The sequence below is a fragment of the Homalodisca vitripennis genome, chromosome 3, assembly GCF_021130785.1.
Source record: "Homalodisca vitripennis isolate AUS2020 chromosome 3, UT_GWSS_2.1, whole genome shotgun sequence".
NCBI lineage: Eukaryota > Metazoa > Arthropoda > Insecta > Hemiptera > Cicadellidae > Homalodisca > Homalodisca vitripennis.
In genome coordinates, this window is record NC_060209.1 from 107,359,555 (window position 1) to 107,431,643 (window position 72,089).

Consider the following 72,089-nt stretch of genomic DNA (forward strand, 5'->3'; position numbering starts at 1 on the left):
CGGATGGGAAAAATTAAAATTAAAAAAATTACATTCCAGGAAGGACGGGTGGGACATGAGGTATTACGCGTGCACTTGAGAAGATGCCAACCCACCGATGTTGATCTTGGTTTTTGTCTCGCTTCATCGGGTTAGTAAAGTATAGGGCGTTAAGGACCTCCAGGGCGTCCAGGGCTGCAGTGCGATTCACAGAAGAACGAGTCACATCTGGGGATAACAGATACTCGTCTCTGGCATCGGAAAAGGTACAAGTTTAGAGAGGAACCACCACGAAAACCAAGTGGTAAGTGACTGCGATCGGACCAGGTCACCTCGGACGGGATATTCGTAACATACACCACACACTTTCATAGACAGAAAGACGCTGCGAACTCCAATACGAGACTACAAAAACAACACAATACGAGACTTTTGAGAGACCGCGGCCGGACCATATCTCCTCGAATGATACGTGATACACTAACCAATTGTGTGTCTAAGGGACTGCGGATAGATAGACAGACAGACGGGTTAAGATAAGATAAGATTTTTATTGATCATTAGACATTACATGCAATAGATCACGTCAGAATACTTATACTAACAGTAAAATATTATCAAAACAATTTAAATTAAACACTCATTGATAGAAGACGCAATAGTTTACATGGAAAAGTGTATTATAATAATAAAATAATGTTAGTGAGTCAAAGTGTACTATTTAGGAGAACAATACACTAAAAAACTATCCCACTGATGTCAGATGAATAAAATTCTGATAAGTCATAAAATGGCCTTTCTACCAGCCACTTATAAATAACCGTTTTAAATTTATTTAATGTAACACTCTGAGCATTAAAAGGTAGTTTATTGAATAGATCTATTCCAACGGCCTCATATGAAGTTTGAATTTTGGAAAGTCTTGTGAAAGGTTTGCTGATCAGGTTAGCACCTCGGGTATTGTGAATATGGATGTGCTTATTCAGTGTCAGGTTTTTAAAATTATTTTTTTTATATTTACAGTAAATAATGTAAATATTGATGACTGTTAAAATGGTTTCTTTTTTAAAAATTGGCTTACAATGATCTTTGAAATTAGCATCCGCTACAACGCTCATGCTAGGCACTAGCAAGATTTGAGAGATCAACGGAGTAGATACTGGACTACTGTTGACAGATGAGGGCTCATGCGATGACAAGACAGGGGTCAAAAATCGCATTGTAACAGGGTGTTTACCGGTGTGCGAGTTTTTACGGCTTAGTATCTCTGTATAATCAGAAGAAGTGCGAACAGACGCCGAGCAGTCCTTCCCAAGACACCTCCAACTAACCTCACCACTGACCAGCGCCCTGTCAAAGCGATATTTGTAGAAGCGATATTTGTCAATAATAGTGCATGCTTTACCATTTTTAGTTTTCTCTATTTGAACAGATATCATGATATTAATATTATGTTAATTCAATTCGGTATATAGACCCACCCTGGTAGCAAGTGCCTGAAAGATAGAGAATACCAGCAATGCTGGTTCGATATCAAGAACATGCAGGCGCTGCGGCGTAGCCAGAAAAATCCAGTAGCAGCGAAGATATATAACATCTCAGCCGTTATCAGTGAGCGGAACAGGGATTCCCCGCGGGACGGTAGTAACCCAGGCGGCGGCTGCACTGCAATGCGCGAGCCAGATGCGTACTGGTTTGATCAGAAATAATTAGTGAAGTTAGAAGTGAAATCATCGTGATTAATGAATTCCACGAAGATGGATCAACCAGTATAAATATGAACAGAATTACGTTCAACAATGAAGAACAGTGTTCTACTAAATTGGCATGTATTATAACCAATACAAGAACTAAATATAAGTACCTGATATACTTACTTAATTATCCGATAGTATTTCATTATGTACCGCGCAACTAACAATTTAAATTAATTTATTTCGGGAGCATTAAAGTGTCACTCGGAGGTACCTGAGTACCAATCGAATGATACCATATCTCCCTCGAATGATACACGATACACTAACCGATTGTGTGTCTAAGGGACAGCGGATAGACATACAAACAGACGGGACCTCGCGATGTCACCACCAATAAGAGGCGGTCGTTGAATCAGACGATAGGTACAAAGATCACTAATCAGCTCAATCGTATTGATTTTACTCTGAACCATTTCAAAGGTAGCAAGGAGTTTCTGATGAATATTACAAACTAAACCTAATGAATAGTTGTAAATATAAACTACTGTCTTCCCGTAGACGTTTAGTTCTGTTTGAGGAAAATTTATGAACTGCTGACATAGAAATCCATCTAAACCATATCAATAACTCGCCTTAACTATGTTTGTAAACATTTTATTATTCATTGAACAATAGTAATGTACTGTCGTAGTTTTCAATATTCAATGTGAATATTAAACAGTTCCTTTGTAACAAATAATGAATGAAATATGCAATGTATTTAATGGCGGAATATTAGCTATTTGAAAGTGTAATAACTAAACTACAATTGAACAGAATAGGAATAGAGAATTTTTAACCTTCTAATACTAGGTAAACTAATGCTATTTAGGTTACAATGACAATATTTATTAATTTAAAATAAATATACTCGTAATAAATAATAATATAATCTATCACCATTAATCGGTAACTTTATAAACGAATATGTATGTGGATGAGTAGTATTTGCCTGGCTATAAGTCGCATCAACAAATCAAAATGAGTTCAGTTCTGATATTGATAACACTATTATCAATCTCTTATCTAAATTGTCGATTTGCTTTTTAATACTGCAGATAAACCATCACTTCAGAGAAAGTAATGAAGCTTACGATAAGTGAGCACTCATGTTAAGTTGAATACCGGATAAAAGCACGAACTAACTAGTTTTGCAGATTTCAATTAGTTATTTCCGCCAGTAATATTAACTTTGAATGGACATCTTACTGAAATGAGATAAATTACCAGACTAGCCAATGCACTGTGTTATTATTTCCAACAGTGAACTTGATTTGACTAGAATATACTACTTATGTACGTAATATAAATTGGTGAACTTAATACATGTTCATATTAATCAGGAACCTATAGTATTTGTAGTAAAATACCTTAACATTATGTAGAAATATATTAATTAAGGCTAGGAGAAGATACTAAGCAAAATAAGCAAGCTATTCATGGTTTTAATTTAAATATTGAGATTAACTAGTTCATTATATACATTTTCCGTAAAATATTGAGATTAAAATAAATTGAAAGAGAATAACACTTAGGCTGTCTAACTTTAAATATTAATTATTTATTCCGCACAAGCTATTCTTGGATATTATTAAATCCCACTCGTTCCTTTTTATATACTCCTTTCACAAATCCTACCATACAACGCTCATGAATTATCACCTAATGTTAAAAGAAATATTAACTTACTTTTATATTGATTTAAATTCTGAACAAGGTAGAAGTACGACACACTCCATGCCATGTAACAGGCTTCACTGATGTGTGCAAAATCAATTTTATAGCTAAATGTATTACGAAATAAAATGTTAAAGTTTATATGATTATACTTATTTTGTTAATAAATTTATGTGTTATGAGTTTTTTTGTTTTAATCTACTTATAAATATGAGAAATGTTTACTAACCCCAGATAAACCCCATGGAGTGATATGCACCATCATTCAACTACGTTTTGTTTGTATAGAAATGACATTTCATGAAAAGTAAGGCTATATAAGTTACTTTTAAATATATTTTGTGGACAGACAGACGTAAATAAAGTTTTCTGGCTCCTGGAGTGATAAGCTTTGTTAACTAGCCAAACTAACCGTAACGTACAATTTGGGGACAAATTTCTATTAATATTGTATTTGAGAAATACACCATTGATATAAGCACTTAAAACTGAAACTCTCCTATTTGTTTGAATTATTAACAATTTAACAATGATTATTTATGCATTATCAATATTAGGATTTGTAATACAATGTAACTATGTATTAGCAGAAACGCGGATAGAACATCACAAGAGGTATTTGAGAGACTATCTATTCTTGTGAGAAGGAGTACTCACGTGATATGAGATAACCAGATAGAAACGTGCAATCTGAGATTTGCACACAAGATGTGAACCTAGTACTTGTATATTTCTGTGTATTTTTATCTGGCGTATTCTCGCAATTAGACCATTTTCATTCAAATATGTAGTGCGGATGCCATACATAAAATTGGCTTATCCAATATTTGAAAACCGTGTAATTCTCAACATTATTTAGTAGTTGTTTGAACTCGATTGTTATTAGTTCCTTAGTACTGTCTAATATATTTCAGTCATGGACATACTGTAGATTTTTCTGTTCTGTCTTTGTGTTAATAACATTATAAGAAGCTACTGTTTGAGAAATTTCCTTGTTCTATACAGTGGAAAAACAATCATTCTAATTCATCCTAAATACACACGGTGTTTATTTAGCCGAGAGGTTAGCACAACTTCTGAAAATAGCGGTGAACAAATTAAACTACTTTTTAATTATGAACGCATGGTTTATCTCGCATTATTTTTCTTTATTTAAAATCACAATTAAAAACCGGGTTTATAGGAGTAACTTGACCTTGATAATTAATTATACTACCCTATCAAAGAGACATTTACATAACAATAAATAATATAACTTTCCACAAAAAAATCGTGTCATTTGTAGTTATACAAATAAATATATCAATTACCCTTATTCATAAAAAAACTTTTGCAAGAGTAATGTTATGTTATAAAGTTTTAAAAATCTCTCGGGGTAACGTTTAATTGTAAAAGTAGGTTGGAACGTAAACGGTTGTTGTACATTTCAGAGGGTAATATGTAATAAATACGGTAATGTAATATGACCTCCTACTGGCGCCTATCAGATGGAGGTCGATGTCACTAAAGAATGTTCAAAATTACCAAGCATTGATGTCATGAAGCATTGAAACTGACATCTCGTGGTCCATGGAAGTAACTCTTATTTTATGGATTTGAAGTACAAACCTAATTTTCCTATGATGAAACAGGTGAACCTGGTTTATCCGGAGAAAATTAATCCAGTGCCCCTGTTGAGGAAATGAGAATACCTTATCAACCAGATTACACCACATTTATGGTCTAGGTGTCTCTGATGTCCACCTGATGATGAAAATAATTCTATTTGAGCTTCTTCGTCACCGATTTTTTTATCTGCTCACACGAGCAGGACTCCGTGATTTCAGAAGTCAAGTCTCTGACGGCGTCAGATACTAGCCAAAGCAATAACAGAAAAGTGAACTAGAACCAAACCAACATTTACATTGAATCATCGATTCCCACTATAATAATCTCAGTGTACCTAGTCCAGTTATGCAGGGTATAAATTAAGGCCTGATACGCCTGGATCTATTCCAAACGGATTAAGATATTGATGTATAATTTTTACCATACTTATTAAAATGCCTTTTTGGAGGATACAAATATTTTCCCCCTCCTTAACCTTTTTCAAAGGGCGGTAGAGGGGATCACTTTAAATTTTCTAACTGCAACCCCTATATTGTGACATGGTATTTAAAAAGTAACTTCAAAAGAAACACAATTAATTAAACAAAACATCTCTACGAAGATCCTAGCAACAGTTATGAGTAAACAACCCCTAATGTCTAGTGTGTAAATTAATTCCTGATTCGCCTGGATATATTCCAAACGGGTTGGATATCAATATAGAAACTTCAAAATACTTATTAAATAATTTTTTAGGGTAAAATAAATTTCATCCCCCCCTTTTTAAATCAGGGTAAAAGGGGGTAACTTATAATTTTAAAATTGCAACCCCTTTCTTTTTACAACCCCTTTTCATAAGGGGGAAATGTTTTTAACCTCCAAAAAGTCCAAAAAAGTATTTTAATAGATATTGTTAAGATTGAACATCCATATCTCAATCCGTTTGAAATGTATCCAGATGTATCAGGACTTAATTTACACTCTGTATGTAGCATGTTAATATTACATATAGGAAAGTAGTTTAAAGTTAACTGACACTAAACAACTGTTGCCACTTTCAGTTGAAGTTCACCAAAGAGGTGGCAACATTTTTGTACACTTAAGTTTTTATTAAATATCAAATGTACAGTGCTTGAACAGTTGTGCAATGCTGATTGCAAAAACAAAATTACTATCTAAATGTTTCAACTGATTGGGCAAGTGATAAAGATAACCATTAAACGCATTTGAAATACTATTTAAACTTTGTTAAAAACAAATCATAATAAACAAAGCTGTGCATATTTGAGCATATGGGTATCTGAAACTTGTTAGATCCTTCAAGAGTTTCAGAAGTGGAATTTTTATTGTGCATTAAGGAAAACGGGAGGATGACACATTCATGCCTCAGTGAGCAATTACGAAAAAAGTATACTTCTAACACGCAAAACCTATAAATGATTATTTGCAATGTTAGATAGACTTAGTTTCAAAGATTTTCCACTATTCCACTTATCCTGGAAGTAGAACACAAGCGAACCTTTACTTTTCGACCAAAGTAGCAAAGCATCGTTCAATACCTCACTCAGTACTACTTCCTGAAATCACAGAAACGAAAGCGTTTTTATAAATATAAAAGATCTTTAAGAGAGAAAATCAGGTTTCAAACCCTAGAACTACAATTTTTAAACTTCTCGATGTCTTATAGTTATGAATTTAGACATTCGAGTCTCTTATACTCCCAAAACAAAATTACAGAGTTTACATGAAGATCAACTAGACAAAAGGATTGACATGGGATTTAAACCCCTAGAATAATATATTTTTGTTTTCCAACTTCCCGTTGTCAACACATGCGAACCTAATGACTGAAATGTGCAAATCGAAGACATGTTCATGAACATCAAGCCAGTATAAGAGTTATATAATGATTTAAAACTCTAGAAAAAAAAAAACATTTTATTTAGTTTTTAAATTTCTAATGGCCTAAAACCATAAATAGAATTATACTTGGCTTAAAATCTCAATAGACAAAGTAAATGTTTTTCATGCCGATCATCTGTCAAATGGGGTTGTAGACCGTGGGAGAAGAAAATTTTGTTTTCCAATTCTGGCTGTCCTAAAACAGTAAACTTTGATACTCATGTCTAATATGCACTCAAAAGACTATTGCAGACATGCAGTATATTAGACCGGAAGTAGATTATAATGGTCGGAAGTAACCGCTTTCGAGCGAAATAAACTTATCAGACCTAAGTATGTTTATAATTACTTGATGATGTTGTACCAACGATGTAAACGCTATTGTGACACCGAAAATATGTTAGTCCAGAAAAAGATTACAACGGGCTGAAGTAAACAAGTTTTGATTAAAGTAGGCTTCTTTCTCTGACCGAATACGAATATATTTTTTGATCGTGGTAATAAACCAAACTATACTAAGAATAAAAGAACACTGTAATTATAAACAGACAAAGTAAATATGTTTCATGTAGATCAACTTTTAAGTGGGGCTAGTCCGGTTGTAGACTCTGGGAGAACCAAAATTTTGTTTTTAATATTTGGCTGTTCCAAAATGTGAAATTTTTCACACATGTGTATTATGACCCAAAATACTACTACCAGTACATGAAATATGTTAGAATAGGAAGAGATTACAATGGTATAAAATTGGTACATGGGTAACATAAAACCGAAGAATTTACTCATTTATAAACATACTTGAGTAAAGTCATATTTATAATGTGTGGTGTGTTGTAAATTGACTGGTAATTCTTTAGTTAAATTCTATCAGGTTTTATGACACTCCGTTAACTTAGTTTGTTTAGACTCACAGAGTTCGATGATTGGGCATGTCGTTGAATATCTGAGAAATTTCAAGAGCTATTGACTTATTTCTTCATTCCTCAATATCAAAGGGATCAGCCAAACATTGTATTCAACGGTGCTACTTTAAAATATAACAGTGGCTAAGCGGTATTAGCCTAAACCCAGTGAAATGAGTGTAGAAACAAATTGCAATGGACTGCCTCATCTCACGATGCATCAGCCCTTAATGCCATTTTAAATATACATTCTGCAAGTCCGGTGGCCACATAAGTACTTGAAGCTGCAGGTGCCAAAATTCTTTTGACCAGCACCTAATGAAGAAGAAAACGATAGTGAAAATGAGGAAGAAGAACTTCCCCTACCATCATCATCCCTCTACGTTGAAGATAGGTAAGAGACTGCAACCAAACGGAATACCTAATAGATTCAGACCTAGATTCTTCCCAACCAAAATGCATACTACTATGAATGAAAGCAGCGATTTTTCAGGACTTAGGTACTTCCAAGCTATGTTATTATGTATTTTAAACTAAATGTTTTCATTACACATATTTTTACTTCTAACCATTGATTTTATATTTTTAATCATAATAAAACTTGTCTGGAATTAAAAATAACTTTTGTCTTACAATACACTTTTATTTTAATACATAGTGAAGAAAATATAAAACTTATTAATCTCACCGCCAATCCAAATGTAGACCATATTGTAATGAAGACTAAAGATTATGTCAAGTGTTATTATCAAATACAAGGAACGGAAAGTGTGTATAAAATGGTTTTTTATAAAGTGCTGGTTACTAACGTAATATCTCAGTCCAGTACAAATCTATTCAACTATGTAAATTAAAATAAAATTTATTTAAAAAACCAGTTGTTGAAGTAAATTAAATTCATTAAAAACATTTTTGAATTTTATGGCGGAATGAAGACTTGCTCTGGTGGAAGGAAATTTTTAAAAACAAAAAAAATGTATGCTTGTTCAAGGATATTGTTGTGGTAATTCTTTTCATGACTATTTCCATTATTACAAATACCGTTATCTAACCGGTTGAAATGTATACCTCGTTGACATAAACTGAGCTATTTTTCATACCTAGTACCTTTTGAATGAAAAAACAACAGCCATAACTGTCTCAAACAAAAGGTTTTCCAAATATTAATTTGTAGCAAAACTAAATATTAACTGTAGGTACAGTATATTACTAGGGAGTGTATATTCTAATTTTATTGTGTAAGAAACGTATGAAACTTTACATGAGTTATCATCTGTTATCTTTTTTTAACTTGATATTTCTTAGACCTGATTTAAGTTTTGTTCGCCAGTTATTCAAAAATTGATATGGGGATTCACCACTGAAAACATTTTTTTTTTAATACACAATAAAAATAGCTTAACCATTTTTTTTCTAGTGTGTAGTAGGCTAACAAAAAATACAAAAATATAAAACAGCCAAATAGTTGTCACATACAGCCTACAGTGAATAAAAACGGGGGTTTTTCGCGTTTTTCAGACCATATTTCAAATTGATATATCTAAGAAACTATCCAACATATTGCACTACTCATGGTCTAATTTTGAAGATATGGATCTAATCTAAATATTTAGGTACATTTATCATGGTAGCATTAGTCGTTTTAATAAAATAATTTAGTAAACTTTAGACTTTAAAAAAAAAAACATGCATATATATATAAAATAATGTTTCTATTCATCATATATACCTAAAAATCTAATTCTACCTAAATATTTAGAAAAAGAGCTACTTAATATGTGGTAAAATATGAACTTTCTATCTCAATTAGTTCCCAAGATATATCGATTTTTGTCTGAAAATTTATCGAAATTCAAACTTTCGGAAAACTGCGATAGAAAGTAAACGTAGGTTCAACAATAATATATCACGTATATTTTTTTAGTTTATGGTTCTGAAATAAATTTACACAATATATTAGGTCAAAAGGTTGTATTATACATCAATATTAGGTCATATTATTATGTCAGTGTTCAATAATATATATATATATATATATATATATATATATATATATATATATATATATATATATATATATATATATAGAAGTGTGTTGCCTATTGGCTTAAATAGTCTCTTAAGCAGTTCAAAAGAAAACTACAATTATCTTGTACAATATTTCGTTGTATTAACAACTTTTTCAAGTACACAATAATAACACAGAATAAAATAAACAAACAAAGGAAGCCTTTGTTTGTTTATTTTATTCTGTGTTATTATTGTGTACTTGAAAAAGTTGTTAATACAACGAAATATTGTACAAGATAATTGTAGTTTTCTTTTGAACTGCTTAAGAGACTATATATATATATATATATATATATATATATATATATATATATATATATATATATATATACATTGTAAAATAAAACAGAGTTCGCTCGGTGACGTTCAAAAGTCACCGGCACCATATGTCTTCCCCTCCGCTTCTATTTTCCTGGTTTCTTCCTCAAGCTGTGCATGTCTCAACTTCCTTCTGTACTCTGTGAATTTCATCTTTTTGCGTTTCTGTGCCAGTGCTAGTCTTTTATTGTCGAAGCGCTTGGCAATCTTGGCAGCGTTTTTTCCTATTACTATTTCTATTACTACTTCTTCTTCTTCTTCAGCATAGAGTAATGAAAATAAAACAGTACAATGATTGATATGCGTATTAAACTAGATTTAAATATCTGGTTTACATATTTATAATGAAATATATAAAAGAAATTATGATGTTTTATTACAAAATAAGGTATCTAGTAAAAATGTGAAATTTTGGACATTGACGCGCTTTCAAAAAACGTTATTTTTCATACTTAGGGTTAAAATATAGGTCTTAGGATACTATGTTTTTGTTCAGTAGGTTCCAAAAGACAAAATATGACAAAAAAACTTGTTTTGAAAATTTCATAATTTTTCAATATTTTCAGTGGTGAATCCCCTTAAGTTTTGTTCGCCAGTTATTCAAAAATTGATATGGCTTGTTAAGATGTGACTTTGTTTAGATGTTATGACCGTGTATCGAAGTGTTGGATAACAGCTACTTTGAGAGCAGGAAACTAGTGCGTAGTAAATTATGGGAATGCATTTCTTCTAGTTTTTTACCAGACACTTATCTTCTGTATTGGTTAGAGCCAAGAGATATGATGTTATTTTCAAGGTAAAGTGGAGATATCACAATTGAAAACTGACACACGATTGATTTTTCACTATCTTATAATTTGTAAAGTTCAAATGATAAGAGTATATTAAGGTATAGTGCAAGCCCATCAACTTACAGTTCAACACACCACTGCAGACATGAGATTTGAAGCGGTTCTTATGGTAGCTATTGGTAAGTTAAAAATTCATTTTAGAAGATTGCTTTATAACTTAATTTATGGCGTGAGCTCTTTAAAGCTTAACTTGTTTTAGCAGTATATTTATATTAACTCATTTTGTTATTTGCATCTCCTACAAATAAGGAAAGCGATGCACTTTTTCAGATAAAAGCTAATTAAATAGTGAATTTAATAGTTAATTGCGAATCATTAACTTTTAACTAATTTATGGATTGTCTTGAAGTGTTCATCACATATGTTATATAATGCAATAAATATATGATATAAAATATCTGTTAAGATTACAATTGTTTATTTTTTTAATATATTTAATTTTTTTATTACATTTTTTAATTTTTATAATAAACAAAATACTAATTCATATTTTAGATAAAATAGTAACAAAAGCCCAATAAATTCAGACCTTTTAAATGGTTCAGAAAGTTGAGCCTAATAAAAAATGAAGGTTACCGAAATTGGCTTAATTAAACCTGTCCTGGTGAGTAGTTATTAATATTTTGTCTTCTTTTCCTCTTAAGTAGCCTCCTTTTTACTATGCTTTGATTTGTTCCTCTGCGGATTCATATTTTGAAATTTTCATTTTGTCAGTAGTGTGTAGGCCTTTAATCATATTCAAGTCTTATGCAAAATTAAAACAATACGCATGTCTTTAAAAAACGTTGTAACTTACAATATTCTTTTTTATCATAGACTAAACAGATCTCCTCATATGATAAGATAATAACTATATTTTTACACAAAAACTGCACGTTTTTCCTTACGCAAATTAAATCTTTTTCAGATCATACTCAATATTCTACGTAATTTTCATTATAAAAAAATGTAATACAATGTTAAATTCAGAAATTATGTCATACATTTATAGGTCCGATTTAAAACAAAGTTACGTATTCTTTAGTATTTCAGGATATTATAATTTGTTATGCTAATGCCACATATATACAGCTTAAGTACGTAATAAAACTACTCGTATATTATATTAGGTTATAATATAAGTTAGGTAAAATACAATCATGTTGTTTAATATGTGTTACTATAAAACACAACTTGAGAGAGTATACGAGAGTAATTACAATTAATTTTTACCTATTTGTCTTGCAAAATAGTTCTATATATATATAAGTTTAGAATAAGAACAATTATATATAACAATGTAGCAAATACAGTTTTAGTAATTAACAAATACACAGTTTCTATTAATAGGCTGAGTGTCAGTGACGTTTATCACGCGAGTGATTAAAAAGTGTTAATTTCTGGTTGTCTGTATATACGCACTATATCTCGAGAGTAAACTAATTCCCAGGCTTGCAATTATATGTGAAACTTAATTTAATAATCAAAATGAAGTTCAATGACGGTTGATGTCACTCCATGAAATTGGCTGAGCGTTGGCTGACATTATTATATTACTTTTATGAATAGTCAAAATAGCAAAGGGAAAAAATTATTGTACAAACAAATTTGTAAATAAACTGGGTGCAGTCATTTTAAATTTGAACATGTAGTAAAATAGTACATTTAATGAAGTTACATTGTTCGACTATTCAGTTAAACCGTCATTACGTGGTGTCAGGTCTAGAGTAGACTCCCTTGTATCGAATTTAATATACATATTTATATATAAAAGAGTTTTATGATGGTGTATGACTCTCCATGCGATCTCTATCTGAATGGTAGCAAGCCAAAACCATATTGACGTTGGATTTTATCTCTTGACTGCATTGCGCTATCAAAAACCAATTTTGTATATTTTTATTTGACTGGCTGATCGTTATTAAAGCCATATCATTCAGTAGTCTACCACACTTATCTAGGGTTGTGAAAATAGTACATCCCTTTTTTGTCTGTCTTATTGCCTTTTCACAGGACATGTCGAGAATAAAATGACTTATACACTTAAAACACTAATGTTTTTTCAGTGATGATTGTTACAAGAAATGTGGTCTGGTACACTCTTACCTTATCCTGTATATATATGATGAGCATATACTATGTTATGTTATACATTTTACTTAATTTTTGATACATATCTACAATTTTTGTTCTAGTATCAGTCACAGCCCAGGCTATGTCCCTGGAGCACAGTTGGCTGTCTACCGTTAACTCTGCACCCTCGGACAGCGGCCTTGGCATCTTTGATGGTACCAACACCACCATCGAGAAACACCCCTACCTGGTAAGCCTGTGATTTCTGTACTTAGCTTGATAATTGATAAAAACCTGATTTATTTCTTGAATTAAGACCCGCCATGTCATTTCATTATACAAAGTTAGACACAGGAAACCAATATATTCATTAACAAAATTAAACTTATCTACAACATATATAGAATAAAAATATAAAATAATTAACACAATTCTTGAATAAGGAAAGAAAAAGTTAAAAAAAAATATTAGTTGTCTTGTTCATAAGTTGTAGTTGTCTTTCCTTACCTAAGCTACATAGTGGTGTCATTTGTTTTACTTACGTGTGACGTTATTACTTAGCATTCTATTTTGTAACACACGATAATTGAAAGTACGTTATACAGTAGGATAGCCAACATGCAAATCTTGACTATTGTATACATTAAAATTAGATTTACAAAAAAGTATTTTTATGCTAATTATGATTATCCTTAGGAATGGATTGAATAAATAAAATTTCTATTTAGAAGCGGAAGAAAACACACAATATAAACATTTGATATTAAGTTTTTTTACTTACGGTGGGTTTAAAACCACATATATATGTTGTAAATTATTACATTTCTATGAGGAATTAAAATAATATTTGAAAATTTTTGTTGTGTTACGTAAGTGAAAGAAACGTGCTGTTTACTTATAAACTCATAGAAATCTCAACAATAACATTTTTAGTTATTAGTGATAATTAAACAGATAATGATTTACAGGTTGCTATTTGGTTGGAAGGGAATTTTCGATGCGCGGGAACAATCATCAACAACAACTGGGTAATGTCGCTAGCCGCTTGTTTCTTTGGGTAAGTTCATTACACGATTGACTATTTTTACGCAATAGATATATATTTGCCATGTTTAAACTTAAAAGATATAATAAATAATTTATAAACCTACTATTTATTGGATGTTAGCTGAAGTATGTGAATGGAAAAATTATGTACCAGCACTCAGTCTCGTGAAGTGTTAATGTGTGTCAAAGTGTAAAATATTTAAGATTTTGAACGGCAATAACGTATTCTGCTTGGCACAAAATATTTTTTATATATTACCTTGATTATTATCATTGTAGGCCTATATATATCGGTATGAACCGCATTTCAATTTATGGATAATTTGTCATAATGAAATATGTTCAGAATAAAAAGTTAAAAACGGATGCTCGTATTTTTATCAATACAGATGAACAATATTTGATAAAGCACTTTTTAAGTCATGTAAAGATACGTATTACGTGACTAGGTTTTAGTTATTATGCATAAGAGCATAATTTACTTTAAGAGAGGGCCATTTAAGGTAAAATATTCAATAGTTTATTTTAATTTTATCACGATTCCTAGGTCGCATACACACCAGTCTCATAGAATCATCTAATATACATATGTACGGTACATTATGTTTCTTCTCTGGTAATACCTTTCCTGGTAGTAAGTGTGATACGGTTAATAGATATTCGATAAAAGTAAAAATACTATATCAAAAATAAATGTATCTAAGCTCATGTTGTGAAGTATTGTGAAGGAAACAGGATTCTGGACAAACAGGTATCGCTTTAAATATATATATATATATATATATATATATATATATATATATATATATATAGGTATAAAGAATCTTAAACAACACTTAAATACTTTTTATGCTAGCTTTTTATATTCACTCTTTTTTGTACAAGATTGATTTGAAAGCAGTTTCTATTACATTTCAGATACAAACCTTCAGATATAACGGTGGTGGCGGTTAGTACTGACGGAAAGACAGGCTCGACTTTTGGAGTCAAGACTTTGTTCTTTCACCCGAAGTTTTCTGTATCTGAAGACTACAACTACGTCTGTATTCAGCTCAACAGCACTCTCAAGTGGTCTAAGAAGATCAAACCTGTCAAGCTGCCCAAGAAGGCTCCCAAGGTCAACACCAACATGGTGGTCGCTGGTTGGGGCAAAGATGTAAGTCCATTTATCAGCGTTATATATCATTTACTGTAATCAAATACATTGTTGAACCTTTATGTGTGAGAAATATCATTAACACAAATCATTTTAATTAAAATACATCTTAGATATTAAAAATTAATGTAGAGGTATTTGTTTAAGTTTTTGGGTAGACTAAGACACACATTACTCTTGGCACTGTGTATGTACGTACAGCTCAATATATTATTTATTTTGTAAAACAATATATACAACTTATAAACGTAAAATTTAAGTTATATTATTAATTAATTATAAATAATTTTTTTGTTAAATAGCTGGAATAAAATACATTAATAACTTTAATCTTATGTAAGTATTTATTTACTTATAAAACATTTTGTTCAATAATTAAATCTGATCTGGGGATTTAATATAGTACCAAAAAACCTTGTTCAATATAATGTTTGAAACTACGCATAAGAGTCCTTTGTATATCAAGTACCTTGAAAAACGCAGTTTTCTCTCTAACGTCAAAATTCAACTGGTTTTTATCATTACCAAATACAATGCTTAGTAAATTATACAATTTTATAATATCCTATAAATATATACAATTGTTTTAACGTAATATTTCACTTTTACTCAATTGTCACTTTCTTCCGAATAGGTGTGGGATGCGTCTGATGCCTCTGACTTGGTTCTGCGTCAGGGAATGATGAAGTGGGTTTCCGTGTCAGTCTGCAAAGCCATCTACCAAATTGAATGGACATCTAGAATGGCCTGTGTATATAACAAGGGAAAGACAACCCTCTGTGTGGTAAGTGAGCAGTTTTCGTCAATCTACGAGTATAAACTTTTGTATTAGTTTTATAATACGTCTTCGTGTTAACTATTAATTGGATATATTCTAGTTATTTTCTAATTTAAGTAGCTATTATATATGCTGTAAGGCAAAGGAAAATGGCACTAGTATTATACAATTTAAATAAAAATACATTTGTATCTAAGATCAATAAATGAAATATACGCAAATAATAAAGGCATTGTTTAAAATGACAATGTTTAAGTTATAATTTTATAATTATGACTTAAGAATAATATTGATTGACAGCAACTAAATGAACTTATTTGTTCACATCTCAAGAGCTTTTAATTACAAAAAGGGTATGATTTAGAAAGTTTGTTCATTTTTTCTATAAGCTTTCCTTTTTTTAGCGTTTTTTTATCTTAACAAGTGTAAAATTTCTTTTTGTGTGTGTATGGTTTATACAGCAGCTATAAACTTACACTTTATGGATTTAACTGTGTCTAAATATTAAATATAAATTTCTTTTGATACTTAATAATTGTATACATTATTTTAACATTTAAAAATGGAAATGATAAATGTTTTAAAATAAAAATGTCTGTTGATATAAAAATTAGTTTGGTTGGGAGTGAATATTTTGCATTATTACTGAAATGGTCTACATAAAAATTTCTCCCAAATTGTAATAAAAAGATGTTATTTTTTTCATATTTAAAGGTTTGTGTTTTTTTCTAATTATAAAAAAGTTAACTCACATTATATAATTATATATAATTAACTTTTATGACTCGGAAAAGTGTAAGTTATGGAGAGAGAATGCGATATTTACTGTTATGTTATAGTTCACATATTTTATTGCAATGATGAGAATAGATATTATTTTTCCATAATCGATTTATACTACTTCTGATATTATTTAATATTGTTGTAGTTATATTAAAGAACGCTTCAGCTCAACATAAAAAAAATCTCTAGTTCAGATTTCAATGCAAATTAGTACATCGTTACTCTTCTACTCACAAGTTTATTAAATGTACTGAATGATTATTACAAAGTAAAAATTTTTCTCTGAAGATGTCTCATGCTTATCTTTTATTTACTTTGGAAAATCTTAATTTAAAGAACAGTAGACACTAAACAGTGCACATTACATGAAAAGATGAAGGCCATTATTTTAAAATCAAAATCTGTATGTAAATATATATATATATATATATATATTATTATTTTTTAAGTCATATAAGTCTATAGCCTCAAAAGCGCACTTTACATGCTTAATGACTTCCCGGAATTTTTTTCGATACCTACCTTGTTTTTGGGTAAGTCTGTAATATAAATATTAATTAATGTTCAAAAGTTTTTATTTTTATTACTAAAAATATATTTCTTTGTCTGTACATGCAATTCTTCAATCTGAACTTCATCTACTGTATACCCTATACTTATTCAAGGGTCTAACTGCAGGTTTCATATTAGTATTAAGTTGTCTTCGAACTAAAGGATAAATAAACATTACAATACAAAGATCATTATAGTCACAAGAATACTATATTTTTAACTAGCTAGTTTTTAATACTATTGTATTAAAAGCTCTTTTCTTAACATTATAAAACCCAATTTCCTTTTCATTCATAATCCTGACTTATTGTGTGAGGGTACAAGTTCAATTTGTTTGTCAAAATCTCATTTTTCTACAATTTTGCTTTTTTTCCTGACTTTGAAACCCAAGGTTCAATTTAAGCTCTCTTAGCCTTGCATAACCAAATATTTTAGCTCGTACTGAATTTCTACGTTCACTTTTAAGAAAAGTACGTTTAGTTAACAGGATGAATATTTATAAAGTCCACTAAAATAGATGTACAATATTTAAAATAAATCTTTCGTTACAAGACAAACAAACAAAACTTAATAAATATAACCTTACTTTTGATGTGAACTTGTTGACCCTTTAATTAAAATATATTCTTATTTATCAACTGTATGCCTTTATTAGATAACGGTTTTGCCTGTTAAAAGTACATAGTTGATACTACAATTCGGTCTTTCAAAACTTATAATATAAAGAACTCTATTCCTTAACCCCTTGCACAATCTGCTCTTTCCTACTTTCTTTCTTTTTATTTGTTTTGTTTTTCTTTTCTATTACAACCTTTATAACAATTTATTTTCATACAGGATGATTTTGGTGACCCATTCGTGTACAAGGGTGTATTCTACGGACAGTTTGCGGCAGGAACCATGAACAACCCTTGCAGTGCCGAGTCGGACCCCCTTCTTCTTGCCAATATCGTCCCCGTTACTGGCTGGATCAAGAAAGTTACCAGTAAAAAGGAACAGGATTATTAAGTTATGGTATCATGGGAAAAAATGGAATGTTTTAGGTTTTGTAAAAACAATATATGGCTTAACGATGAATATATATTGAACACTTTAAGACAGTTTGTTTGTTTTTTCTTCCTCAAATGTATATAAATAAAATTGAATTGCAAGGTTTGCTGCTGAGCGCTAATCTCAAGAATGTTTAGGCCAACTCGGCTAACTAATGTTTTAAAAACTTCGTAGAAATCTCAGGATAGTTTTTATGAAAAAAGATATTCATACAGCTAGTCTAAATTAACCTAATAAATAAAAAATAGTGTCCACAACAAAATAAAAGTATGTGTTATAGATAAAATAATACCCTATAAATATTTTTTTGATTTAGATTGTTTAATGAAACCTATGATTAGAACTCGTTTTTTGCTGAAATGTATCATATTATATGAAGTAAACCTTTTGAATTACAGCAATCAGAGATTAATTAGACAAGTTATAATATTTTTAAATTTAATTATAAAAGTTTTTGTATACATTTATTTTTAATGAGATCACATCACTGTAACTCAAAACACGCTTTTTCAAATCGGTTTCTGTATATAATCCAAAAATAAACGTGAAAATTAAAAGAATTATTATAATATAAAGTTTAATATTTATATTATTGTGTTTGTAGAGTAAAAGATTTCTTACATATTACTTTTCATCTTGCATTAAAAAGTTTCTAAAGAAAGTTGAACCATTCTCTCCGTAATGCATTCATTGCCAACCTAAGTTGGGCTGTGCTGAATACAAGAATTCAATTTTTAAGGCAAGTTACTAAAACATCTTTAACGTAAACATAGAAGAATTATTCCTTTTAAATTCTTTCAAAAAGAAAATAATAAACAAAATACAACGTAAAACATTGATGGTCATCTCACGGCATTAATTGCCTAAAACAGTCAAATGACGTTTTAACGAACATGCTCGTAGTATGAAGATTCAAACTGTAAACAAAATTATGTGATTGCCTAGTGAAGAGCTCTTTTTATTCAATTAAATGTATTTTTCTAGGAATTTGTGAGTATTCAGTCCACATGAAGAATTGTAAGTCAAATGTTTTCATCAGTTATTATTGAAGATTTTAATACAGGGAGTATTTTTTATTTTACTGACTGATGTATTTGTTAATGTAATTTTGTAAGTACGTAATGTTTGTGTGATGACTTCGCTTATTTCAGGAGCGATCTAAGGCGTTAGATATCTTTAATCTTTATTAAGTGCTGTTCATGGTGAATTCTCTCATCGCAGACATTATAAAATTCCTCTCGCACTAAATTAAGTTCATAACTAGGAGGGCCCTGAAGCACATTTTTTGTTACAATAATTCACCAGGTTTCCTCTTCCTTATCCCATAATGCAAGTAAAGACGTATGTGTTCAATATAAAATATACAATTTAACGTAATAAGAAACTAAATGGTCTCAAACTATAGGCAGTAAAATTGTCATATAGGTAAATTAATAACTTGTGATTATTATATCCAATCGATCTGATTATGAACAAGCCTTTGTAATTGGATAAGACAAAGGGAATATTTAACGTCCCGTTAAACAAAGTTTTAATCTCTGACCCCTTTCCTCCTCTTTCTCTATAGAATTTAATCACTTTAATGATAATTATCTCTCTAGTGCCCCGCCTTTATTTACGGTGTAGCCTATCTGCTTAAAATCATCCATTATGCTTCAATGTTTCTTTTTATAATGTGTTTAATCAATTGCTCTAATTTCAATTATTGTTTGAGTCTGGAAATGGTTCTTCTAATTACACAGTTTTTGTTATTGAAATTACCTCTTTTTAAGAAAATTGTTTTGGTTTATATTTGGACTTTTTATTACTATTTGAAATTAAATTAGTATTTGGGTGGACATATATGCGAATTAAAAGAAATTAAGAAGCTAGACATTATTCACAACATAAAACGTCGTTAATTTATCACAGCAAGTATACAGCCTGAATATAGAAGACTTGTACGGTTCAATAGATGTATGATAGTGAAAAACAGTAGTAAACGTGTTTTACAGTATGTTACAACTTGAAGTCATTGTCACTGTAACAGCAAGAGGTAATAGGTCCATAGGATATGTTATAAATCGAGATTAAAACATTTGCCATATTAAAACACACCCAGCGGGAGATTGTGAACGCTCAATGTCAATATACACATTATAATATTACCTATTATTAGTATAGGGTTAGATAAGCTAAATATTCTTATATAAATAACCGCAAAGTAATCGTAGTTAGAGCTCGTACGTTATTAACTATTTTTAGTCACTAACATCAAAAATAAAAATAAAATATAAAGCAGCAATGTGATTTAAACAAGAAGTCTACTTTAATGTTCACACGTAATTTGCCCTGAAAAAATTAAAACTTAGGAACAGTTATTTTTCCTTAAAGTTAAAAAAATAATTTCTTTTATTGGTACACTATGTAAATCTTTCAAATACAATTGCACGGACTTTATAACCAGAACTTCAAGATATCCCAATGACTTCAAGATATCATAAGTTCATTAACAGATTAAAACTCATTGGGCACCAAAAGGAAAGGCCTAAGGGAAGCGTTTTCAGAAAAATGTTCCCTCATGTAGTATTATGTCTTACATAAAAATCGTTAAGGAACCAACCATAGATTATTAGTTAACATCTATATAATTTGTACAAAACATGTATCGTCTTATAATAACAGTTTGTTAAGACAAATTTTAGAACCAAGGCATAAAAATAGTGGAAGTTAGGTCTTTAATAAAGCAAAATTGTAGGCTTATTTTCATCTTAAGCTTTCGGAACTAACATCGATTTTAATGGTTTGTGTAAATCAAAGGCAGTAAGTAGTTCGTCACAAATATATAAGAGAACAACACAATGGAATTGACACTTTTGTTACAAGGTGCGTTATAATATTGCTAAAGTCGCGAATTATAACTAAAGGAAGGCTTCCAACTGATAAGGCTTCTAGAGACCTTCTATAGGCTTCTATAGGCCCCAAATCTGTGGCATCTTTACAACTTTGGCAGTTTCTGGGTTTCAGTATCTCTCAGCCTCTAGGACTTAGAGGCCTCTGGCAGGCGTTATCCTTTAGCACTTCTAGGTTTCTGAGGTTTTTTTGGGTCTGCAAGTAGAAACATATCAAAATACAAACTACCTAGGCCATGCTAAGAAATATTTAACGGTGTCTCAGGTTTTAAAATAAAGTAAAAGATAACAAACATAAACATTTTTATAACAATCATCTTCTCTCATCAAAATAGTTGCTTTCATTTCATTTTAATCCTAATCAAATTATTTTTTGGTAAGCAGTTATGTCGTTTAAATTTTATCATACGCTTAACATAAACGTATAGAAAGTGTAAGGAAACTTTATTAATACCCACTGGTACCAAATATTTATTGATTCGTAGGTTCTAAGTCTGTCTTAAAATTGGGGCTTTGGAGTTTAATCAGTAAATGCGTTTTAGAGAGATAAAATGTTACATTATAAAATATTAAACTAATATTGGTTAAAATCTAAATATTTTGAAATTAAACGGGGATATTAACTAAATAGAAAGATTGTATTAGCCTCGAAACACGGTGAATTTACTTAATATATAATTATAAATTGATACATTTTTAGCCTGTTTTACATCTTATATCTATTATGATTGTACTCAGTTTAACTGGTATTGTGATTACTAGGCTATTTTCTCAGTTCCGTAATGGATACCCATAAGACCAATGAACTTGGGTTTGCTTAAATAGAAGTTCATTATTAGCTTAGATAATTGAATTTTTGTCTTTTAAACTTTATTAACAGCAACAAAATTATATGTCTAAGAATATTACTTGCTATAATACGATTTCTAATTCCATTAGTTTTACGTAAAACAATATAAATTAATATGAAATATATCAATGTTTACATACAAATTTTCTTTTAATTAGGAACTCGTTTTTATTTGAAAATATCTTAACAAGATAACACAACGTGTTATATTGAACCCTTTGTTAACTAAAGCTTTACGCCGCCGCCACCCGCCTTTGGGTATTCAATAATTTAACAAAGCTCTGGTCCGTTGACCTTCCTCATTATTCTTACAGAGTTTACTCCCTTCTCCCAGGACCCACACTGCGCTATCCCACAACCTTCCCTGGGGATTTAATAATTTAACAAAGCTCTGGTTCGTTGACCTTCATTATTCATACCGAATTGACTCCCTTCTTTCCTGATCCTACATAGCTATATCCCACAAACTGCTCTAGGAATTTAATAATTTAACAAAGCTCTGGTTCGTTGACCATCATTATTCATACCAAATTGACTCCCTTCTTTCCTGATCCTACATAGCTATATACCGCAAACTGCTCTAGGAATTTAATAATTTAACAAAGCTCTGGTTCGTTGACCTTCATTATTCATACCGAATTGACTCCTTTCTTTCCTGATCCTACATAGCTATATCCCACAAACTGCTCTAGGAATTTAATAATTTAACCAAGCTCTGGTTCGTTGACCTTCATTATTCATACCGAATTGACTCCTTTCTTTCCTGATCCTACATAGCTATATCCCGCAAACTGCTCTAGGAATAATAATTTAACAAAGCTCTGGTTCGTTGACCTTCATTATTCATACCGAATTGACTCCCTTCTTTCCTGATCCTACATAGCTATATCCCACAAACTGCTCTAGGAATTTAATAATTTAACAAAGCTCTGGTTCGTTGATCTTCATTATTCATACCGAATTGACTCCCTTCTTTCCTGATCCTACATAGCTATATCCCACAAACTGCTCTAGGAATTTAATAATCTAACAAAGCTCTGGTTCATTGACCTTCATTATTCATACCGAATTGACTCCCTTCTTTCCTGGTCCTATATAGCTATATCCCGCAAACTGCTCTATGAATTTAATAATTTACCAAGCCCTGCTCACCGTCCTCATGAGCTATGTCTACTTTAGCCATTCTCTCTATATCTCATCCCCCTCCAGCCCTACTAATGTTATAACTCACCAAAGCGTTGGTTTGTGAAACCATACCAGCCCCAAATCTAAAACACTTTCTCCTGCAAATTTTCTATAACTACCATGAATTTTTATCTCATAATTAATTTCTATGTTTAATCACTTATACTATACTTACTTTTTGTTTCAATTGAAATATATTTTTATGTGAAACTCGGTATGTAAGTCGTGACGTTTTTCTACTTAAATTATAATTATTTTAGTTCAAACTGTAGAGATGAAAGAATGTAGGCTACTTTAAGTTTTTAAATATTATGCTAGATATTTACCTAATACCTGTATGACTATCATATCACATAAATAGTAAGATAGAAGTACGCCCTGCAATGTGTCATGTTGCAGGCTTCGAGGGCTTGTCTGAGTCGTAAAAGAATTAATGTGAAAAATAGATTTAATGTTATAACTTCAAAAGTAAAAGACATTATTTATGATATAAATACACCCAAAGTGACAAAAAGAGTAACAAAAAAGAAATCTTCCTGGGTAAGTAAAGGAATAATGTCATTGGAAAATAACTAAAACAAACTGAAAACAGAATTTTGGAAGTGTCTCAGACAATTAGATAAAGTGAACAAAGTTGGCAAGCCACCACAAGACAGTGAATTGAAGGAATATTTTGTTAGTATGGGAACGTTTTATAAAGTCGACTCAGCATTGATATAATTTTAAGACAGTAAAGAAAAACGTGGCATTTGCATATTTAAGTATGTTACAGAGAAATAAGTAATATCCGCAATTAATGCAATAAAATATAGTGCTGTGGTATTCGATGATGTGACCATCGATTAGAACGGTAAGTCCATATGCCATTACAAGTATTACTCACCTTCTGAATAAATTGTTAAAGACTGGGGAATTCCTTCTAAACTGGAAAATAAGTATAGTTCTCTCCTCACCGAAGAAACAAAGCCCTTTAAATTTAGGTCAAATGAGACCAATTTCTAATTTGCCAACCATATAGAAGATTTTAGAGAAAAAAGTAATTCATGTGTTTTCTCCCAAACATACTTTATAAAAGAAGTAAACTAGTGTTTACCACTATCACAAAAATACAATAGCATTAATAATAATATTGTCTACCTAGTAACACGGAAAATATAACGTGTCTTTTGTAGTATTTATGGCTAGGCAGAAGCTGAACGTTAAATTACAAAATGTACAAAGTAAGTAATTTAACACTAATTTTACGAAACATAACTCACACTGCATTAAGTTAATATTACAAGAAAGCAACATTTTACTACACCTGGCTGCTAATTTCCTAATATCAGATGAAACCTAATGTGCTATATATATTTAATAGGCAAATATTTCACAATTGCACGAGATTAATAAAAATGTTTTCCTTTTAAACAAGTTCTATAATACTTATACTTAGCATTTATAGTAAAGTGTTTATACAAAATGAAAATAAATTTTCTTTGTGAAGTTTTAGGCAAATTCCGAGTTCATATGTAAATTACAAGAGTTCAGGAATATTCCAAATTTTAAGGGTAGGTACTAGTGTCCACACAACACGTATTCCTGCTGACAGCCTAAATTTTATTTACGTTTTAAAATTGAAAATATAACTAATGTACTTGCAAAACAATTAGAATATTTTGAAACATACAGAAATAAAACATTAAATAAAATTTAACGTTTTGCTATTAAAACACCATTAGGCCTTACAATATTGTAAAATTACAAAAATATTGAAATAGAGAAATAATTGAACCGCCTACCTAATACATGTGAATTTAATTAATGATTGTACTATAAAAGGAATGATACAAAAAAATCAAACATAAATGCTTTAATATATGATATTTATAACATTTTAGATACATTTAACTATACAAATATTAAAAATGTACTTGTTAAAGTCACTTTTTATTTATTTACCATCCACATGTTTGTCTGTATTTGTAAATAAAAACTTACCAATAAAAATACATAGCTTTCTAAAACTGACAGAGACATCACTTGCTTCACTGTGCGTTGACATTATGTCTAAAAACAACGTCATCGTAAAAGCATTGTGCTCATCGTAGTGCACTTAATTGTGTCCCTTATGAGAAAAAGGACAAAGTCCAAAAGACCGATCTCCTTTATTGCACATAAACTTTATATGTGAGGCTGATGCCGTGAATAATCTATTTATCTACATTATTCAGCACTAATAATAGTTACAAACACAATAAGTAACTGAAATAGCAAGATAAATCAAAGAAAAAATAATTTATACATGTAATTACATTACTATGTCGCGTTTGGCTACCCTGAAAATAATAAGGACGGACTCACACCGTTAACCTGTCCAGTACTTAATGTAGAATACTATTAATTTAATACTGTGAGAAAAGGATGTTAGTTGATTACTGGCTTCATGAAGATATATTTTGTAACTAATTAAACTAATTTTAAACTAATGATTAAACAATTGAATTTAACTATTTAACTTGGCATATTTTATCACTAGGCCGCTCTTTATTTCGATTTGGCTTTTTAACTACCATACGTAAATTCGGTGCGAGTCAAGGATATGAACTGTGATGTTTTACTTCGATATCCTTTGATTTTTACTTTATTTTCAAAATATATTTATATACCAATGTTCGTTGTATAGACAACAGTATATTTATTAAAAAAACTTTGATCTCTTGTTCCAATATCACTTAATTATAGTTATATTCCTTCTCTTGTTTAATTTAAAATACGCCTGATTTATTTTCTGAAGGCCTATACGTGTATTTTCTGACTTGGGTAACAATCAAATTATTACATGTTATTGCTTAGTTTTAACGAAATGTCTATTATTTCACAAGACAAAAACATACAAATAAGATATAATAACATACAAAAATATAATTAACTGTTTTAATACTTTTATAACACAGCAACCAATTACTTTTAACTTAATTCTCCAAAACAATTTATTTGTACGTTGTTTAACATTGTTGTGTACTAAACCATACACTGTGTGCACTAACACATCTTTACACAAGCTTTTAACTAAGTTTAATCTGTGAGTAAACACGTTTGACATAATATTCTTGTTTTTATTTATAAATGTTTTAATAATAAATTAATTATCTGGCTACTCTAATTTATAATCTTTTGGCTGTATTTTAGTCTTATTTATTTGTATTTCTCAAAAGTTTTCGCTGTAGCAAGATAGGAGCTTGTAAATCCCACGCTTTTCTAGTAGTCAATAAGTAATAGTAAAAATATGCTGTTTATTTTATTGCTACAATTTAAATACAAAATAAGCACATTTACAACAATATTTTGAAGTACAACACTAAGATATCTTGTACACTATGTTATATCTACATCGTTTTTATCAAGAAATTGAAATATACTTTGTGTGATAGCTCTGCGTAAATTAAAATTACAGTGCAACGACAAATAAAAGACGAGAAACCAATAAAACAAGACTGGAACTAAATGGAGTGGCACCTCAGATTACTCCCTGGAGCGAAGGTAAAGCTTACGTTTGTAATTGTTTACAGGAGATTAAGTTCGGTCCGCAGCACAGTAATTTATTGATAAATCGCTTTAACTTTGGCCTTACTGGCACTTTCAGACTAGACAACAACTGTTCCATTACAGATTAGGACCAGTTACACACATTATTACAAGTGGCGTTGAATACAGCATCTTTCCTGTGTACAGTATTTTTTATTGATACTCAAAAATGGCATGCATCAGTATTGAACTTCAACTGAACGAGCATAAAGTTATAAATATATTCATATTTAAATACATATACAGGGTGGAAAAAAAGTATGGAAACGCTTTCACTAATTTTGTATGGCTTCACTTATACAAATTAAATTTTGTACATCACCACTTGTATTAAGAACCTAGTTTTTGAGACCAGTGGGGACGTTTTATCTTTTCAGGGGGTCGGCCCGTGAGGAGTCGGACGAAAATCTTAAATGTAAGTATAGGCCGAGTATCCAATTAAAGGTCTAGTAAAGAGAAACTCATTACCGCAAACCGCACTTAAAAAGGTTGACCCTATCCAGAGTACGGGCCGTTTGAATTTCATAAATAACGTTTGATTAATTATTATTTCTACGCAATTTCACAGTCTCAAGTAAACTGTTCTGACTGAAAATGACACTTTATTGAACACAATTATCCAAAAGAATTTAATTAAAAATTATCTGTGTATTACAAAAAATAACCATACCTTTTAAATGAGGTGCTCAAACTGCTCTCCGAACACTTGTTGGCAATGAGCTAGTCTATTATAAAAACCTACTGCAGTCACATTTTGAAGCATCTCGGGTGTAATTCTTCTTGCTTCTTCTAATAAACAATTTGTCAGCTCCTCAATGTTGGCTGGTTTAGTTTTATACACATTATCTTTTAAGAAGCCCCACAAAAATAAATCTAGTGGATTAAGATCCGGTGACCTAGCCGGCCACTCAACGGTACCCCTGCGACCAATCCAACGGTTAGGAAACACTTCATCTAACAGATTGCGCACCCGAAAATAGTAATGGGGCGGTGCTCCACCTTGCTGAAACCATACTGCATTAAAATTTGCCCCAAGAAGAGCACGCACTGCTGGCAAAATGTTATTTGTCAACATATGGAAATAAATTTCGCCTGTTAGATTTCCATCTATCACAAACGGTCCTACAATGTTATTGTTTATTATTCCAGCCCACATATTCACTTTCTGAGGCCTTTGTGTGTGGCCTTCTATCATCCAGTGTGGATTATGGTTGGCCCAGTAACGGCAATTATGCCTATTAACTTGTCCATTAACAAAGAATGTAGCTTCATCTGAAAACAATATCGAACTTAAAAAATTTTGAATTTCGTCACACTTTCTCATCATTATTTCGCAAAATTCAGTCCTTCGATCAAAATCATCCTCTGAAAGTTCTTGGGCTAGGGTTACTTTAAAAGGGTGATACTTGTTTTTGTGTAAAACATTCAACACTGAGGTATGGCTCATATCAAGATCTTCTGCAGCCACTCTGGCCGAGGTGCTGGGATTTTCAACAAATGTTTGGAGTACATCCAAAGATTTTTGTTCATTTGTTGCCGATTTAGGCCTGCCACTTTTGACTGTTCTAGTTTCTTCAAATCTTTTTACTGTCTTAAACACTGTTGACTTACTAATTGGGGTCTATCAAGAAAAGTGTCATTGAACAAATGCGCTGTTTCTTCATAGGGACGAACTAGATATCCATACCCACGCATCATAAGCAGCGTGATTCTCTCAAACTCACTAAGTGACACTGCTTTTAAAACTAGTAGAATAAAATGTAAACACTTAAGTAAAAAAATTTATAACTATCGCAGTACCTTCTAAGATTTCAACTTTATCTTACGTGGACGAAATTATAACGTAGACTAAAAACCAAGCTGATATTAAAAATACAAAACTGCGGAGTTTTGCTGTGACAGTACTGTTTGTATTGCTTAAACCAGTTTATGTTTGCCTGAGATAAAAGGGCTGGAGCGACTGGACCTTGACCTCATGTTGATAAGGAGTTACGGTGGTATTATTGAATACTCTCAGTTTCTTGAAAACAAGACAGGAAAACCCCTATTTACTGTTATCGAACAAATGTAGAGGTAAAAAAATAATTTTTTGTCGGAAATTGTTTTTCAAATTTACATAACCGACATAAAACATACTACTGAAAGTAAATTAGTTACTTCACAAGACTAAATTACTAAATTTCTTTGTCATGAAATTCATACGGCCCGTACTCTGGATAGGGTCAACCTTTTTAAGTGCGGTTTGCTGTAATGAGTTTCTCTTTACTAGACCTCCTAGTATAAAACTAAACCAGCCAACATTGAGGAGCTGACAAATTGTTTATTAGAAGAAGCAAGAAGAATTACACCCGAGATGCTTCAAAATGTGACTGCAGTAGGTTTTTATAATAGACTAGCTCATTGCCAACAAGTGTTCGGAGAGCAGTTTGAGCACCTCATTTAAAAGGTATGGTTATTTTTTGTAATACACAGATAATTTTTAATTAAATTCTTTTGGATAATTGTGTTCAATAAAGTGTCATTTTCAGTCAGAACAGTTTACTTGAGACTGTGAAATTGCGTAGAAATAATAATTAATCAAACGTTATTTATGAAATTCAAACGGCCCGTACTCTGGATAGGGTCAACCTTTTTAAGTGCGGTTTGCGGTAATGAGTTTCTCTTTACTAGACCTTTAATTTGATACCAAACTCGGCCTATGCTTACATTTAAGATTTTCGTCCGACTCCTCACGGGCCGTCCCCCTGAAAAGATAAAATGTCCCCACTGGTCTCATAAACTAGGTTCTCAACACAAGTGGTGATGTACAAAATTTAATTTGTATAAGTGAAGCCAAACAAAATTAGTGAAAGCGTTTCCGTACTTTTTTTCCACCCTGTATAGCTTCTAAAGAGTGGTGTATTTCAGTTACCTGTCCGTATTATTAAACTAGAATCTTGACAAAATCACTTGATTCAAAGCTAACGTATACACAAAAAAGGACGGAAACTAGACGGATAGAAGATAATTTTAAAATGTCATTTGAAGGTGTAACATTTGCTTACTTTTATACATTCTTCCCAATATTTCACTACACATTAATGTATTAATGAGAGTTCGAATATACCCCAAAACCATTACAAGTTTCATATATTTTACGTTCGTTCTTGAGGCGATGGACTGTAACATTAATACATATGAAAGGTGGATAAATGGTTTATGGAACAAGTCCATTTTTATATTTTGTATAGAAACTATCAGTTTTGTTTAATATCACTGGAAACAATCATACATTACGTAAAAAAAATATTTGGATCTTAGTTGATTTTGTCTCCTAAGTTTTATGCCTTACTTCCTTCAAAAACTACAAACTTAAGCTTGAAATAGTTTGCCTGCATAAGCGGACACGCCTCACTTGTTTAGACTGATAAATTTAACATCTTTTGATTTAATATGGCTCAGTCCATAGATATTTCGATATTTCCCAAGATATTTGAGCCCATATCGAGACAAAAATATCTAAAGATTTTGTCTGTGTTAACGTTTTTGACAAGTGTGAATTAGGAAAGATGAGAGGTGGCCATAACACTGTCCGCGTAAGCCTAATAATAAAAATCAGAATCAATTAAAAGTCAGGTTGTTGAATTTTTTGTTACACATAAAAACAAATAATCACTTATAAAGTCATTATGGATTATAGAAATGTTATACCCCTTACCCAGCCTGACCGCCTATAACTGACCGAAACGACTCCATATGTTTAATGTAGTAGCTATTTCGCTCATAATAACAAACTCATTACTAATATATAAAGTTATTCATTTTATTATATATAGTTCTCGTCGTCCCACTGCTTCAACCCTAAACACAACAAGTGACGAGTCGATGGAGTGGAGTGCTGCAAGATCGGAGTGCCAATAAACAATGAAGCTCTCTCTACTGCTGATATTGTTCATGGAAGATGACGAGTTATTGTTTCACATACAGACAATAGAGATAGGGACAGAAGAGAGCAGCCTCGCCGTGTTAATTATTGTAATGATCTCAGGGAATTTGAGTTCAGCACTTCGTTCTCATTGTTTCCCCACAATATTGTTACAGCTAAAATATGTATCTTTAATTCTCACGACACGTAGTAACAATCACAACGCGGTCATAACAACATTAATGACTAGTCTTTCGTCAGTATCAGAAGCGTACTAAGACTGAAAGATCTGTGACAGTGAACCTTAATAAAAAGATATCTATGTACTGCATAAAAGGCAGAGCCCTCATCTACACAATCATATATCACTAGTTATGAACCTTCCCAATATCACTGAAAGTTTCAATGTAGCAAGCATATATCTCATAACTCTAATATAAAAACTACAGCATAACAAAAACATATAGGGGTTAAAATAGGGTTGTAAACCCAAGATATCCTACAAAGATGAAAATTTATGCAAATTTTCCTCACGATTATATTAAGATTGACGACCTGTTGGGTTTGAAAAACGCTTGCAATCGTAAAAGAAATACATTTTCTATGTCTTACAGTAATACATTTTGACACACAAGTACGTCATGATATAGGAATTTAAAAAGGGTTGCGCCCTCTAGAATTAATTATATTTTTGTTTTATAACTTCTCGAGGGAACACAATGATGAAGTTAAAAATACACACTTCAAAAAAGAAAAACTTTCATAAATGTCATATATCCATTGGCACCTATACAATTTATCAAACTCTATAGGAACCATATTTTATTCAGCACTTCTCGCTGTCCTATAAATGTGAAATCTGGCACAGATGTGTATTGTAATTTGAAGAGTTAGGTTCAGTGTTCAGTTTATAAAATAACTTTTCACAACAGTAAAGTCGGCGTGAGAATAGCTCCCTAAGGCGCCTACGTGTTATGACGCAGCAGCATAATTGAAGTAGATAAACATGCTGGACAATTTAAATATTTGAAGAGTTGGATTCAGCGTTCAGTTTAAAAAATAACGTTTCACAGCAATAAAGTCGGCGTGAGAATAGTTCCATCAGGTGCCTACGTGTTATAATGCAGCAGCATAATTGAAGTAGATAAACATGCTGGACAATTTAAATATTTGAAGAGTTGGATTCAGAGTTCAGTTTACAAAATAACGATTTACAGCAGTAAAGTCGGCGTGAGAATAGTTCCATCAGGTGCCTACGTGTTATAATGCAGCAGCATAATTGAAGTAGATAAACATGCTGGACAATTTAAATATTTGAAGAGTTGGATTCAGAGTTCAGTTTACAAAATAACGATTTACAGCAGTGAAGTCGGCGTGAGAATAGTTCCATCAGGTGCCTACGTGTTATAATGCAGCAGCATAATTGAAGTAGATAAACATGCTGGACAATTTAAATATTTGAAGAGTTGGATTCAGAGTTCAGTTTACAAAATAACGATTTACAGCAGTAAAGTCGGCGTGAGAATAGTTCCATCAGGTGCCTACGTGTTATAATGCAGCAGCATAATTGAAGTAGATAAACATGCTGGACAATTTAAATATTTGAAGAGTTGGATTCAGAGTTCAGTTTACAAAATAACGATTTACAGCAGTAAAGTCGGCCTGAGAATAGTTCCATCAGGTGCCTACGTGTTATAATGCAGCAGCATAATTGAAGTAGATAAACATGCTGGACAATTTAAATATTTGAAGAGTTGGATTTAGCGTTCAGTTTACAAAATAACGTTTCACAGCAGTAATTTCGGCGTGAGAATAGTTCCCTAAGGCGCCTACGTGTTATGACGCAGCAGCATAATTGAAGTAGAGAAACATGCTGGACAATTTAAATATTTGAAGAGTTGGATTCAGCGGTCAGTTTACAAAATAACGTTTCACAGCAGTAAAGTCGGCGTGAGAATAGTTCCCTAAGGCGCCTACGTGTTATGACGCAGCAGCATAATTGAAGTAGATAAACATGCTGGATAATTTAAATATTTGAAGAGTTGGATTCAGCGTTCAATTTACAAAATAACGTTTCACAGCAGTAATGTCGGCGTGAGAATAGTTCCCTAAGGCGCCTACGTGTTATGACGCAGCAACATAATTGAAGTAGATAAACATGCTGGACAATTTAAATATTTGAAGAGTTGGATTCAGTTTACAAAATAACGATTTACAGCAGCAAATTCAGCGTGAGAATAGTTCCATCAGGTGCCTACGTGTTACGATGCTTCCATTATATCGGAATTATATGCCAATTGATGAAGGTAGACAATTGAATTCCATTTATAACTGTGTATTTATATATTTTCTTAATCAGGGCAACAATTTAAATGCTAGTATGGTATCGGAATGACCTTAGACTGGAAGTCAATTTCATTTAGCGGAAGAAGATACTTCATCACCAAAGTCAACTTTTAAGACAAACGCACATAATTATTTGCTTAATTAGGGCAGCAATGCAAGCATCACTACAGCAATAAAAATACCGTAAAGTCCGAAAGTACTGTCTTTTTGATAGAAGTAGGCTTTTTAGATCAACGTAGTTATATATTTTATTGATTGAGGCATCAATGTAAACGTTACTATGGTACCGGCAATAACGTACATCTTACATTAAATTTATTTAAATGGCCAGAAGTAGACACTTATTGTATTAAAGTAGAATTTTTAAAACTAATGTATGTTCCTGGGGAACCGGAAATACCTTAGATAGGAATAATATTACAAGGAGCGGAAGCTTAAAATTTTTTACCAAATTAGGGTTCTCACATCAAGTACGGTAACTAATTATTGTTTTACCTCGACAGCAAATTGAACTCTACTAAGGCGTTTAAATATGATTGATTGTAACCATAAATGCTCTGTTACACGCTAAACCTATAATAAGTGCCAGTGGCGATTTATATTTATTTTTAAATCCAATCAAAATGAGCACTGTATCTTTCACTACCTCATTTTAGAATCAATCTAAACGTTCCACACCAATATATCATTTGAATTTCATACTTGAAAAATGTGTTTGCAAGGCATATATACCTTTAAATACATGTACCTCCAATTAAAATTGTGATAGGAATCCATCATGTTATATCATAAGAGTTCTCGATAAGATTTCTTTGGACACTGTATTTCTCCATTGTGGACGAACTTAAAGTCTTACAGATATCATTTTTACAGAATTAAATTTGTTTTGTATTTTGTTGGTACTTAAAACTTGCTTAACACTCAGATTTAAGGGTCCCAACACATATATTTATACCTAAGTTAAAATTATTCAGAAATGACTAGGAGACAGGAATTATCGTCAGTTATTTTTAAGAGTGTTTATTATGCCAGTTAAAAGCAATATGTCTATAACGTTACCATATTCAATAGGTAATTGGATGAAGGGCCGCGGTTAAATGCTAGTGTTAGCATTATATATATATATATATATATATATATATATATATATATATATATAAAAACATGTTGTTATAAGTTATTAAGTATCATCACTATATGGTTGGAATATTATCGGTTTGTATAGAAATGTAATAGTAGTAGCCGCTTAATTATAAATCTCTCTACTACTATTTAGCGGCTTTGAGGCTGTACATGTCATGTAATAATTGTGGTGTTTGTCTGATAAAATTAAACGAAATGAAAAATGTCTTTATTGAATACAACGAAAAAGCATACTAGATTGGCGAGGCTAGGACTATTAAGTCCTCTCTTACACCTAACCATAAATTAATAAACTGTACTATTAGTGTAAAACAAGAGCTGCAATATAGTCTACATTACTATTTTACGTTAAAAATGATAATCTATATTTATATAAAATAATAAAATTAAAAGAAGGAAAAAAAGATTAAATTAAAATTAAATTGATAGAGTTTTATTTAGATGTCGTGTGTTGAATACAAGCATATTTTTATATTTTAGACACTCCTGTAATTAAACACCGAATTATAACTTAATTTTATTTTTAAACGTACTTGTTTTGTGGAATATGATCAAAAGGTTTATGAATTTGTTTGAGAATATAATGTATAATGCTTGAGACGACAAACATATATACGTACACTTTTGGTGGTATTTTACCTATTTATTATTTTAAGTTTGCTGATTTCTTAATGTAAAAATTAGAATAATTGAAACAAACAAAAAACGTAAATACAATACGAAAAAGGCGCGTTATGTTTTCACCTTTTCCGATTCATAATGTATAGGAATAGCAGGAATCAAAAGTTTGTGTTGAGTTTCCCTAAATATGTAAATACGCTATATTAGTAATTAATATAAGTTACCATTTTCGAACAATAATTCTCCCGATTGTGCTAGACTCATAATACCGCGTGTTTAAATATGCTTATTACCAAGCAACATTACATTTATGAAAGTAAACAATCCCTAGAAGCTAGATCCCTCCTACTATTAGGCAGTGAGTCAAGCGTAGGATGAACTCCTCTCTCACTGTCTGAAAAGATTAAAGTGGTTGCAGGACTCAACAATCCTGTTTCTTTAATTTTAGACGTTTACTACTGCTGCTCTGTAAATTATTTATTTTATGAGGCTCCCTATATAATTTCCATGAGCCTAAGGTTCGGAGACCACTTAGACCATTCTATTAGACCATGTCTACCAATCCTTTGATCACGTAGTTGTCAAGCGTAGAGTTTTCAGAAAATGTCGTACAGCTTGGTGAAAATGTAGCACCATCCTGCTGGAAGTTAGTAATGTCTTCATCAAACTCATATTCAATAACAATAAATATTACGAGAAAAATGTATTCTTTTATTATTTGCAAATATAGTAAGATCTCCTTTAAAAATTTGTCTAAAATGTGATTCCAAAAGTCCCAGGCCACAACTTTACTTTTTCTGGGTACTTGGTGCAGGATGAACGGAAACACATGGGGATTATCTGTGCTATAGTATAATTGTGTTTATTTACAATCTCATTGACAAAAAACTGCATTCATCACTGAACACAGCCTTTCAAACAAACAAGGAATAGCGTAAATTAATGTCTCCATTTCTTCACAAAATTGTGGACGACGACGGTCTAGGTCGTCGTGCTTTAACTCTTAAGAATGGGCTGAATATTGTAAGGGTGACATTAATTTCTCTTCAGTAAGCGTACCACGCTCCCTTGGAAAACGTCACAAAGACTGCTGTGTCTACTGAACTGGTAGACTGCTACGGATCTTCAATAAATTGTGAAAAAATAAAAATATTTGTTTTTTATCTAAAGGAGGCCAACATGTAGCATTTGAGATCCTGCCAGATAGTTTAAACTTATTTAATTATAATTAATTATAATTTATTAACTATTATTGAGTATTTATTTATTCAGTAGTATTTTTAAGTATTTCCTGTGTCAGGTCTATCAATATATGTAACATTAAATTATCTTTCTGACTCATGATAATTTTAATTCGAAGCCCACTATTTAATATAATTTCTACTTTATCGTCGTAGGCAGTAATAGTAGAGGATAATATCTAAGGGGAAGAATTACAAATCGATTCAAAATCAATAACTCCAATAATACTATAAAACACAAAACTTTCTCAAAATCCTTAAAGAAACAGTAACCACACAATTATAAATGCACTGGATATTAGTGATCTACCGGACGATAACCACTCCAAAAATATGGCCTGTTTTGACGAGATTGGAAAAAAGAAGGAATTTTTTTGTACTAATCCGCATTTAGAAATGGACAAGGCAGGTCGGTCAATACAAATAAATGGGTTAGCAGTGTGACTTTATAATCTTAATTAGATCCTTCCTCAATTGCATTTTTAACTGAGTCATAACACAAACTATCAATAAACCGGTTTTCACGTGGAGAGAAAATTAGGTTTAATTTTACCTGAAGAAAATTAATGTAATTGTAGACTTTATTAAAATTTTAACGACCTGTTAATCTGGATGGGAAAGAGCAAACGATCTCTGTTTTCACCAGTATTTAATTTTTTTAAGTGCTATTTAAAATGAGGGGTTACTTGAGAAGGGTTGTAATTTGAATTCTTTTAGTTAGCCCCAAAATACCGGCTGTATATGAACTATTCACTAAACGCTTAATTAAATCAGAACTCATCCTGTATAGTTATCCATAGCTCGTTCTCCATAGAGACATTTACTCGAGATGGCATATTTAATAGACGAAACAGCCATTTATGGGCTGAAGAGAACCCTCATGAAATTGTGCAACGTAAGTTTCAGCACAAAATTTCTGTCAATATCTGGGCTGGAATAGTAGACAGATATTTGATTGGGCCACACATTATACCAAACAGACTGAACGGATACTTTTGAAGTTTTTTTGAGGGAAATCTTACCTGAGCTGTTGGACACGTTCCTATTGAAACTAGACAAAGAATGTGGTTCCAACACGATGGAGCACCGGTCCACTTTTCCCTGATTCCTAGACAACATTTGAATGAAGTGTATGGGGATCGTTGGATTGAACGTGGAGGTCCCGTCCCTTGGCCTCCACGGTCACCTGACCTCACACCCATTGATTTTTACTTGTGGGGACACATGAAGCAATTAGTGTATACCACTCCCATACAGAATGAAATGGATCTAGTAGCTAGAGTTGTTGAGGCTGCTGCAGTTATTCAAGACAGTAATCCTTTTGAAGGGGTGAGAGAATCGTGCTTACGACGCTTCAGCATCTGCAACGAGTTACAAGGACGCCACTTTGAGCAACGATTATGAAAGTTTTACAGTAATGTAATCATTGATTTCTTAATAAAAAATATCATGTTCAATAACATTTTTCAAACACATTGAATTAATTACGCTGTTTCACACAATTGCCATGTAAGAAAACCCTATACCCAACCATAACGTAGGCCTATTAACATTTTTTTAAAGATTTAAAAACCATGATTCACAATTGGTTAAGAACTTTTTTAAATTTACCTTAAAACAAATTTAAAAAATAAATATTAAATTTCAGGTTATAATATGTTTCACTATTTTAATAAAGAAACTTAAAAAGTTTATTCGTAAAAATCCACTACATTGTTGTATGTACTTCTGTTTCATTTAAGACTGGTCTTGAACATTAACTAACAGACAGATATCACAAGAACAACCAACAGTAGTTAACAATTATTTTTGAAGTATTTACTAGGAGAAACACAGACACTCTATTCTAAGACCTACATTTTGAGAGTGTTTAGCAAAAGGTTATAAAAATTCAACTAATAGTACGCCAGGTCTAAGTGCGACATCCGCCCTACTTCTACAAATGATATCAACTTACTTAGGGATATGCAAGTGAAAGACTTAAGAAGAAACTGAAAATTGTATTCTTTACTACACGGATGTTATAGGTTCTGAGACTGTGGAGTGGGTCTGATAATTTCAGGAAAAGCACGATTATGTTTTGATTAGATAGCGTCTCGTGTACAAATCACTCAAAGATATCTATTCATTGTTCATTTCACGTTACGTCTGTAAATACTTATTTGGTTATAGTAAATTTTAATGGATTGTATAAAAGGGTATTAACGAACAAGTGTCCAATATTTTGTTTCCTATAAGAATAAAACATTTAAAAAATTCAGTATATATGTATCTTAGTAATTTAAGGTATATATTTTAATACTGTAAACGCTAGAATAAGTAACTGTCAACATTTTAAGTTTTAATTAATTATAAACATTGATAGGATCAAACACTGTTAAAAACATTAAAGTAGTTGTGGGATGTAGTTATCAATATGGCCTGACGATTGAATAAACGTGTCATAATGTACTATAATTATTAAAATGTAATATTTGATTTAAAATAAATATAAATATATATTCTTATACATATAAGTGAAGCATTAAGATATTATATTGCTGTGTAAAATAATAAGTATAGCAAAAATAAACGTTAAACGAATCTGTGTACTCTGTTGACAAACGTTACTTTTACATTTATTTATATATTTACCCAAGAATTAAAAACATTAAAACACAGATTTTTTAACAAATTAATACTATAAGCAACAAGATTCCAATCAGCTATATTTAGAATATTTGTAAATGTTTATATAGAACTAAAAATTTTTTAAAAAAAAAGAAAAAGAGTATTGCGTTAGGATAAATCCATCTGGTTGCCTTGATTAAAAAAATGTATTAATGTGCAATTTCAACATTTCTTAAATTGATTTTGTTTGGGGTTTGGCTCTGAATGGTAAATTATTTTTAGGTAAAAGATTTTCGTTTTATTGCGCTATTATTGTATTATATTTCCATGTATATATGTTTCCTACATGGGAAAAACGCCTTTGTGTGAGAGACAAGTCTATCTTCACTCTAGTTGTCAACCACAATATATCTTGTTTTAATATACAGTATATGATCTTGAACAAAATTAAAATCGTTTTGTTGTAGGAATCTAAAAATAACATGTTCTGTTTGGATGCATTAAAAGTAAAAGGTCACCATACTTTGCTAATAAAATCTAAGTATGGCAATGGTAACTAATCATATACATATGTTAATTAGAAATACAATCAACTTACGTGACAGTGATGTAAAAAAAAACTATGACATGTATTTTAGTGCATGCTATAAGATGTAGAGAAACATACGGGATGAGCTTTAAGAGTGCGCAATAAACATATTATTTATAAACCACAAAGAAAATGAAAAAAAGAGAAAAAGGTTTAATATTCGATTTTTGAAATCAACCCTATTAAAACATTAAAGCATTCCTGAAAAAAATCACCCCACATGCACTCACGCACACACATACACAAAAAGACACACAATTATTGGACACTTGTTCGTTAATACCCTTTTATACAATCCATTAAAATTTACTATAACCAAATAAGTATTTACAGACGTAACGTGAAATGAACAATGAATCTTTGAGTGATTTGTACACGAGACGCTATCTAATCAAAACATAATCGTGCTTTTCCTGAAATTATCAGACCCACTCCACAGTCTCAGAACCTATAACATCCGTGTAGTAAAGAATACGATTTTTCAGTTTCTTCTTAAGTCTATCACTTGCATATCCCTAAGTAAGTTGATATCATTTGTAGAAGTAGGGCGGATGTCGCACTTAGACCTGGCGTACTATTAGTTGAATTTTTATAACCTTTTGCTAAACACTCTCAAAATGTAGGTCTTAGAATAGAGTGTCTGTGTTTCTCCTAGTAAATACTTCAAAAATAATTGTTAACTACTGTTGGTTGTTCTTGTGATATCTGTCTGTTAGTTAATGTTCAAGACCAGTCTTAAATGAAACAGAAGTACATACAACAATGTAGTGGATTTTTACGAATAAACTTTTTAAGTTTCTTTATTAAAATAGTGAAACATATTATAACCTGAAATTTAATATTTATTTTTTAAATTTGTTTTAAGGTAAATTTAAAAAAGTTCTTAACCAATTGTGAATCATGGTTTTTAAATCTTTAAAAAAATGTTAATAGGCCTACGTTATGGTTGGGTATAGGGTTTTCTTACATGGCAATTGTGTGAAACAGCGTAATTAATTCAATGTGTTTGAAAAATGTTATTGAACATGATATTTTTTATTAAGAAATCAATGATTACATTACTGTAAAACTTTCATAATCGTTGCTCAAAGTGGCGTCCTTGTAACTCGTTGCAGATGCTGAAGCGTCGTAAGCACGATTCTCTCACCCCTTCAAAAGGATTACTGTCTTGAATAACTGCAGCAGCCTCAACAACTCTAGCTACTAGATCCATTTCATTCTGTATGGGAGTGGTATACACTAATTGCTTCATGTGTCCCCACAAGTAAAAATCAATGGGTGTGAGGTCAGGTGACCGTGGAGGCCAAGGGACGGGACCTCCACGTTCAATCCAACGATCCCCATACACTTCATTCAAATGTTGTCTAGGAATCAGGGAAAAGTGGGCCAGTGCTCCATCGTGTTGGAACCACATTCTTTGTCTAGTTTCAATAGGAACATGTTCCAACAGCTCAGGTAAGATTTCCCTCAAAAAAACTTCAAAAGTATCCGTTCAGTCTGTTTGGTATAATGTGTGGCCCAATCAAATATCTGTCTACTATTCCAGCCCAGATATTGACAGAAATTTTGTGCTGAAACTTACGTTGCACAATTTCATGAGGGTTCTCTTCAGCCCATAAATGGCTGTTTCGTCTATTAAATATGCCATCTCGAGTAAATGACGCTTCGTCAGTAAAGAGAACATACCTTAAAAAATCGGGTTCATAAACTAATTTGTGAAGGAACCAACGAGAGCAGTCTACCCTGAGAGGAAAATCTGCAGGTTCTAAGGCTTGTACTTTCTGATGTCTATAAGAGCACAAACGTTCTTCATTTAACACTTTCCATACAGAACTTTTACATACATCCAAATTATGAGCAATAGCGCGAACGCTGGTGGAGGGGTTTTCTTCTACGAATAATAAAACCTCTTCTTCAAAATCAACAGTCCGTACGGATTTACCCGTTCTACAACATTATTTTTCAAATCTCCAGTTTCCCTAAGACGAATATGAACGGCACTGAAGACGCTATGGACTGGGTGCAGCCTATCTGGAAAGCGCTCTCTGTACAATCTGCCAGCTAATCTGGCATTGCCTCCAGCAAGTCCGTACACAAAGTGAATATCAGCATACTCTTCAAAAGTAAAATGGTTCATATCGTAGAAGAAACAAAGTAATAAAAGAAATTTAAATTAACAGGAAAAACTAACAGGAATTACAAGGAAGAACAGAACATTCAAACAGTGACAATCACGTTCAAAACATAGACTTGCTCAACAATGTCTTGATAGTTTGTTCATTAGTTTTCTTCATTTAAAACACCTGATTTGTTTGCTGATCGTTGGTCAGCTGTTTTCATGTAATATTATGCTATTGTTTTTTTAAAAGCATTGTGAATAGTTTGTTTCTTTTTTATTTGTGTGTGTAACACATTGATTACTGTAAATGGAACAAAAATGATAGTAATATTTTTTATAGGTTATAATAATTGTTCAGTATTTTAATAAAGAACCTTAAAAAGTTTATTCGTAAAAATAAACTACATTGTTGTATGTACTTGCAATGCATGGATTTAACCTGTTTTTACATTTGGTGCGTTAACTCAGTTATTTGTTATTCAATCTTTTTGAAACAAAGATTTTTGAATTGGTAATAACATATGCTAAAAAAAGTTATCCTGGTGAATTTGTTGTCAAAGTAGCCGTTTCAAAGCTAATACAATTAGAAAATTTTGAACGGCTGCCATTTTGAAATGCAACGAGATATTTGTTTTATTTTTTAACAGAAAAGAACCAACACTAGGTTAACATAACTGTTAAGTTTGAATTCTGTATCTTAAGTGGTTTTTTAGTAGTAATTTTTTTCCCCAAAAACACATACAGACAGACAGACGCTAAACTAAGTGAAATAGGGCACCTGTTATATTGCATTATTTGTTAGTTTTGGCCTGCTGAACAATGTGGCAAAGTTTGTTCGAATGGTTGCTGGACACTCTGTATATATATGTGTAAGATAATTTAGGGTTATTGGAGGAAACATAATATATCCAAGCAACTTTTTCTGTATCTTTGCTCTATTATCTTTCAAATTTATCCCACAGGGGAGTTACCTTGAACCCTGATGTAGTTTATAAAGCTTTCCGCAGCAGCTCTGAGGTAATTTACAATGATGTTAAAATTTCCAATCTCCACAATGAATCCTCTCACATTGCTTCAGGATAGATTCTGCGCTGCTTCTAAAACAGTCTTTACTTGGGACATTACTAAGAACAGCAATATATTATCCAGCATAAATTAGGTTAAATATAGCCCTTGCATGATAACTACATCTAGAAAAGTTATTCCATCCAGTTGTTCATGCCATGTTGCATTTTACAGATGTACGTTATTTACAAGCATAATGTTAAATTTTTAATTTCCCTCAGCAACTCAGAATTAAACATTTCAAATCACCGAATTTTACGCTCTCTCGTATGTCCAGACATCTTACACGTTACCTTCAACAGAGACGACTATCATAGCTTTACTCCTAATAAATCTATTGATAAACTATTCAACATAAATCTGTATCCGTGATTGGTTTATTATGTTTTTCCTTGTCACGTATTACTCATCTGCCAACTAATACAGTATTTCTTTATTTTAGTATGTATTTATGTTGTACCTATAGACCTGTATTATTTTAAATCTTGCTTTTTACTATTTTATGTATCACCCTAAGGTGGATGACTTTCTTCAAAGGGAGAAAACTACTTGTATCAACCATTTAATTTATTTGGCGTTTCAAGAATCGTAAATAACATACATTTATTTATTATTTAAATATTCAGAATTTAGTATCTACACTTCATATTTGGCATAGGAAACTATACAAATGTAGGAGTGATTTGGATGAAGATGTGTATCTAACCTTACGGATTTGACAGAGTGTTAATATTATGTCTATATCAAGAAGTAATTTTTTATACATTTGTATTGCATTAATTTAGTGTTGTTTCGATAAATACTGCACCTATAATTTATTTGAATTATCATTGTCCCTAATAAATTACAAAAATACTATATATATAATAAAGACAGTCAGAAGACATTAGGAACATTAAGGACATTAAGACATTAAGGAAGCCTTTTCTCCAGAGGTAGATGAAACTTAATGCCACTAATGCTGTAAGCTGACAGGCCTCGCAGATATCCGATATATTTGCTGTCAGATTGCATCCACACCGATTGAGAGACACGACGACGTAATCTCATGTTCCTTGTCAGATGCGTGAAATCACCATTACTGGATATCAACAAACTGACGTCAAGAAACTGGACTTTTATGGTTTGAATGTGTTCAATATTAGCTCTAGCAATTATGATTTGATTTGTATACATAAACTCTCTTTTATTTGACGTGATATATTTTAACGTTTACATACATATTGAAATTATATTGAGATATAACTTTAAAAATTATTAAAATAATTAAAATATCCTTGTTAGTAGAGGACTTCAACACCAAAATCATACCAAAACTATATAAAAAGAATACCCTCCGGTAGCGCTCCAGCTAATCTTCATAGCATTATAAACGTATAAGCTTTTCTATTAGTAAACGTGACAAGACAGTTACATAACTACAAGAAGAATGATTCTTAATGATCTTTGCTAGACGTCTTTGCATATGGAATTTTCATGGTAGAATTACGAAAATAACCATACTTTCGTATCGATTTTCTAGCGCTAAAGTTTTTATAAATGAGAAAATTATACAACCTAAGGCCAGTTTCTCTTCGGTATTGCTCTTTGAACCGTTCTAAGTTTGAAGTACGACTCACAGGCTTACACTAAATGTTTTCCCCCGAGGCGTTCTGATGAAATATTACCAAAGTTTCAAAGTGTGTTACATAACACGCAATGTTTTAAATTGCCTTTTTAATACATACATTCTTCATCTAAATATACTTAGGGAATATTTCCCTTTAGATATATTGTAATTTATCTAAAAAATCATCACGTCTTTCATTAAACGAAATAATTATTGGTTCGATTTCCCGAACTCTGGTATGAACTCCATTAGTATAAGTCAATAAATAATATTTTTTCATATAATATAAATAAGTATATACATATATGTATGTACGAACAGTTATTACAATATAACATACACTATTTTTACGAATCCATGCTTGAAATTATTCTCCTATACCATAAATTAAAGATGGAATTTCATTGATGAAGTATTAATTCTATTATGTAGTTTTTCCTAATTTACAGTCACAAGGTGAGAACCAAGTACTGTTTACTGTTGTAGCAGACTTACGTATAGCGCAGGTGTAAAGCCATCCTGTACCGTCAATCCTCTACAGCAACGGTTCCCATACAGTGGCAAGCGTACCTCTGGTGGTACGCCTCTTCATGGCCGGTGGTACGAGCACTGGTGTAGACACGCCATTTTGGAGAGTGGCAAACACGGGATATTTTATTATTAAAAGAAACAATGAAAACTAAAGTGGCAACAATGCACATGAATCGCGCAGTTGCGCTCAGTCTGTCAGTAACAACTCTGTTTTACTAACCTCAGCCTACAAAGAATACATCAGTGACGTGCGGTTGTCGTGTTTTAATTTTAATACAAATTTTACCGAACCTTTCCTACAATATGTAGTTGATGTTGATACGTTATCTATCCACTCTTTTTTGTGCGGAATTGCAACACCAATCATGAAAATTTTAAAAACAAAGCTCTTGAATTATATAGAAATTGTTTGTCCAAATAGATATTGTAAAGTTTAATTTATCTTAGTCAATAAATAATGTACCAAATTCATGCCTATTTTTGACACAGTTAAACATTAATTTAGATACTATTTGATATTATTATTGTAACAGACAAATAAATGCTTTTTAAATTCTTATTATTTCCATTACACCACGAATCTTAACATCATGTTGTATATTGTGATGCTTGCTATGGGAAAATCAATGTGTTATCAGTGTAAGGTTTGGGAGAAAATAGCACCTATAAAATCTTACTGGGTAAACACAGACTCAAGTTACGCTATAAAAATCTATAGTATACGGGACATGAAGAAAAGTAACTGACCTCAACACGACAATGGCCGTACTCACGTTGCTGAGAACATTAAGGTGCTAAATGGAGTGTTGTCCTTCTGCTGCCAGGAGATAACATGAGTCCACTGTATTGTATACCTAATTTTACTCAGCAATTTACTGACTTCTATTTTACTGATTATTTAACTCTGTTTATCGCTATTTCAAAAACTATTGGAGGTTTATGAATGTGGAGAAAGCTTTTAAAATAAACACAGATAGTCATAATGTAACTTGACATGATCTACAGCAATCCTGCATCTCCGTAGATGTTTGTCCTTTTTAAGTAAAGTAAGGGAAATTAGAAAAATGTTTCGTCTACGTTCTATTCGGTTAAAATATTTTAAATTTAAAAACTAATATGGAAGATTTGAGTTAAAAATGTAATCGTATACTAAATCGCATAACTAATTACAGTTACATATTATGGCACAAAAAAGAGAAACTATGTTAACTTATTGAGCGATGTACGAATTCAAACACAATTGAAAAAACTAAGCTAATGTGATCATTTAGAAGTTAGAAACAAACACAAGTTTTTTTAATGTAAGTTCAACGTTTTAAACGCTAAACATTGTAGGAAAATCGGTATCGATAACTAATTATGAAACTGTACCTTATATTTTGTAAAATAAAAATGCAGCGTGTTCGAACAGTTTTATAGCTAATATTAATTGATAAAAAAATCAAACCATTGCAGATGAATTCTTTCAAAGATTAATAAAAAAAAATTATGATATTTAAAAATAATTCTTTTGTAGTTCACGAAGAAAATGACTTGACGCGCTCGCATATATGTATATACAGTGTGATCCTTTACAACTAATTTTAAAACTTCTTTTCTTTCTTTGCTAGTACATGCATAAATCACAATCTTACACTATAATCATAGTATTTTGTAAAAAATAGTGCTAAAGTTTTAATTTTACACGCCATTAGTTTGAAAACTTTCAAATATCTGTACTTGACAGACAGGCAAGGTGTTAATAGAACCATTTGAACTACTGTATACGAGATCCACGCTCCAGTTAACGCTCTCCACCCCACGTGAAGACTCACGGTAATGGTGTTTACATTTACTGAAGAGTAACGTAGACGTCTGGGGCTGAAACTGTTAATACTAAATCAAGTTGGAGTGTGGCATCCGCCCTGCATCTTTAAATGATCCGTTTGCAAGAATGCAAATGATACGCAACAAAGAACTCCAAAGGTACTAAGGCTTTCTGATAATTTCGAGTGAAATATCATGATCACGATATTATTCATATACTAGACAGGAGTATATTTTTATTTTGCTCAACGATACGTTACCATTGCTCATTAAGTGCTTTAGATCTATAAACAATATTTATCTTTAAAACGTATTATTATTATTATTATTAATGGATGAATTTTCACAGTGAATTGCCTTCATTAACTGTACAAATTTCCTACTATAAAGTTTTGCAAAAGATTAGATAATTCCAAGGCCTCTACCTTCAACATTAATATATCCTAACACAATGATTTTGGTTTTTAAATGAGTTAAAACACATATAAACTATACCACAATCACAAAAGTATGAAATCCTTATCTTCAACAATCACCAGTCCCATAACCACTGACCAGAACTTTGGGTCTCAAATAAGAGCCTTGATGTGATGATATGCTACAAGATAGATAATGAACACATGTTTTCAAGCGTCACTATACGATATGATTCAACCCAGCGATTGTGTTACGATTCCAAAGTGTGTTGCGATCTAATTAGTCGTGGTCGGAATCTCTTTTTAAACATCTACATATAACATTGAAATTGACCATCATGAATGTCATAAATCATGCACAGTGTATGTTCTAAGGACACACAATTTATAGGGTGAGATGTCTATTAAGGAAGCAAAATTGCGAAGTTATGGAAGAATAGCGAGTGACAGAGGTGTTTCGAAGATAGGGTCGTTATAAAGAAGAAACAATCCTTGGTAAAAAAAATCAATACTACAAACCCAAAGTTTAAAATAATTTTTTTTTCAAAAATAAAAAGATTTTTGAAAGCTTTGTTTGTTAAAATTACCTTAAATATGTTATAAAATTCACGTTCGTAATGAAAAAGTACGTTTTATGTCAAATAACCATGATATTCTTAGGCAACAGGATAAAATATATATTGTATTTCTTTTTATTCTATTATACTATAATATAGTAACTAATTTGCTGGAATTACACGCAATACGGCTTATTACTTTCTTGTATGTCTGTGTTTTCTCCGTAGTTTTTTATACATTATAAACAAACCTTTAAAGATTCCCTCGTTTTAAAAGTGTTTTATGTATGTTTTATATATTTTTTACTAACTAGATCCCATAATAAAACAACATGGGATAGACATGTAATTATTGTAACAAAAAACTATGAACAAGAAATGAAGAAAAACACATTATTTAAACTTAATATCATTACTAATTACTTTAATTTATTACTTAAATTCCCACTCTTTTTCTTTATGCGGAATAATATACTTATCTGTAATATACTTACTTTAATTATTCAATATCGGTAAAATTTTGTGAGAAGTATGCTTCGTTATTCTGTATAGTCGTTTCTATATCGTGTTATTGCAATAAAAAAAGACTTACATCGGAAACGGAATAAGATGCATATAAAAATTATAATACAACTCTAAAACTTAATGAAACGTTTTTAAAAAGATAAAAAATGTTTATGGTATCATCTACTATGATATTTGAACTAGTTATACATTCTAACGTTAAGTTAATATACAGAGAGTTATAAACCAGTGTAGCCAATGTTAACTTGTAATATTAACTACTTATACCATGGGACTGGATAATGCCACCGAACATGTTTCATGCTGCCCAGTGTAGTGATTTAGTTTGTTCGGTCTGTTTCCGAAACTCATGGGGTTTTGTTTATAACTTTGTTATTTCCTCATTCGTAGTTAAGGTATGACAGAGATATTCCCAAGTAAGTTGTACCTTCTCTATTTGTAAATATGTTAGTTATTTTATATAAATACAATTACATTGTTCTCCTATATTGCTATGTTGAATCAATTCTTTTAATTTAATTTGTAAAAAAATTATTGAGTTCCACGATTTAGATTAAATAGTAAAATATTGTATTGAGGAATCAACATAATAAAAAACGTGTCGGTTTTCACTGTTTCCTGTTTAGTTCCTTTCGGGAAAACCTGTAGTTAATAGAATTAGTATAAATATAAAATATCTATGTCGGTGTGGTACTAAATCCTGTATAAAAATATATAAACGAGAAGCTACAAATTCATTCAACATACATTTTTATCACTCTATGATTAGGAGCTATCATTCAAATACGGCGGTGATCTGGGAAAGTCTTCGTTTCCGTCATTAACCTGAATTCCCTATCTATAATAATTTATTTGCCCTACATACACATTTCTTTTCATGTAAGCGTTATTTGTTTTGGCAGTCCTTTTATAAACAGCCAACACAGCAAATTACCGTGTTTTAAGAGTCAGTTCGTAAACAACACCTGCACTATATAATATTTAAATGTATATAAAACTGCAAAATAGAGGGATTTCAGAATGTGCGTAATATATTTCCATTATTTAAAAAAACTTTACAAATTATCTTAACTACTTATTGTCTTAACTAATTGTATGAAATACTTTTGATTTAATTGCAGAAATTGTTTTAAGAAGTACACGTATCATTATAAGTATTAGACCAATGTACCTTTTAAAACTATTCTGATAATTTATTTTACATTTGTGGGAAAATATTGATGGAAAAACGTATTTTAAACTAAATATGGTTTGCTTTAACTTTTAATTGATCTATATCGTATTAAGTGTAAATATTCATACACATAATAGAACCACCAGAGACGTAAAATATATGAAATATATATATATATATATATATATATATATATATATATATATATATATTGGTGCATGCTTAATAGTTTAAAATAGCAATAAATAATTCTTATGATATTCTTTTTAATCCACACAATGTTAAGTTTGATCTATTAAATGTCACATATTTATATCTTCCCAGTTAGTGCTCCCAGCAAATTTTAGACGACTGTATTGGCTTATTCATTATAGTTCTGAAGAGGATAGTCTAATGTTAAATTTTTCACCAAAGATCTACCACATGGGATAAATGATCTTTGAACTTGAATTTTATTTGAAATTTCATTTCCCAAGAAACTTACTTTGTTACACTGCAAGTATTTTAGAGTTAATGCTAGTTTTACAAAATAATAAAAGTTTGCAAAATATATAAAAAAAATATTTGTTACGTAGGAAGTCAATAGTTTACTACTATATAATGAATTGTAGAAGTATTGAGTTATGGATATATGTACGTGAAAATTTTGGCGGTTTTTTATCTGAAGCCCTCGAGAGAAACCCAAAACTGTAATTATAGGAACCCTAATTTATACTTTGAAAAACTTAAACATTAAAACGGGAAATCAATGCTTTATTAGCTTCACATTGTTTAGGCTGATTACTTTGCAACACGATAATATCAATTTTAAAGTTATTATTTCATTGTTGGGAATGGAATTAACTTTAACTACCACATAATTCGGTAAATGATTGTTAAACATAATCTAGGGATATTATTTACAAAATAAGTAACCTGTCAAGATGCTAAAATGGTAGTGGCAAATGGTAGAAACAATATTTTGATAGTATAATAATTTAGGTTACCACAGGGGATAAGGAAATGCCACTCTATCCAGAATAACAACACATTTATTTATATTGATTTACTTTGATAAACGTTATATACACTTTTGAAGAATAATAAAAGGACGTTGGACTTTTATTGGACTAAATTTGTAAGTTTATCAATATCAAACAAAATCACCAATGCAAAATCATACTAAATTCTTTATTACTACTGTTAAGAAACAAACTATTGCTCAAATTAAATAGAAAATATTTACAGAATTCATAAAGTACAATTTAAAAGTTTTATTGGAAGAATAGTGTTATATTGTTAAATTGATACTATTTATTACATCCCAAAAATACTCGTAGTAATATATTCTTTCGTATATTAGTAAATATTACATAAATTATACGTTTAAATTATTTTAAACATTGCTCGATTAATATTTTAAATTAATTTCTCCTCTAAAACAACAGCCAATCTCTAAAACCTATACCAAATTTGTTTTCGTTTGCTGTAACTGAAAACTTAGAGACTATTAATATTATTGAATTAGACTAAGCATTCCTTGTTTGAAGTTTGTGTTTTACCTACTTACGTGGTTGTTCGGTGAATCAAGACCTATTGTCACCTGTATTATGTAGTTTAGTTTTAATAATTAATGTTGTTTAGTATTTTATTATGTGCATGTTTTGGAGTTAATGATGTTGACATAAACACGGTGCTTGTGATTCCTGACAACAATCAAAGCTCTGGTATTATTTGTTTCTTTTAAACTAATTTTTAATTATGTGTTTGGTTAGTTATTTACTTGAAGAAGAAATCAATTCTTTGTTTACAGTTTATTTTTGATGGTGGGAGGATTGTGAAGGAAACAGGAATTTTCCGTACATTTACCATCGTTCAGTGAAACAAAAAATCAGTAACACAACGCTTCGAGATCTGCAATCTGATCGCTTATTCAGGTAAATAACTAACGTAACACATCATTGCAAAATAGTTAAATTAAACAAATCATACCAAAGCGTTGTGACACGCCAAAGTCAGGAACCACAACCACCATGTTGTGTGTCAACTTCACTAACTCTAAAACATGCACTTAATAAAAAACTATAAACAACACCAATAATTAAAACTGAACTACAGAATACAGGTCACAATACGTCTGCATTCGTCTACCAACAACTTACGACTTTATAGGATCCCCTGTTTTCCAGCAGACTATGCTATCAGTTCCAGCACTCTAAAGTTATTGGCCCTATATAACACGTTTGTCCGCTACCCTTAATAGTTTACGATAGTTATGTTTTAAAAGATGCGGCTCCAATGTACTTCTAAGTACTTCTAAATGACAATATTCAATAAATTAATATCGATATTCAGATATCTTACGGAAAGATCAATTCTGGCAGCGCTAGTTAATGGGTCTCTTTTAACAATTATTGTAATATAAATAGGCGGGATATTGAGTTACTGACTTACATAATAGCCAACTGCACGTATGTAAAGTCATAAATTTGATAAGCAAAACTTATTAAATGAGAAAATAAACTTTGAATTATAAATACTTTTATAACCTTCTCTTGTTTGAAGAGTTTGAGTTGAAGAAACTGTAATTATAACCTAGAGGTATATATGAACTAAATGAATTGTACCGGGCACAAACAAGCGAGCACCTAAGCGGAGTTGGATTCTAAATTACTCTCCGCAGTGAAAGCAAAGCTTTACCTTTCAAATTATTTCCGGGAGATTACGCTCACTGTGCGATAATTTATTGACAAACTGTTCTACACGCCGCGGCGCCGACAGCATTTTAACTTTATACAGTGTTTTTTATTAGAAATACAGCCATTGAAGGGTTAGTATTGTTTTTATGTAAAAATTCTGACGATAGTTTAGGTTATCACGGGCATTACAAGTGGTGAGTTGTTTTAAAAAAGACCATAATATTTGTTCGACCTGTAAAAATTTAGTGATACAAAAAGCGTTTTGCCTTCATTAAAAGATATATACAAACGACAGTTTCTCGTAGTAAAAGACTGTGAAAAAGCTTTTCCTATTTTTAAACAAGGTAGGAGTACGCCACACCATGTTTCGCTGAAGTCCAATCCCAAATATACAGCTATAGCTCATTTATTTCTTGACAGATAGCAAAACAGACAAGCACACGGCAACCAACCTTTATATCCACCACCCATTAAAAGAGAAATTGTGTCGAAAAAAGAAAACGACGCTTAGCTACATTAAATTATTGGAAATGAATTGTCTTTTACTCATTCTTGTCTATGTTGAAATTAACATTTATGCAAAAATTTACATTCGATTAAAAATACACTGATTTATTTTATAAGTTATTTGTTCTCCTATATTTTTCTTTCCATAGTATTTAGCCATTAAATATTTTAACAATGTAGATATATAAGCGTTGGATCAGCCCAAATCCAATGGTCATTGTTAAACTTAGTATTCCACATATGAAGATGAACTTTCATGCATAGTTATAAGGATATAATTATGTCAATTCGTTTTAAAAATATATCGAGGACAGGAGACACACATACAGACAAGAATGAAGTTTATCTAGCTCCACAAGCTTTACTAAAACTCATCCAGTTAGGGTTATTTTTTTAATTTAATAAAAAAAAAAGAATTTTTAAACCTCATTTTTACAATAACTGCTACCAACCAAACTGAGATGATGTACAATCAAGGTTTAAAGAAGTTTCTGCAATTACTTTATTGTGTAAGGCGAAAATTAGGGGTTTGCACACTAAAATCCTCACGAAAAGTAATTGGGATTGAGAAACCTTCATTCTAACTCTACGTACGTATTAGTTGTAGTAATTCCAAGACAATAATAAGGACGAGGTGTACAAATCAAATACACCGTGATAATATAATTCCTACATATCTGCAACATTATGAGCAGTAACAGAATTACTACTTTAGAATAGAAGCTGGGAAACTCATCATTGCACTTAATCCCATATGACACTTGCTTCCGGAGTAACAGAATGGTCATGATGGGCAAGGTAGGGGGTAAGGACCGCCTACTGTCGAGATTAAATAAGGAAGGATAAAGCTATATCCCACTCATGCTATTTTGAAAGATGGGAAAGCCAGTTTGTTTCAGCCTCTCCCATCTTGGCAGGTGAAGAGGGGAGAGCAATCCCTCATATCCAGGCTAGCAAGAGCCTTTAGTACTAGGAGAGCTCCACTCACTCCAACAGTCATCCTCTACAGTACTCTAGACCTATTTATTTACTCTTCCAATTTTCACCTTCATGGTCAGTAAATTGTCACTCCTGGAAATCCATAGGCATTTCCAGATATAAGTAAAATATTTGTGCGTGAGCACAGTGCAGGTTCGAATGGATGTATAAGCTATCTAAAAGTCTCCTGGGGATGTTACCACTTTACGTACCAGTTTTACAAATCTGAAACATAGTTTAACTTTACGTGCAGGTAACATAAAATGGTAGGAAATCTACCTGAAATATCAACAGTTGGATGATAAAAATAATATTTTATTCGTTCAAGTTGTACTACAATTGATCACATCAAAGTAAGAATAAATATTTAAAAAACCAGTTTACATGTCATCTATAACATGTCATCATGTTCTTATGATAGCCTTTTGTTACAAAATACTCTCTTAAAAGCCTTTTAAAAGTTTAACTACCTGTTTTATTTTTTATGTGTGGTAACAGCCATTTCTGAAAATATACAGTTGAATGCACTATCTTCCGCTGTGCACCCCTCGTTGGATGCGAGTGGCAAGTCTCGCCGGCATTAAACAGAGTGGTAGTATTTCTGACAGACATGCAGCACTCATATCCACCATACCAGCGAACGTCATTATTTTTAATTCTTTAAACACCAGCTGACAAGATTCCCTTCTGGTCATTTTAAAGATTTCTCTTATGCACCATTTTTGAAGTTTGATAACTCTTTTAAACTTTGTGTTACTTGACAAACCCCAACATATAACTCCACACCTTAAAATCGATTCCACATTGGAGAAGTATACAACGAGAAGGACTCGGATACTGCATACCTGAGCAAGGCGGCCGGGAGCATAGCAGAGTGGGCGGAGCCTTTTGCAGATAACATCTACATGAGATTCCCAGCTGAGATGGGCATCCAAATGCTGCCCAAGAAATTTGTTGGCAGAAACATTTTGCAATGAACTCTTGTTGTAGGTGAATCCACTGCCTAGGAATATGTGACTACTAGTTTTTTTAAGTATCGTGAAACGTATAAAGCCTGTCTTGGTTGGATTGAGAAGAAGTAAATTTTTGAGAAACCATTTAGAAGCTTGAGCGAGGCTATTATTGGTAGCATCAACCGCTGCTGACGCAGTAGATTCTAATGTTTGTAAACTGCAGTCGTCGGCGTACATGTTAATCTTACTATAGTTTATATTTTTGGGAAGATCTTTTATATAGATGACAAACATGATTGGTCCCAAAATGAAGCCCTGTGGTACACCGCACTTAAAGACTTCCTCCTTTTTAATGGTGAATACCTGTATTTGTGGATATGTCCACGACTTGTTTTCTGGATTTTAAATAAGAGGCAAATAATTGAACCGCAACACCTCATGAATGCTATATGCCTCAAGTTTACTCAGCAGAACGTCATGTTTGACACAGTTAAACGCTCTGCTGAGATCGAAAAAGACGTCTATCGACTACAGTTTGTGGTCAAGAGAAGTTACAATGGAACTAATATTATATTATTAGATATAATGTATGTCATAATAGCGATTTGATTGATCCATACTGAAATATTTACTGTGGTTAAACCCACATGATATATATTATCTTCTGATCTCAGCCCCTATATGGTCAGAGAATACATTAAAAGGAATAAAGACTGAAAGTTCTCACAATTTTTCCTTTTGATCTCTAATAGAATCCTGTCAGTTATGATACCCCTTTAGCCTATCCATTTAATTAAACTTTTAATAATTTATTTTATTGTATTCATATTTCTCCTCTATATCGTTGTACATATTGCAATTCAAGTCTGTCTACCTTTTTAAGTCACTTTGCATATATTGTGAATAGGTTTGAATTTTCTGAAAATGTAATGTATATAAATAATAAGATTATGTTATAACTAACCTAGAATTTGTTAACTGTTCAAGGTAAGCTTACCTAATAAAATGTTGTACTCATAAAAATGGCATTATATTGAATTTGTAAACTAAAGGAATAATCCATAATTTATTTAAATTTATTATTATAGTACTGAGGAAAATACTAAAATAAGGCCAGTGAAAGTGTAGGAAGTGCCAACAGCGATAATGATGACGTAAGATTTAGCCTTTGATCTTCAGAGAACAGCTGTCTCCCGGGGCGATTGTGTCTACAAAGCAACATAAACGCCAGCATCGTGCTCACATGGATATATAGAAAGCTTTGACAGATAGTCTGTTGGGTGAAGGCTCGACGAGTTTCTTTTCCAAACGTTTTATATTTATAAACGTTATAACAATAACACAACACCAGTGTTATAACATACATATTTATTTAAAGCAGACATTAGAAATTGTAACCCTAGTAAGGTTAAGTATTGAATAATTGATTATTAATTGAGTATGTTTGTGTGCTTCGTACATTGTATTGGGAAGTTGAATTAATATTTATTTTAGGATTAGGCATTAAATGCAAAACTTTCATTTCACCAAAATTATTCTTTGTGTTTTTATCCATTTTGCATCAATGTAAATTATTTACAATTGAAAACTTTAGAACAGTATCACTACTTCCTTTGTTGTGGGCCGTAGATTAATACAGGGTAATCCGTTTAAATTAATTTCAAAAAGTAATCTTAAACTCGAATTTATCACAGCTCTGTGCTTAATATTGTTACGTTTGGAAATGTAATGTGACAGGAATCATCTGTTTGTTCAACAAGTCGGCAGAGTGTGTATTATTTTGAAAACAGTAGTGTATAAACATCTGGCCTCGCAAGCAGGTCACCATTCATCGTCAGATTGTCCGATTCCATGAAAAATTAACGCCCAAGTTGTTAAAATCTTGTCTCAAACACTTTTTGCGTTCAAAGCATTTTATAGTGTCGACGAGCTTTTGGATTATAGTTGTGAAATCTTCAATCTAGAAGACTGACAATGGCGTTGGTGGTGGAGAGAATTAGAGACTGAGTGGTATGCATGAATGGAAAGATTGCATGTCTGAATGTAATAATGTTAAAGAATGTAAATATTGTAGATCTCTCGGATATGACTTTTGCCATATAGTAGTTTCCATGACAATAAAAGGAAAAAATTACTGTTTTAAATGCATTAAGTATGAATATTTTTACTGGCACCCCAAAGATTATGTTACGGAATATAGTGTTACTTTCTCAAGCGTAAATTTTTCTGAATTTTATTCAGTAAATAATGTCTCGGGAGATGCATTAGTAAGGGTCAATTTTTTGTGAGAAATACTGAGACGAACTTTTAAAAAAACGTGAGTCTATGATATACAATAAACAATGATTATACTTTACTGAACATAGTATCTCCAATATTAAATGGCTTCAAGGTGTCAAAATTGCTAGAATAATTAAACTGATTTTGGAATGAGTATGTGGATGTATCACCGCTATAACTTTGACAGCCTTCTTTTGCAGGATGCAAACATTATCAGCATGTCTGGAGATACTATATACTAATAAACCATACTTTTTATGTGAGTATTTAAGCAGCCTTTCAAACCAATGTTGTGATCAGCATATTTATTAACCCACATGTTTGTTCCTTCAACCAAATCGTTTGTATATATTATGCAAAATGAGAATCCAAGAATGAAACCTTGTGGTTTATAACATTCGAGGTTATTCCTGTTTGATATATAGTTTTAACAAATAAAAAAAATATTCTTTGTTTCCTAGATTATAAATAAAATAAAAAACAACCTATTTTTGTGTTTTATCCCAATATTGATACCTTACATTGTGGGGTTTCATGAGTTTCACAGTCAAAGACCTTAGATGTGTCACAGAGACCCGCAGTAGCCAACTGTGACCCAACCGAAGCACTATAATTACAGTCAATCAAATCTGAGATTGCTCTACCAGTGCTTAAATTTGTATTAAAGCCGTATTGTGTTGGATTTAAAAAAGTTGTATTTAAATATTTGATCATTTGATTTTCTACCACCCTCACATAGATTTTAGCAAAGCTGAGAGTAATGCAATCTGGCGATAGCGAAATGTGTTATTAATATTTTGTTTATAACAGTTTCACTTCATCAATTTCAAAATTTTCTGAAATATACCTTGTGTAATTCATTATTTATTTGGGTATTGGTTATAATTTACAGAGAGGTTGGCCAAATATGTAAAAGACTCCTTTAATGGCGTGAATTAGCACGCCGCCCCGTTGTGGAAGTTGATGTTAGGTTTGGTATTGAGCGCTTTTGTTTTTCAGTATTTCAGATTTATAATTTGAAAATACAAATTCATTATATATATATATATATATATATATATATATATATATATATGCACATAAATGATATTATATATATACATACATTTCATATATATATATATATATATATATATATATATATATATATATATATATATATATATATATATATATATACTAGCTATAGTCAGAGCAAAAATTTAAATACAAATAAGAATACATGGAAAACATATGGTTCATAGCAAGTTTATTTTAAAATTAAAGAAATATTTTTACACAGCCCTTTGAAAATAAGAAACTTCTAATTACTATAAAAAATATGAAAATATTTACACCTGATTTCCTAAAAAGTATTATTGAATAAATAAGGCGCTAAGTAATTAGAAGACTTACTACTAAGCAATACTTTTCGGCATTTCTTAGTTTGGATTTATATTTAGTACTGTAGTTACAGCTCTGATTCCTTAAGAAAAATCTTTTAATGCCCTGTATATGTACAAGGGTCGGAGTGGATGAATTCTTTAGGACTTCAAAAGAAGAAATAATGGTTCATACCTAGGCTTTTTGGCTATAAGTCGCATACCTCTTCTGAGTTGTGACAAGAGTTTTCTAATGTGAATAATACGTTCCCCTCCAGCCTATAATACCACATTACAACCTACTATGCACTAATGACAAATATACAGTTCTCAATACATTACTGTTACACACATATCTTAAAAAAAAGAACAGACGAATATAACTAGTTAATAATGTTTTTTAATTTGTGTAAATGTTGCTTTTAGGTTAAGCCATTATCCAAGAAAATCCCTAAATACTTTACAGAAGTTTTCTGTTCAATTTCTTCACATTGTGATAAACATACATTTTTACTACAAACATAATAAATGTATTTATAAAAGATTTTATTTCTAAAACGCCTCTACGAAAATTAAAATTTTTAATTTTCTTTTTATTGGTACTTAATAATATGTAATTTTTAGAGAGTCATCATTGTAAAGCCTCTAGAGCAATATTTATTATTCTCTCAATTTGTGCTAAGGAGCGCTAACAATAGCAGAGTGCAGTGTAATCTGTAAAGGATGTCAGTTACCATAAAGCTGAGCATTACATAAATCATTAATGAAAATTAATAAAAGGTTGGACCTAACATAAATCCTCCAGTTAAGCCATACTTTATATCTGCCGACTGACTCAGCACACCATTGATTCTTACACACTGGTTTCTACCTGTCAAATAGCTGCTAAACCACTTAGCAACTACTCCTCTAATTCCACAGTTCTAAAGCTTTTGCAAAAGAATCTAATGGTTTACCGTATCGAATGCCTTTGTTATTTCCAAAAAAAGCTCACTTTATTCCCATAATTTATTCCACTATACACCTTATTCATAAACTCTAAAGCGAAATTTCTGTATTTAAGCCTGTTCTAAAAAGAAATTGATTAAATTAATTGAAATTCAGTGGTCTTCGATACTTATAATTCTTAATAAAATATTTTATGAGCTTTAAAGCTTTAAAAATATAAACTTGTGTGCCTTTGTTGGTTTTTGTGAAAATAACAAATAAATTGAGGAATAAGCTATTTCATACTACTAGCTTATTCACAATATATACACTATCGAACTATAGCTAAATCTATTCCAAAAATTTACAAGAAATGTAACCACCTGTCTGAGGAATCATGTTTCTCTGTTACCCCGTTAATAAATGCTCCGAGCGGCAAGTGCTAATAAAACCCACAGGATAAAGTGTATTATTGTTCAGGTACTCCCTTTCAACAAATCAACGTAAACACAGCATATATATATATATATATATATATATATATATATATATATATATATAATTTCAATAAACATTGAATCGAAAAAAGTTCTTGCTCCGCCGGGAGTCGAACCCGGATCTCTCACTTGCCGGGTGAAAGTGCTACCATTACCCCACAGAGCGCTTACTTTTTCCGATTCAATTATTTTTTATTTAGCCATATCTGTCACATATGCGTTTAAATAAGCAAACTAACATATGATCAGAAGACCATATACCTGTCAAACGACTTTTATTTACATTAAATTGTATAAATGGCAATTGCCTTATTTAATTTCAATAAACATTGAATCGCAAAAAGTTCTTGCACCGCCGGGATATATATATATCCCGGCGGTGCAAGAACTTTCTTATTATCTAAATATATATATATATATATATATATATATATAAATATATATATTTATTATCTAAATATATATATATATATATATATTTATTTATTTATTTATATATATATATATATTTAGATAATAAATTTAGAACCAAATTATTCATTCTGAGTTTGATTACTGATTAACCATATAACGGCCGCTATTCCCTTATTTGGATTTTTTAAACTCGAATTCCTTGAACTAGCAATGTCTGCATATTACAGGAGAAAAAAGCAGTAGCATAGTAATAAAAATATATATTTTGCATATTACGTATACTCCCTAAGTAAAGTCGAATTTATTATTTGCAACATGTAGTAATCACAAAATAAATTATACGTAAATATATGTTCTAGGAATGTTATGTGAATTCTTGAAACTCAGCACAAACGAAAACTAATCAAGTGGCTATTTTAGTACGATGGCAAAATTTCGCTTTTTCCAATATTTGATAAAGTAAAATGTGTTGCAAGCTTCTAACAGTAATTTAAATGTAATAAATATTTCGTAATGTTTTTCTTCAAAATGCACTTTTACAATGTTTAGCTGATGCCACTAGAAACTTAAAACGGTTTGTCATTATATTATGTGGTAATTTTTTCATCAAATGTAGGTGATTGAAGAATTCACACAGTATTATAAATGATAGAAAACAAATATAAGTACAAATTTCTTACTATCCCAGGAATTTATTTCATAAACAACAAAAGCACTACTTTTGTAATGTTGAGTAAAGATTCTAAATAACTTAAAGTTACACACATTACGTAACTGTCGTAATAGCCTAAAAAGTTATTGATAAATACAGAATTATCACACGCACTTTTTATGGAATCATAGTCATCATAGAAATCGTTATTTTTTAACCAGTGACTATACTGATCCATGTAGAAACTGGGACGATATCAGCAACAATGACGGGGTCTGACTTGGCACTGCAGGGGTTTCTCATGGTGCCATCCGCAAACTGTCCGTAGAACACACCCTTGTATACAAATGGGTCGCCAAAATCTTCCTGCATGGACAGAATTTAGAGTTTTTTTTAGAAGGTAAAGATATTGTAATGTATTGAACATGATGAACCTTAGTGAGCACTTGAAATAACATTATAGGTTGAGGGTTATTCGAGGGACTAAAAATTGTGTCTATCTCTTTGTATCTTTACATCTACATATAAGAAATCTCGAGAATGAGGTGAATCTATAGACTGGACATAATACATCAAGCTATAGCCAACTTTGGGTATTCGGATGGTATACTCCTGGAATTTGGCTAAGCGCTAGCAAACATTTATAGGTCGTATGAATAACCATGATGATATGAAAACATTGCAGATATTTTTTTAATCTGAGTAGAATCTCGTAAGATTTCAACATATGGCATTTTTAATTATAGAGGTAAAAGAAAAAATGTGATGTTAATTAACAAGAACTGATTTCAGCGCACTCTTGCGTTGTAGTATTTAATGTAAAAAACTTTCCAAATTGATGTTAAAATTCAAATGCTAGAAAAAAATGATAAACGAAATTTTAAAAGTAATCCTATCAATAGCGTGGCGTATTGTGCTGATGGACGCGTACCGATTTTAGAAACTTTTCATACTAAAACGCAGGTTTGAAAGGTATAAGCAAAGTTTAAAATTTTAATAATTCAAATACGACATATTTGTTGTATGTAACATTATCTTGTAGACTATAAAATGACAGGTAATTCAAAATTAATACAACTGTTATTTTTCGAAGTATCGCTTTAAATAAAATGCAATGTTACAATTTTGATATGACGTTTAAAAATCTATGAATATAAGTAAGGGTATAAAAACCTTTAAGGATTTTCGGTCTAAAAAGATCTTAGACCAGTTTGAAGTCTTGCCAAACAGACGACAAACTAGTTTAACATTAACAGTTACAACTTCATTTGTTAATTGAATTTAATAACCTTCTTTTCTTTATATATTACTGCGATCACCTCATTATAGTTAGCGGGTCAAAGTAACAAAGGATAATACACTTCCTAACTTATACGTATATAACTGAAAAATATCCTTCATAGAAAAAAAACCACCTAGTCTTCTAATTCAGATCCTTTCGACAATAACCAGTAGACCAAAAATAGCTGATATTGATGGCTGTTTTAGTGTTCATTGATAAGACCAATAAACGTTATATTTAATAAATATTTTGTATTACACTTTTATAATAAATCCTATACGTGTGGTATTTTAAAATCCGATAAAAACAAATTGACAAAGACGTAGGATAATCATCCCTCAACGAGTTGTATGCAAGGTAAGAGGAGAGATAAAATAATTAAAAAATATGTTTTAGTCTCTTCACAGAACACTACAGAACAAGAAATTATTCATCTTCTACATTGATGCAAGCTACTCACCAAACAAAGCGTTGTCTTTCCCTTGTTATAGGCACAGGCCATCCTAGGTGTCCATTTAATTGGGTAGATAGCTTTGCAGACCGACACGGAAACCCACTTCATTATTCCTTGTCGTAGTACCCTCCCAGATGCATTAGATGCGTTCCATGCCTGTAAGAAAAGAATACGTTAGAAATTATTATACATAGCGTTATTTTTAATTATATAAATTTGTAGGTCAATGCAACTTTAACATTTTTTTCCGTGTACTAGAATAGTTTATTGTATATAATTTTGTAATTAGTCAATTATTTATAGGTTCTGGAGTACTTGGAAAAGTAGTATAAATTCACTATGGGACAAGTGTGATTTAAAATAGGAAATTCGAAAAATGTTTTATAGCTTTTTTGGTTTTGAATTGATGCTTTTAAACCATGATTGCTCTGCGGGTATTCTTTAAATTCTGCTACTTAACCTAACTTAAATCCAACAGGTTTGTGAGAATGTGATGTTCTCAAAATTAGCCTCTTTGAACATTGTAACACGTCATGTTTGTAAAACCACAAAATCAGTTTTGTCATGCGAAATTGACCTAACGACATATATAATTTATAAATAAGGTACTTTGTTCAAGAGTATTTGCGAACAAGCAAACATTAGGTTCAAGTTTGTTGATAAGAGTATAAAACATGTTTCTACAGTATTTTAAAGGCCAGTGGAACAGATTCAAGAATTCAAAGAGCAAAACAGTTACTTAACAGCATACTCTAGTCAAAATCTGTCCATCATTATCCTGTGTAAATTGATAGTATCTCAGATGTAACGGTCTTCCTGAAAAACTCTATGTTCATCCCTTTTGTGACAAATCTGCAATACTAAAAACCCCTAAAGAAATTGTAATCATGTTTTTTGTAGTTTAATATAAACATGATTGTTACTGATTCTTCAATGTATACAAATTTAATATAGATTGTTTTGTATGTACTGGTTGTATCTAAAACTCCATTTGCTATATATGTAAGTGTATAACCTACGTCTTTTCCCCAACCAGCGACCACCATGTTAGTGTTGACCTTGGGTGCCTCAATAGGTAGCTTGACGGGTTTGATCTTGTGAGACCACTTGAGGGTGCCGTTTAGCTGAATACAGACGTAGTTGTAGTCTTCAGATAGGGCGTAACTGGGATAAAAGAACAAAGTCTTGCCACCAAGAGTAATGCCCGACATTCCGTCATTACTACCGGCCACCACCGTTATGTCTGAGGGTTTAAAACTGAAATCATATAATGAATATTATTATTTAAGACGATACATCTTCAAGCTTATTTACTATTATCCTGAATTATGATGCAAAATCAATTGTGATAAATGATCAATTGAGTATTGTAATATAATTCTAATAACTTATTTCACTTATGCTTATTGTAATCTATCAAAATATGCAAATTTATTTTTGATATTAGTATGTTGATTAATTTCATATTAAGTTTTATTAAATTGAAAAAGTTCCACCATCATCACTCAAAAGCACAAAATTATAAAATACAGCCTGTAAATTAGTAAGATGCGTATCATTGTAATCCCCGCCGTGTGTAATATTTACTACAATTAAGGAATTTTAATTTTAATTGTATTGAGAGAAAATAATCCTCTATACTCATATAAAGTTAATATAATATATCTTGCGAATAAGTGAATTAAGAAAGATTTAGTTGGCAAGACCCAGGCTTGTATGATATGTATCGTTTTACAGTTAGATCTTATATGCATTAGGAATTTTAGCAAGAAGTTTTAAAGTTTATAATGGTATATTGAATGCCAGTATTACAACATATGCTAAAAAGAAAATATCACAGGTATAATGTAATAATTATTTTTCTTACAGATTTAAACTAGTGAAGCGGTGCTTAGTTATTTAGAAATAGAGTATTCTGTAATGAACTTACCCGAAAACACAAGCGGCTAATGTCACAACCCATTTATTGTTGATGATTGTTCCCGCGCATCGAAAATTCCCTTTCAACCAAATGGCAACCTGTACATTATAAACCGATAAACATAAAGGGCATTGTAACAGCTTGAATATCACTCACACACACATCCGCCCTTGCAAGTAGATCAAAGTAAAAAATACAGACTAAACCAGTGTACATGTTTTAATTTTAGGGATCCCAAACCCCCTCATCAGATAAACACTTATTATAAAACAAACAAACAGGACCCAAACCAAGAATTAAGAACACAACCAAAAAGGAATTGTAATAAATAAATACTAAAAATATCAAGATTTCAATCAACTCTATATTTTTTTATATTTATTTATTATAAAAGTGTAATACAAAATATTTATTAAATATAACGTTTATTGGTCTTATCAATGAACACTAAAACAGCCATCAATATCAGCTATTTTTGGTCTACTGGTTATTGTCGAAAGGATCTGAATTAGAAGACTAGGTGGTTTTTTTCTATGAAGGATATTTTTCAGTTATATACGTATAAGTTAGGAAGTGTATTATCCTTTGTTACTTTGACCCGCTAACTATAATGAGGTGATCGCAGTAATATATAAAGAAAAGAAGGTTATTAAATTCAATTAACAAATGAAGTTGTAACTGTTAATGTTAAACTAGTTTGTCGTCTGTTTGGCAAGACTTCAAACTGGTCTAAGATCTTTTTAGACCGAAAATCCTTAAAGGTTTTTATACCCTTACTTATATTCATAGATTTTTAAACGTCATATCAAAATTGTAACATTGCATTTTATTTAAAGCGATACTTCGAAAAATAACAGTTGTATTAATTTTGAATTACCTGTCATTTTATAGTCTACAAGATAATGTTACATACAACAAATATGTCGTATTTGAATTATTAAAATTTTAAACTTTGCTTATACCTTTCAAACCTGCGTTTTAGTATGAAAAGTTTCTAAAATCGGTACGCGTCCATCAGCACAATACGCCACGCTATTGATAGGATTACTTTTAAAATTTCGTTTATCATTTTTTTCTAGCATTTGAATTTTAACATCAATTTGGAAAGTTTTTTACATTAAATACTACAACGCAAGAGTGCGCTGAAATCAGTTCTTGTTAATTAACATCACATTTTTTCTTTTACCTCTATAATTAAAAATGCCATATGTTGAAATCTTACGAGATTCTACTCAGATTAAAAAAATATCTGCAATGTTTTCATATCATCATGGTTATTCATACGACCTATAAATGTTTGCTAGCGCTTAGCCAAATTCCAGGAGTATACCATCCGAATACCCAAAGTTGGCTATAGCTTGATGTATTATGTCCAGTCTATAGATTCACCTCATTCTCGAGATTTCTTATATGTAGATGTAAAGATACAAAGAGATAGACACAATTTTTAGTCCCTCGAATAACCCTCAACCTATAATGTTATTTCAAGTGCTCACTAAGGTTCATCATGTTCAATACATTACAATATCTTTACCTTCTAAAAAAACTCTAAATTCTGTCCATGCAGGAAGATTTTGGCGACCCATTTGTATACAAGGGTGTGTTCTACGGACAGTTTGCGGATGGCACCATGAGAAACCCCTGCAGTGCCAAGTCAGACCCCGTCATTGTTGCTGATATCGTCCCAGTTTCTACATGGATCAGTATAGTCACTGGTTAAAAAATAACGATTTCTATGATGACTATGATTCCATAAAAAGTGCGTGTGATAATTCTGTATTTATCAATAACTTTTTAGGCTATTACGACAGTTACGTAATGTGTGTAACTTTAAGTTATTTAGAATCTTTACTCAACATTACAAAAGTAGTGCTTTTGTTGTTTATGAAATAAATTCCTGGGATAGTAAGAAATTTGTACTTATATTTGTTTTCTATCATTTATAATACTGTGTGAATTCTTCAATCACCTACATTTGATGAAAAAATTACCACATAATATAATGACAAACCGTTTTAAGTTTCTAGTGGCATCAGCTAAACATTGTAAAAGTGCATTTTGAAGAAAAACATTACGAAATATTTATTACATTTAAATTACTGTTAGAAGCTTGCAACACATTTTACTTTATCAAATATTGGAAAAAGCGAAATTTTGCCATCGTACTAAAATAGCCACTTGATTAGTTTTCGTTTGTGCTGAGTTTCAAGAATTCACATAACATTCCTAGAACATATATTTACGTATAATTTATTTTGTGATTACTACATGTTGCAAATAATAAATTCGACTTTACTTAGGGAGTATACGTAATATGCAAAATATATATTTTTATTACTATGCTACTGCTTTTTTCTCCTGTAATATGCAGACATTGCTAGTTCAAGGAATTCGAGTTTAAAAAATCCAAATAAGGGAATAGCGGCCGTTATATGGTTAATCAGTAATCAAACTCAGAATGAATAATTTGGTTCTAAATTTATTATCTAAATATATATATATATATATAAATAAATAAATAAATATATATATATATATATATATATATTTAGATAATAAATATATATATTTATATATATATATATATATATATATATATATATATTTAGATAATAAGAAAGTTCTTGCACCGCCGGGATATATATATATCCCGGCGGTGCAAGAACTTTTTGCGATTCAATGTTTATTGAAATTAAATAAGGCAATTGCCATTTATACAATTTAATGTAAATAAAAGTCGTTTGACAGGTATATGGTCTTCTGATCATATGTTAGTTTGCTTATTTAAACGCATATGTGACAGATATGGCTAAATAAAAAATAATTGAATCGGAAAAAGTAAGCGCTCTGTGGGGTAATGGTAGCACTTTCACCCGGCAAGTGAGAGATCCGGGTTCGACTCCCGGCGGAGCAAGAACTTTTTTCGATTCAATGTTTATTGAAATTATATATATATATATATATATATATATATATATATATATATATATATATGCTGTGTTTACGTTGATTTGTTGAAAGGGAGTACCTGAACAATAATACACTTTATCCTGTGGGTTTTATTAGCACTTGCCGCTCGGAGCATTTATTAACGGGGTAACAGAGAAACATGATTCCTCAGACAGGTGGTTACATTTCTTGTAAATTTTTGGAATAGATTTAGCTATAGTTCGATAGTGTATATATTGTGAATAAGCTAGTAGTATGAAATAGCTTATTCCTCAATTTATTTGTTATTTTCACAAAAACCAACAAAGGCACACAAGTTTATATTTTTAAAGCTTTAAAGCTCATAAAATATTTTATTAAGAATTATAAGTATCGAAGACCACTGAATTTCAATTAATTTAATCAATTTCTTTTTAGAACAGGCTTAAATACAGAAATTTCGCTTTAGAGTTTATGAATAAGGTGTATAGTGGAATAAATTATGGGAATAAAGTGAGCTTTTTTTGGAAATAACAAAGGCATTCGATACGGTAAACCATTAGATTCTTTTGCAAAAGCTTTAGAACTGTGGAATTAGAGGAGTAGTTGCTAAGTGGTTTAGCAGCTATTTGACAGGTAGAAACCAGTGTGTAAGAATCAATGGTGTGCTGAGTCAGTCGGCAGATATAAAGTATGGCTTAACTGGAGGATTTATGTTAGGTCCAACCTTTTATTAATTTTCATTAATGATTTATGTAATGCTCAGCTTTATGGTAACTGACATCCTTTACAGATTACACTGCACTCTGCTATTGTTAGCGCTCCTTAGCACAAATTGAGAGAATAATAAATATTGCTCTAGAGGCTTTACAATGATGACTCTCTAAAAATTACATATTATTAAGTACCAATAAAAAGAAAATTAAAAATTTTAATTTTCGTAGAGGCGTTTTAGAAATAAAATCTTTTATAAATACATTTATTATGTTTGTAGTAAAAATGTATGTTTATCACAATGTGAAGAAATTGAACAGAAAACTTCTGTAAAGTATTTAGGGATTTTCTTGGATAATGGCTTAACCTAAAAGCAACATTTACACAAATTAAAAAACATTATTAACTAGTTATATTCGTCTGTTCTTTTTTTTATGTTACTTTTTTTAATTTGGTTTTTATAATACAACATTTGACCAGAGATATTTTATGAATGTCTATCAAAAATGTAATTAAAAATATAAATATTTTCAATTTTTAAAGTTATATGAAAAAGTCATACATGGTAAACTAAAGTAGATTTTAAACGAATACTCTTGTTAAAACATCTAAACAGTATCAATCCACGTGAAATTTCAAGCGTGTATCTTGTATTCGTTAGTTTAAGAGTAAAGGTCAATTTAAGTTAAAATGGAGGAGATGGGGATACAAAAGGTGGCCTGCTCCTCTTTGTCATGTTTTTGGAAACCCTGTGTTACATTCTTTGAGCTGTCCTGGGAACCTAATATTTCACTGGTTGAGTGCCGTTAACCAGCGATTTAATCGGATAAATTTAGAATTGATTGAGAACACCAATAAAACGACAGAAAAAATGTATTACACGTGTAGTAAACTCCTTGTATTAGCTTTTAGAAACTTATAGTGCCACCACGTTTCATATTGCAGGTAACGTTAAAGTCTTTTATTTATCACATTTCATTCCCAATCCCTCAAGTAGACAAAGGAGGAAATCTATCAAATGAATGATAGATTTCAGTGACACTTAATTTAATACTATACATCCACCTTCACAATCTAACTAGAGTCCATGTAGAAAATAAGTTTCATGGAAAGTTCAAAGTCTACAGACAAAATACCACTCGAGATATCCTCCGGATATATATATATATATAGGGTAAAAATAGATTATAAAGGATCAGCTAAATGCCCGTTATCGAACATCCGTTGTAAAAACCCGTTGCTTAATTCGTTGCTGGGGTATCCAGAGCATAATAGTCACACTACTGTATAGAAAGAAAGAAGAGGATTCCTGCCAGGACCTCAGTGAAACATAAACAAAATTTAAAACATTGAAAGTTTATAATATTTCAGTTCATTCTCGAGATATCACCCTGAATTATTGGCTTTGTTGCCGGTCAGCCAAACATATGGAGGGACATGTACAAACACAGATATTTATCATTTATTTACAAATAATCTTATACAACGGTTCTCAAGGGTCCGACGGTATAGTAACCAATCCAAAAAATGTAAGATGACATGTAAATGCTTATTTTCCACATGTCGGTGGTTGAGGAAGAGTTAAAAAAATTATTTAGGAGCTCCGATTCAAAAATAAATTATACGACGAATTTAATATTAGTATGGCTAATCAAAAATGCTCAAAGCATATTGTGATATTTTTGTACCATTAACTGATTTAGTCAACCAGTATTTCCACACATATGATTTTGCCTCTATCCTAAAAGTCTCTAAGGTAAGTAATATCAATTAAAAATAAAAAATTGTAGTGTTAATAATTATAGACCTGTCTCAATCTTGCCAATAATTGCAAGATATTTTAAAAACTGTTTTAAATAAGAATGTATAGATTTTTTAACTAAACATACCCAGCTCTCAAATGAACATTCTAGATTTAAAATGGGGAAATTTACCGTAGATGCAGTAATGCGTGTGGTAGATACGGTTGTAGAGGGGTATACAAATCTCAAAAAGGAAAGGATTCTACTGTGTTGACCACAGTATACTGATAGACAAATTGAATTTCTTGGCATTCGAGGAATTTTCCACAAGTAGCCGTGATCATTGTCCGAGTCAATTAATACGAATTACTGAGTCTCAATTCTTTCTTTCAGCACAAAAAACAAAGTAAAATTTTGGACTTTAACCATTTTCTTTAATTCAATAATTGTGTACAAACTTTGAACAATAGCAATCTTATAAAGAGGTTTAAACAATTTACTGTTGTGATTTTTTTCCCTCTTCAAACTCACCGAGTGATACCACCGTGACGTTAGAAGACACCTTATTGGAATAAGTATATGTAACACAATTTATTGGAAAACCCAACAACTCTTCAGGCTACCTAGTATATATATTTGGGAAACAGCAATGTTCTGCATCATTAAATGTGCCTTAGCGAAGGGCTAGGACATACACATGGTACTAGAGTTACCGTAAACTGCCGACCTAAAAGACGTAGAAATGTGGTTTACGAACACTTACCCTCACAGGTGGGTGTTCGCTTTATTAACAGACATCCAGGATCAATGAAGAATTCCCCTACACTCAAGGTGGTAAGAACTCATCCAAAACGCTATTTTGTGTTACATGCATTTATAATGTCAGCGAGTATTTGGCATTTGACTGGGAAACATCCCATTTTGCTAACTGACTTTGAAGCTGGATCTGAGGGTAAATAAATAAGTATTGTCAGGTGAATGTATTTTTATGTTGGCATAGAGAAAACTGTGGCGAGCTTTATAAAATTAAGCTTCCTTTATAAAATCCGTAACTTTTGCAATGGGATAGACATTGTTGTCTAATGAAATAAAAATATTTTAATTTGAATGTCTACAGGTCATGACGACAATCAAACAGACAAAACTAAATATTTATGCTCCTCGCGTAATATGCTTCCCTGATAATCATCCAATAATTTTAATCATATAAATAGTAACAATTAAAACATTTTAGCCAAAATTTTATTGTTAATTCAGATATGTTTCTGATAAATACAATGGTTAAATTAAAATAAGATTATTCGGACTGAATGGAAGAGTTATCTTCAATATCACAATATGAACTTACAGACACGTACTATGATAAAAACCCAGAGTAGTATCTGATAGTAGAAAAACAGAAACAAATTCTAAGAGCTAAAATATCAATTTGAGAATTACGAGATTACTATAATTCAAATAATAAGTTCAAGTGGGGCATCCGCACAAAATCTTTAATGAGATAAATATACTTAAATATTTAATCCAAGTGATTGGCTTAAGAAGAACTGACAAAAATACTATTCATTTTTACTCTAATGTGTTGTATTAAGTGGGTCTGATAGTTTCAAGCAGCGCACAATAATTTCTTGATTAGATAGAGTCTGATATTTTTGTCACTCAAGGACATCGCGTTGCGGCCTTATATACCGTATACTTGTCTAAGGCTACTTTATTTAATTATTTGAAAGCATGGCAGGATTTTGGAGAGTTCCAATTGTTATAATTCTCCAGGAGCCAAGATCCAATTTGCGTTGTATAAACAAACAACCTGGGTTTTCTTCATATAGATTTAAAGATTCCCCCAAAGGGGAAATAGATCGTAAGCTGCTATAGTTACGGTCATGGTTGAAATTGGAGTATATTAAAAGGGTTTAAAATGTGTAATATTAAGTGTGTTCCTAAGAAATTTATCTTAACTTTGCACTTTTAAAACCAACCTTAAAGACACATAAATAGATGTTATTTCAACGTCAGCCAACTTTATAAAATATTTAAACAAGAGACTATTTAAAGTTGTAATAAATAGTAACTATGAATATACGGTCTAGCTGTTTCATATAGCTCTTATTTTTTTGTCTTATGTTTATTTTTATGTGTATTGACCAAGAAAATATATAATCTGAGTGACATTCTCGGTTTAGTACTTAACGCTTTCGTTACTCTCCTATTTCATCCTCCACCCTAAGTAATTTGGATGATTTTGTTCTTAGAAAATATATTCTATATATTTCAAGAAAAACTATTATGTATGCTTGTACAAAGAAAATTGGCACTAGACTTTTGACTATGAATGTACAATACCTGAATCGAATGTCGAATATTTCAGGGTTTATTACGTATAATGATGCTCTAAAATCTGAAATTCCTTATATATGTACCTTAGTATTTCTAAATATGGGTTTTAATGTTACTAAAGCTACAATAAATCAGTTCCAACATTAAACATCATTAATTGAATAATAATTTCGTAATATAAATTAAGGATCAAAAACTAGTTTTAAAGGATTACTAAACGCTTAAGAGCCGGATGTAGTCAATGGGCTTGATTTTCCCACCATGAGAATAATGTT

General features: G+C 31.2%; 2 protein-coding genes across 2 annotated transcripts; one reads left to right on the plus strand and one right to left on the minus strand.

The window, feature by feature from the left end:
• The first annotated feature begins 11,011 nt into the window (after nucleotides 1-11,011).
• Nucleotides 11,012-18,486, plus strand: LOC124358708 (trypsin-7-like). The gene is made up of 6 exons (XM_046811005.1): nucleotides 11,012-11,141; nucleotides 13,197-13,324; nucleotides 14,043-14,131; nucleotides 15,040-15,277; nucleotides 15,912-16,061; nucleotides 18,228-18,486. The coding sequence occupies exons 1-6, from the start codon at nucleotides 11,108-11,110 to the stop codon at nucleotides 18,396-18,398; spliced, it is 810 nt and encodes a 269-aa protein (XP_046666961.1). The 5' UTR covers nucleotides 11,012-11,107; the 3' UTR covers nucleotides 18,399-18,486.
• A 41,543-nt stretch (nucleotides 18,487-60,029) lies between these two features.
• On the minus strand, nucleotides 60,030-64,186 carry LOC124358709 (trypsin-7-like). Its single transcript, XM_046811006.1, has 4 exons — nucleotides 64,103-64,186; nucleotides 63,192-63,429; nucleotides 62,179-62,328; nucleotides 60,030-60,802 (listed from the first exon to the last, which is right to left on the minus strand). The coding sequence occupies exons 2-4, from the start codon at nucleotides 63,381-63,383 to the stop codon at nucleotides 60,650-60,652; spliced, it is 495 nt and encodes a 164-aa protein (XP_046666962.1). The 5' UTR covers nucleotides 63,384-63,429; nucleotides 64,103-64,186; the 3' UTR covers nucleotides 60,030-60,649.
• Nucleotides 64,187-72,089: the final 7,903 nt, after the last annotated feature.

Excerpts from the sequence above, each read along its gene's own strand:
- LOC124358708 (XM_046811005.1), top strand. The coding sequence starts at position 11,108 with ATGAGATTTGAAGCGGTTCTTATGGTAGCTATTG. Across the intron at positions 13,325-14,042 it reads TCGAGAAACACCCCTACCTG|GTTGCTATTTGGTTGGAAGG; the intron begins GTAAGCCTGTGA and ends AATGATTTACAG. Across the intron at positions 16,062-18,227 it reads GAAAGACAACCCTCTGTGTG|GATGATTTTGGTGACCCATT; the intron begins GTAAGTGAGCAG and ends ATTTTCATACAG.
- LOC124358709 (XM_046811006.1), bottom strand. The coding sequence starts at position 63,383 with ATGTCGGGCATTACTCTTGGTGGCAAGACTTTGTTCTTTTATCCCAGT. Across the intron at positions 62,329-63,191 it reads TCGCTGGTTGGGGAAAAGAC|GCATGGAACGCATCTAATGC; the intron begins GTAGGTTATACA and ends CTTTTCTTACAG. Across the intron at positions 60,803-62,178 it reads GAAAGACAACGCTTTGTTTG|GAAGATTTTGGCGACCCATT; the intron begins GTGAGTAGCTTG and ends CTGTCCATGCAG.